This window comes from Lycium ferocissimum, chromosome 10 (genome assembly GCF_029784015.1).
Source record: "Lycium ferocissimum isolate CSIRO_LF1 chromosome 10, AGI_CSIRO_Lferr_CH_V1, whole genome shotgun sequence".
Taxonomy (NCBI): domain Eukaryota; kingdom Viridiplantae; phylum Streptophyta; class Magnoliopsida; order Solanales; family Solanaceae; genus Lycium; species Lycium ferocissimum.
In genome coordinates, this window is record NC_081351.1 from 34902231 (window position 1) to 34966219 (window position 63989).

The 63989-nt window shown below is 32.5% G+C and overlaps 3 protein-coding genes and 1 long non-coding RNA gene across 7 annotated transcripts in view; 3 read left to right on the plus strand and 1 right to left on the minus strand.

The window, feature by feature from the left end:
- LOC132035363 (vesicle-fusing ATPase-like) overlaps positions 1-3111 on the plus strand; it is a 7413-nt gene extending 4302 nt beyond the window's left edge. For 2 of the 3 annotated variants that reach the window (XM_059425618.1, XM_059425617.1), the window contains exons 5-14: positions 1-126; positions 338-430; positions 652-809; positions 883-988; positions 1064-1163; positions 1742-1797; positions 1906-1959; positions 2068-2150; positions 2337-2470; positions 2565-3109. The exon at positions 1-126 is cut by the window's left edge and continues 22 nt beyond it. In XM_059425618.1, the coding sequence (XP_059281601.1) occupies positions 1-126; positions 338-430; positions 652-809; positions 883-988; positions 1064-1163; positions 1742-1797; positions 1906-1959; positions 2068-2150; positions 2337-2470; positions 2565-2752 (1098 nt within the window). In that variant the 3' untranslated portion in view covers positions 2753-3109. Of the gene's footprint in view, positions 127-337; positions 431-651; positions 810-882; positions 989-1063; positions 1164-1741; positions 1798-1905; positions 1960-2067; positions 2151-2336; positions 2471-2564 lie in introns of all 3 variants that reach the window. The other variant, XM_059425619.1, reaches the window with a different exon arrangement.
- Positions 3112-9693: 6582 nt separating this feature from the next.
- On the plus strand, positions 9694-10153 carry LOC132035370 (uncharacterized). Its single transcript, XM_059425625.1, has 2 exons — positions 9694-9800; positions 9870-10153. The coding sequence occupies exons 1-2, from the start codon at positions 9764-9766 to the stop codon at positions 10151-10153; spliced, it is 321 nt and encodes a 106-aa protein (XP_059281608.1). The 5' UTR covers positions 9694-9763.
- A 6664-nt stretch (positions 10154-16817) lies between these two features.
- Positions 16818-17339, minus strand: LOC132034834 (uncharacterized). Its single transcript, XM_059425183.1, has one exon. It carries the CDS (start codon positions 17337-17339, stop codon positions 16818-16820), a length of 522 nt encoding a protein of 173 aa, XP_059281166.1.
- Positions 17340-43395: 26056 nt separating this feature from the next.
- On the plus strand, positions 43396-45782 carry LOC132035364 (uncharacterized). 2 transcript variants are annotated; one of them, XR_009409228.1, is made up of 4 exons: positions 43396-43786; positions 44409-44565; positions 44706-44757; positions 45274-45782. It is a non-coding gene; the product is annotated as an uncharacterized LOC132035364 (long non-coding RNA). The 2 variants fall into 2 exon arrangements; XR_009409227.1 differs by having other exon boundaries at positions 43426-43786; positions 44506-44565.
- Positions 45783-63989: the final 18207 nt, after the last annotated feature.

Consider the following 63989-nt stretch of genomic DNA (forward strand, 5'->3'; position numbering starts at 1 on the left):
TGTTTAAAATGTTTTTTGAGGTTCACTAAACCTGAAGATTTTGGAGAAGACACTATAGAATCGATTACCGAATTCGAAGTACCGAAGCGCAGGAAATGGCATATCTTCAACAAAAAGAATACTGAGGTAAATTTTATAAATTATAATTACGCTTATTTTTTTCCAATTTTCAGTTTCAAAGCCCTTAAAAATTTGGCAAAAGCCTGTGCTTGGAGGATAAGGTTTCGAGCTAAAAGTGCCTTTTCCATGTAACATTATGAAAAGAATTTTGGCAGGTTCGTAAATAAACTTTTAAGAGTTTTATTTAAAAATATGGAGTCATTCACTTTTTTGCTAGGTCCATGGACAACAAAAAGTGAAGAAAGAACTTTTGAGGAGAGATTTCAGAATGGAGGAGCTTGAAGCAGAAATCCCATCCTTGCGATTTGAGGTAAACTATAAATTATGATTACGCTTCTTTCGCCACTTTTCTATTCATGGAACATTTTCAGAGCTTTTGAAAATTTCGCAAAGCTTGTACTTGGAGGATAAAGGTTTTAACTAAAAGTGCCTAACCACTTAAAATTAAGAAAGGAATTTCAGCAGGTTCCTAAATCAAATTCCAGTTGTTAATGTATTTAAAGTGTATGGAGTGATTCACTTTTTTGCTAGGCTCGTGGTCAAAAAGAAGTTCTAAGGAAAGATTTCAATATGGAGGAGTTTGAAGCAGAAATGACATCCTTGGGATATGGGGGGCTTAACGAGCAATTCAAAGATGCCATTTTGAAATTAGTTGTTCCTCGTAGCTTACCTCGGGCTTTATCAAGAGAGTAAGCATTTTTATCAAATTATATTTAAACTTGCTAGCTTACTATCAAATGTTTGATGGTTGTTTTAATGAAGGATTAGGCTCCAACCTATAAAAGGCTTGATCATTCACGGACCACCTGGCACAGGAAAAACATTGGTTGCAAGACGCTTATCGGAAATTCTCAATGCAAAATTAAAGGTTGTAATTTTAAGGATGGTCCTTTATTTTGTTTTTTCATTACTTTCTTCTATACTTCTTTTATTTTTTTTCTAGGTTGTGAGAGGGCCGGAGATCATAGGCACTCTCGTAGGATCAGGTGAAAAGAATCTGAGAGATGTCTTTGCTCCATCGATTAAAGATTTTGAGCAAATGGGTAAGAATATGATGACCCCTGTGTCTAGTTTTTCCTCCTCCTTGCTTTTCTCGTTTTTCCTCCTCCTTGCTTTTCTCTAACTCTGAAAAGTTAGATGTTGGGTTCTACAATAGGAAATTTTTTCCGTACTTCTTTAATTGTTTTTGTTTCTAGCTAATGTAAATTGTATGATCCAACTATTGTTTGTTCAAGTGCATCTGTGTCTCCCAACTAGGCAAATAGGTGGCAGTTGTAGAGCTAATATCGCAGCAGTCTTTAAAGTGATGTTAGAGAATATAGGTAAGATAATTTATTTATTTTTGATAAGGTAAGGTAAAATCCATCCCTAACATATCTGGTTTTGATTATTTCCTTCCAAAGTGACCCCATTTTCATTGAATCTCCACAACCATTTAAACAACAAACTCTAGGTATGAAATGAAATGAAGAGGCTGCATAGGTCGCCAAGTATCACACTGAAAATACATTTTTCTTGTTATTAAGTTTTACTGTCTCTCAAGGTAAGATATATAATGCTTATGCTGTTCCTTAGATAGTAGATATGTTTGGTTATTTGATGATATGATTTGCTTCATTAGGTGAAGAAAGTCCTGTTCACGTAATAATTTTTGAAGAAATTGATGCCATTGCAGGGGTAAGCATTTCCTAGTTGCTTTGCTTGATTTTTTTTTTTTTTTTTTTTTGGGTGTGTGTGCACGCTTATTTTTAGTGTTTTAACTCAAAGTTTTGCTATTGACATCAGAAAAGAGGAGCAAACTCGGCAACTGATAGGATAGTGAGCCAACTGTCAACATTGGTCTGCTTCAAAACCCTCTATGCCTTTCACCTCCCCCGATTGTGTGAACTACTTTTGCTTCCTAAGTTATTTATATATGACTATCTAATGGTGGTTTGACGAAACTAGGTTGATGGCGTTCGTAGACAAACGAATCTGTTGCTTGTGGGGACGACTAGTAGGATTGAATTGATTGATGATGGCTTGTTGAGGTACTCATTTCTCCAACGATCTCTCTTAATTAGGTTAATTTGCTATTCATATTTTATTCCGAATAGTCTGAACTCTAAAGTGGAAAGTAAAATAGCTTTGGCCAATTTACCTAGCCCCTCTGTGTGTGTATATATATATATATATTCAAATATATTTTCAGTTGACATATCTTGGCGTGATTGTAGACCAGGGCGATTTGAATTGCGCTTGCGAATAGATCTACCAGATGAAGATGAACGGTTGAAGATTCTGCAAATCAACTCAAAAAGGATGCAGAGAAGGATCTTTTTCGATACTGACATAGACCTTTCAGCCGTAGGTTAGTTCCATAAGATGTATCATTATTTTTGTGTCCTAAGATTTGGGAACTATGAATATTTTAAGTCTAGATACTGAATTAACTTTTGATGTAGCTTCTGCAACACAAGGATTTACTAGAGTCGATCTCGAGGGTCTGTTACAGACAGCATTTGAAAACGCATTGTTTCGTGGTTTTCAAGGACGTATGTTCAAGGTAGAGGGTATTCAAATTAAGAAGGTGGACATTCAAATGGCCCTTAAAAATTTTGGTAAAGAGTCTTTAGTAAAGACCTTTGAATAGGTAAATCATCCTCTGTATGCGTATGTAGTAGACATAAATTGGTTTTTCTGCGCATAAGACACTGCAGGAGGTCCTGGATTACTTTTTCAAGATGATTTTGTTTTAGAATCTGCAATATTAGCTACTCTTCGAATTTGGGCAGGGGCGGAGCTAGCATAGGACTCGCGGGTTCGGCCGAACCCAGTAACTTTGGTCTAAATCTTATATCTGTCTTGAAAAAATTATTGAGTATGTATAAATTGTTAATTTAGAACCCAATAACTTAAACGAATTAGAAACAAGCTTCGAATCTTAGCTCCGCCTCTGAGTTTGGGTCATGCGAGCAGCACAACAATATTATATGATAAGTAAGTCCGTGAGAAATGTATAATTTAAAATGTTTGTTTAATGTGATTTTGTCCTCTTCTTACTGATTAATCAAAGACATCCAATAGCATTCCTATTTTTCAAATTGATACTTTACTATCATAAGACTCTTCTAAAATGAGTTCTGTCTGCTCAATATGTTTATTTGCAAAAGAAGTGCTATGGGCTGAAAGTAGTCATTCACTAAAGTTGGAGTCCATGCAGTACTCTTATACTGTTTTTAGCTTACATTTCTTTTGGATTTCAAGTTTTAAGTTTCTATACTCCACGACTTCATTATGTTTTAAATTTAGATGACCCTATTTTTTTATTTTGTTTTGCACTGCTACTCAGATTCCGTGCGCTGCCCATGATGCATATTGTTATTCATCTTGTTTACATTAGTGATTTCTCTGGTTTCACTTGGTAAGGTTTACTATTTTACTGCAAAACAAGTTATATTTTGCTGTCATCCTTCATCTATTATCTATCATGATATCATATATATTCTATGTTCAAACTCAATCAAATCTTTTATAGCTCATTAATTCACCATTTATTCCTATTTTACATTTGCATTCGGCAGACTCTGCTTTCTCTCTCAGGTAGAATCTAATTACTTTAATTTAAGAGTATAAGTTTGGTGCATTGTTAGTGTATGAAAAATTTTACACCATCAGGTAACTTTAAAGATAATTACCATAATTTTCGAGTAAAAATCTTTTTACCTTTTTCAAAAATTACAATTAAAGGTAATTTGAATCCTAATTAGAGTGCAAATGAAATTCTTTCCTAGTTTTAAGACTATGTCCTTTCCCAGTCTACCACTCTTCTCTCTTAATCGGTACTGTCATGCAATGACGGAATGTTGTAGTTCTTGTCTTTTCCTCTTTTTATTCCTTCCTTTTTCTTAAATTATTCCGTTCATCAATGGTTTTTTTGTTTTCAAGAAAACCTAATTGATGACATTATCATTTATAAGAATAAAATAATAATGTGTAATAATCAGGAAAATGATATGAAGAAGATTTGAAAGAGATGGAAGATGGAGGAAATTATCCAAGAAACTTTCCGTGTTCTATGAGAAATACAACAATGGAAATGAGACTGAACACTTCAAAAAGCACTTAATTTTCATGGCAAAATACCAATAAATCCTAGCAACAAGGAACAAAATAAAAATTTGTCCAAAAAAGTTAGCTTTGATTAATCCAGATGTGAATTTTTTTGGAGAAGTGCAATTGTTATGGGCTGAAAGGAGAATGTCCTAGGGGGATAGTAGGCGGACCTCTTTTTTTTTTTTTTTTTGCGCGCGGATCGTCCTTCATTTGGGGTGGTCTTTAATTTTTTTTTTCCCTTCAATTGGTGGTTTTTAAGTTTTGCCCCTCAAATTGGTGGTCTTTAATTTTTGCCCTCTGCCTTTGCAAATGCTGCCTTAAGGGAGTTTTGCAAATTTTGTTCATTCAAATTCTGCCTTAAGGTCCAAATTCGAATTCTGTCAGAATTTGCATAAGCAGAATTCTATCTTGCGAAATTCTGCCTTAAGGGTCAAAAATTAAAGACTACCCCAGCAAAGAGCAATCCTGCAAATTGCCCTTTATTCCTCTGTTCAGATGTGATGGGCTACAAAATCTAGTAATACGTGAACTTCAAGATGGTTATCGTGTTGTCTATGGCTAGAATATCGTTAGTAAGAAAGAGAAAGCTGACTCTTATTAGAGGTACTAGTTTCTCAGCACGTGCATTGCACGTATATACCATGTCATGTAGTACATGTTATTGTAAAACAGTATCAATAATGTTAAGATAAAATTTTGAGTAAATAATTATATATGAAAAGAATAAAGTACAAGTTTCTGTGAATGATTAATGTGGATTGTCGTACGCTCGAGAGTAAGATGATTGGATATCGTTTGAACCTACAAAGATGTGCAATCAAAGTTAAATTAGATATATGCGACTTTCTTGATTATTTCGATTATATGAGGTACAGACATGTAATTAAGTACATATCTCACCTAATACCTTCTTATGGACGATATTTCTGGTACATGTTTCTTGCAGCTATTCGGTCAATCTGCCATAACTAAATGTCTTATTGTAGACATTAATATCCCTCTTAAGAATGCAATGTAAAGTTGTTCATTTAGAAGAAAGAGAACAAAATGAAAAATGGGGGAAGGGCATACTAATATCTTGGCTTTCTTGAACTTTTCCATCTGGTTTAAAACCTACCAATTCTCTTTTTTTGTATCATCATCTTGTTGTGATTCCTTTGAGTATTCATCCAATTTCCTCTTCAATACTTTGTTAATATGTCGGATCTGTAAATTACATCTCAACACAATATCCAATGTATTATGCCACCTAATACATCTGCACTTAAAATAGTAGAGTAGTATTAATTTAATGCATAATTTCAAACCAGACACGTCTACATCTTTTTATGAACGTACACATCATTTTATTCAGGTGTACTACAAACAATTTCTTGCCTAACTGGCAAAACATCACAGAAACTAAAAGTAGCGGAATACATAACTATTAGCCTGAAAAGAATACCATTATATGGAAATAGTGCATTGTTAAAGATTAAAGTGAAAGAACGCATACCTTCACCAAGACACTGAATCTTTTGTCCAATTTAGCAGTCATGCATGTGTAGAGCTTTAGAATGGAAATGAAGACAATCCACAAACATGAGGATTCTGCGTTGTAGTTTTTTCAAGTCTTGTGTGATATCAAATCTCCTGTTCATTTGCCAAAACCAAGCTTAGAGAGGTATAATTTTGTGACTATTCTAAGCAACACATTGTTCTCTATCTTTTATGCAGTGAGATCAAGTTTCCTACCTATCAATAGCTTGCAGAAACTATAAAATATTTATGATCTGCCTCTAATCTAACAATTGAAAAGATAAGAAAAACATCATGTACAATAATTATTAAAAATAAAGATCTGCAAAGCAATAATCTAAATTAATAGAAGAAGACGAATCAAATTGACTAACTACTACAAACTAACTACCACAGGATATGCAATTACTCTTCTGCATGCTTGCTATATCTGGCTCTGGAGTTTTTGCAGTGCCACAAACCTCCTGATCAGTTGGAAAAAGCAATTGAAATGAGAAAACGAAAATAAACAGAAGAACACAACATGTAACTTGCTGAAGTGCATATTTACATTTGCATCAAAGTTACATTGCACAGTTGTTGAAAATTACATTTGCTAGACAGTATATCTATGAGCACCATCTTGTTAAATGGCAACAAGCTGCTTCTTTCAGTCACCTCTAGAAATTATTAATGATTATCAAGCACAAATGTTACTCCAATTTCACCTTAAGGAACTCAATTTTACAAAACTAAAACTTTTTTCCAACAAATCTTATCTTCCTTCAAACCAAAGCCATCTGGATAATGACACAACTAATCCTATTCGTTTTTTATGATATGGTAATCAAACCTCTATACCCAACGTTTAAAAAGACTATATTAAGAAATATGCATACAATGGCTTTAAATCCTAAAGTGTCTCAATATTACATTGCAGACATGTATAAAAAATAGGCAGAATACCTAAACACGCACCTAAACTTGGCACGTTTTATTCAAATTCCTATGTTTGGTCCTAAGTGCCCCCTTGTACTTGATTTTTATTTATACGCGCTATCCCCTCAAACAATAACTGGTCCGAATTAGCCCCCTATTTGGCTTTGCTACAATCCAAGTAATTTGAAACGACAATTAGCGTGTGAGAGTGTAAAATAACAACCACATCATATTAATCTGATGTATTATAAAAAATAAAAAAAGCCAAAATACCCTTTCCTTTTATATTTAGTCGTTCCAACGGCTATTTCTTATCTCCTCCCACATATCTTCTCTATTCCTCCATTAAAATATAGCTACTAATTTTCTTCCTTTGCCATTTTTCTTTTGAGGGGGTAGAAATTATAGAGAAAATCATACAAGACCAAGTATAGTTTAAGATGGATCAGAATAAAACTCGTCAAGTTTAGGGGGGTCTTTAAATATTTTTGCTCAAAAATACATATGCTTGTCAAAATAATTGAGGTTTTAAGCTGGGATACATGGATTAAGGAATTCAGTCCTAAAAGTTAAGAGGGTTTTTGACTAATATACCTTAATTATTATTTTCTTCACTTTTTAGGTTGACATAATATGAAAATGTGGCAAATTTGCAAAAGAGAACTAAATACTTTCTTGATTTTGTGGCACATCAATTATTTTGATCAACCTTTAAAATTCAAACCTCAATTATTTTGGACCGGAGGGAGTAGTATTTATGAGCAACTTCTTGAATTGTCTAGTTAGAGAAGAAAAAATGAAATTTAGAGTAGTCTCAATCCATAAAGTATGATATATATATATATATATATATATATATATACATACAATTGGTGGCACAATACTTTTGTAAATTGAGACTCTAACATTGCAAGAGACTGCAATTGAAATCATGTCGTGGTCGAGAATTAAATTTTATGGTCCAAGTCACTGTTTTTTTATTGTAGAAACCTTTCCAACAAATTAACCAAGATACTGTACCTCTTTATCTCCAATAACATGATTAGATGATGCATTAGAGTAAGAAAATCCAAAGTCACCTGGGGACTCCAAGAAGATAATGTTTGGCCCTGTATTAATGTTAATTAACAACATATATTCTGATCATAGTTAATTGTTAATGTAAATCATGAAAAAAATTATAAGCTGCTTACAGTTGTTCCATGCGTGTACATTTTGTGCAAGAGTTTTACCACCTCTATTGACTCTGAATGGACACATCTCTTCGAATGCCCCAATTCTTAAGAGAAAATGGAAAATCGCTGTCCAAAAAGTAGTAAAAATGATAGCCAAGAAGAAATAGCAAAAATTGATAACTTAAGAGAAAAAAAGTGAAGTGGTTTGAATGAGGAAGTTTTCATTGAATAGTTGGAGACATAAATCCATAATTTTGATTCGGCATGATAAAAATTTTCAGAAACAGCACATCCGTTCGGGATGTGTGGGGTGGGGCTATGTGTTCGCTATTTTTTTTAGTTAGTAAGGTTTTTTTGTTTTTTTTTTTTTTTTTTTTTTTTTGTTAGTGAGATGATTAGGTTTTTAAGAAGGGTATTTATGTAATTTAACTTTTAAGTTAGTGAGTTCATGTTTTTAATATAATATAGATAGATAAATGGGCATGTAAGACTAAACTTGGATGAGTAAAAATGAAGTTGAGTCAACAAACTGGTTGTGTCATCACCTACCTAAAGTTGAAAAATTGCACCGTTTGACCTTCAAATGGGCTGTTCTTTAATTTTTACCCTTCAAATGGGATGGTCTTTAATTTTTGCATTCAATCAAACTTATGCTTAGCGAGGCATAAGTTCTTTAAGGGCAATGGTCTTTAATTTTTGCCATTTAAAATCAAACTTATGCTTAGCGAGGCATAAGTTCTTTAAGGGCGCGCGGCATAACTTGTGAGATATTGTGATCCAAAAATATAAATTTATGTCCTGAGAAAAAGTTGTTTGCGTTGAGAGACAAAAATTAAAGATTAGCCCTAAATAGGGATAAAAGTGCAAATGACCCCCTAAAGTTTGCTCTAGTTAAGATGGGCGGGTCAATTTGAGATAAAAAGAAATGGGTCATAACCCAACTTACACAAAAAAATTAGAGAATTTTACACCATATAACGAAATAGGACCCCTAATTATCATTTTTATGGAAACTTTCAAGTAACGGTAACATAACAATAGTTTACAAAATATATCAATTAAGAGGATAAGTGTCCCTTGTTTTTAGGCTTTAATTTTGGTAAATCTAATCCCTCTCGGTATTCCTAATTTTCTCTAATGAAACGGACAACTCCGGTGAAGAAGAGTAGATTTGGTTCGGGTAATGATTGTGGACAGATTTTTCTCCAGCGGAACTTTTTTCTTCTCCTTCTCCTCTTCCTTCTTTTTCTTTTTGTATTTGAATGATTTTTTTCTTTGATGGAATGAGTGATAGTTATAGTGGATCATGGTGATGATTATGGTGTTTTCCGGTGGTGGAATGATTGTATGTCATGTGTATGTCGAGTGTATGTCATTGTACGTCACGTGTATCACTATACATACAATGACATACACAAGAGATAAAAGTGACTACTGATACATCATGGTATGTTGTGGTAAAATTTACTTGGCATAGGTTCCATTATTACCTATTTATGGAACATAACTAAACTTTTCAATAATTATATTTAATAGCTAAAATATATCATATTTACTTCACATAGCTACCATGTTTTTACCACTCATCTGATAACTTCCCACTCCCCTAAATTTAAGCAAAAAAAAAAAACGTGTCTCTCTCCTTCATCCTAAATAGACGCCATTATTCACCATATCCATTACTTTCATCCAATTTCAAATCGCTTTTCAATTATTCAACTTCCTTTTTTATCTCTAATTAACTACTCATTGATTTCTCTCACGTTTCAAATCTAATTCCCAAAATAAAGTAAGATTCTATCGATTTTTATTTTTTACCTTGTATTTAACCTATATTTTGGGTGTTTTTTTTTTTTTTCGTTTGAATCGGGAATGCAAGTCTAAGTAAGTAACTATCGGTGTTTGTTCTTGGTTGTTTTTTCTTAGATTCAATTGGAATGACTAAAAAAGCTGCTACTCCGATGAGAAATACAGGTATAGAACCCGAATGTGCGATTCCTAATTTTTCTTTGGGAATTTCTCAACATGAAACTTCCATTGCAGGCTCTTATGCTGAGAATCGTTCAAAAAGAATTAACGATCCTAGGCGTTATAAGGAATATGTTGATTCGAAGAGTAAACAACAAGAAAAATTGAAAAATGTTTCTCAAATGGAGAAACAAAAGAAGAGAAAGGCTGGTGACAATGTTGTTAATGTTAAGGACAAGAAAATTGCTAAAGCCAAACGTAATGTGGATGAGGATGATGATGAAGAGGTATATTTTTGTTGTATTTTCTGTATATTTAGTTCTTTTTTTTTGTTCAGTTATTACAGATCTATGAATTAAACAGATTTATATTTTGTGTGCATTTTAAGTATATTTTACGTGTTTTTTTTACACTTGTTTCTTCGGTTATTTCGTGCGTATTTTTCTTCACCATAATCGTGATTTTTAAGATTTTTAAGTACATTCGGTTATTTTTGTGTAAATTTTGTTGACGAGTTATTACGGTGATTTTTAAGATTTTTAAGTACATTCGGTTATTATTTTGTTGACGATTATTTTGTGTATATATTTTAAGTACATTTAGTCAATATATGTTAATCATACGTGTTTTTTGGCATGTTGTTTCGGTATCTAAATTTTTGGTTACCAAGCACCACTTTGTGGCACCATCTATGTGTAGATACACGAATGTTAATGTAATGCAAGATATTAGAGGCAAACTAACGGATCCACGGATGGATATGTTTAGGAATTCTTGTTTTGGTAAATATCTCGGAATGCGGCAATTGGATGTACAAGCACGAGATTTTTCGGTGCTTTATGGTCAAAGAACTTAGGGGCGATACATATAGGTGCTTTACATTTGAAATAAATGGTAAAGTTACGCGTTTTGGCCTTAGAGAATTTGCCCGATCAACTTTGGGCTAGATTGTGTATCGATGAAAATGATTTTGTTTATGATAACTCAAAACCGAATAGGCTTATGGTGGACTATTTTGGTAGAAATCGGGAGAATCAATTGCCGGTTAAAAGACACGAGCTTATTGAGTGTTTCAACAAGGCTATGGGATGATAAAGGGGATGACGCGATCAAGATGGCAATATTGTATTTCATAAATACGTGGGTACATTGTGGTGAGCCGAACTCAACAAACATACCAAGGATCCATTTTGATGTTGTAGAGGACGGGAGATATAATGAGTATCCTTGGGGTAAAGATTCGTTTAGAGAGTTGGTTGTAAGCATCGGGCGAAAATATCTTTGGTTTTAAGAAATATTATAGGATTCATGGTTTGCCGCTTGCTATGCAAGTATGGTTGTATGAATGTTGCTCAAAAGTCCCGTCCACCATTGCGGTTAAGACGGGAATTTAATTCCTAGAATTTTGAACCGGCGAACTACGGAAGGAAAACCGAATTCAAGAAATTGATGGATGGCATGTTCGAGACGATAAAAATCCGGTAAAACGGTCTTTTAACGATTTTGTGTCTTTTACCATTTAACTGTTTTTTTAATATGTTTGTTTTACATGCTATATTTTGATTATATTTTGTCTATATTTATGAAATAAGTCATTTGTGATCAATATATTTTGACTATATTTTCCTCATTTTTTTAGTATGTTACCAATGTAGATATATACGGTAATATAGTTTCTATATTTTGTTGTTCACGATCCGTAGATTTGAGGAAGTTGTGCCAACACCCCATGAGTTGGAAACTCTTAAATTGCCTCCTGTTGCACATGACATACCGGACGTCAAACATGGAGTTGATGGTGTACATGATGCGATTTGGTAGACGATGATTACGATGATTTTAGTACCACACCACCGCATCCGTCCAAAGTGGCAAACAAGAACAAAGGAGTGCCAATTCGATTCCCCGCGAGGCAAGAAACGGACGCGGTTTCCGGTTTACATTCCTCCTTCCGAAACAACCATCACGGAAGGAATGCGGGATAAAAGGGACAAGGAAACAAGATGCACCTACGGCACCCCGAACGGATGAGTTTAACTCGATAAGGGAAGAGATTGATTTTCAAGAAAGAAGTAGGCGTTTTGTTTTCAATATGTTTTTTTACTTCATATTGCTTGTGTCAAGTAATTAACGATTCTAATTCTATTTTTTATCTTTCAAAGCTGTAGGTGTTTGACTACATGGATAACTACTTCAAAAAGTTGTTAGATGCAATAAAGGGCAATCAAACACCGGATAAGGTAAAAATCAACACTAAAAATGGAAATTATTTACTTTTTAAGTTATTTTGATATATTTATTGGAAGACTTTATATTTTCTTTTGGAAAATTTTAAAGGTCGGCGACACAATGTTAAAAGTGACTTACATAGTGATGGTGGGATTTATCAAGGCAATCAAAGTGGCGGTACGAAAAAAGCTTTCAACCAAAGAGAATCAAGGTGGTGGTGCCACTTCCGCGCAGAGGAGTCATCCGGTGGTACTCATTTTTTCTTTCACTTTTCTATATTTGCGATATTATTCAAAGTGAAAATATTGGATTTTTACCTATTACCTATAGTGTATTTACATATATAGTTTTCACATGGTGATTTGTTAGTAGTGTCCTTTTTGATGTATCTATTTGTGCTATTTTTGTTATGATTGTGTTTATATATACTAGCGATTACTATATTTGTTTTGGATTGATATTTTAATATTAGTTTTTCATATATGTTGTGGCTGTATTTTAATTGTATTTTGATTATTATGTTCATCTTTTTACTTATTAAGGTTTTACATTTACTATATTTCGGATATATTTACCATATATTTTCTCTATATTTAACGAAACTTTTAACTTTTAAAGCGATACTATATATGTGTATATATGTATCTGTTTCTTTCGATGCCTTTAAATTCATTTGAACCATGTTTTTATTGTTTTAGGTTGAGGGAGTTGGGTTGCCAATTAATGATCCGGTTTACGTTGTTGATGTGGATAAAGAAATCGGAGTTAAAAGTGATGCACAAACAGATGGAGTTCCCATAACACCAATCCATTTAAATTTTGATGTAAGTAGTGAAATGTGGCTTTTAAGTACTAAAATGTCGTTTTGATAAGCAATAATTGACAAACACCAGTCGTTTTTTCTTGTTTTTTTTTTTAGGAATCTCGGCAAATCGGCGATATGGAGAATGCTAATGCTTTGAATTTACCGCATCGAGGAAATGGTAGCGGACTTGCTAATCAACGCCCTTTAGCATGTGTTATTCCTCTCGGTCCTCCTCCGGTACCACGCGATGATCAAACCGATTTGTCAAGTTTAAGGACTCCTCGAGAATGTGGACAATAACCGGTAACCATGTCTCGGTGGATGATTCACGATTCTCGGATACCAATCCAACTTGGAGTACAACCAACAACCGACAAAGTTCAACTAATGAAACCGAACAACAAGTTGGAGTACAACCGATAGTTGGCCACGGTTCAAGTGATGAAACCGGACAACAAGTTCCCGTACAACCAAATGCGGGCCAAAGCTCAAGTGGTGAGATCCGCACGCTTTTCAAACTCGAAAAACGGATCATTGTCCATCCGTGTGTCTTTGCCCGAGAAAGGAAACCAAGCAAATATAACTTTGTCCCCTTATTGTCCCAATTTTAGCTCGGCGGGTTCTTCGCCAAAAATATCGGTCCTTGCATTTATCGAAAAACACCCATTTGTTGACCACCCTATAAATGCCCCGTTAGATACTTCGTTTCTTCAAGAATATCAAAAGTGGCTTGAGAACGATCTATTGAAATCGCATGACAAAAGGTACTTATTGTCACAACTTGTTTTTTTATTTTGCCGAAATTCAATTATCAATAAACTTAACGTATGTTCTTTCCATTGTTGATATACGGAAGCCAAATGAAAATCATTACGAAAGAACAAGGAAGGACTCGATCTTGCGGATGCCGAACTTCGATTTCATTTAGGCGTTACAACCGTAGCCGACAAAAAGCTCGGTTCTACTTGTTATCTATGGATGGGCAACTTTGGACCGATGAGGTTTTGATATCTTTCTCGCTTGTTATCTAATTTTTTTATGTTTTATAATAGAATTACAATGATGTATCTAGAGTATATTTTTTACAATATTTGACATATATTTTAAAAAATATATTTCAGTATATTTACCATATATTTTCTCTATATTTAACTCGAAACTTTTAACTTTTAAAGCGATTACTATATATATGTGTATATGTGTATCTGTTTCTTTGATGCCTTTAAATTCATTTGAACCATGTTTTTATAGTTTTAAGTTGAGGGAGTAGGTTGAGGTACTTATTGTCACAACTTGTATTTATAGAATATTGTCATCATTATACTTGCACTATATTTAATATACAGACATTAATTTACTAGTTCAGCACAGTACTGTCCAGGTATACAGAATTGTATTTTTACTATATATAAGAGTATATTGCACTATATTTACTATATATACATCAATATTTGTTTTGAACATAGTGTTGATTATAGTCACTGAATTGATGTTTTTACGATATTGATGTTATTTTCTACTACCTACGCAAGAAGGGGAAGTATCACAATAACGACAACTATAGATTCACCATCGCCACCGTATTTTTCACACTTTAGTTCTTTGAAATTTACAAATCTTGGGAAAACCCGATTCATCCACATGTGTCGCCGATGAAGGAAGATGAATCGTGTGAGTACATTAACGGGCACGAGTGTTGGCTAATGTACCATGGTATACCGTTGACAACGTACTAATTCTCAAACATAAAAGAGGAAAATCAACGATTTTGGTTGTGATATCATTCAACGACAGTGTCCGCTCTCATCCAATGAAAAGATCATTCATTTTTCTACAAATTTTATATGTTTGTTTTTTTCTTATTTTTTCTTTTTACAAACGGTCCATCTACGTATACAACTCATACCGAGCCGCAAGGCATGATGCTTGTCGTTAGAGTCGGAGTGAAAATGTTGGCTACTCTAGTGACACACGATCTACAAATGACCGATTTCTATGAGAAGAAGGCGGATATAGATTTTGCCACACATCCTTCTTACGAAATAGAGAACAAACCGACAACTTTGACATTGTGAATGTAGACAATCTCCCGCAACAAGCTCCATCTAGCATGTAAGAATCTCTTCCAATAAAAAACACAATAAATACATCTTTTTTTTTCGTGGTTTTTTGATAAGTAAATTTTTTGATCATTTTTGTTCCAGGGATTGTGGTGTGTATGTGGCCGCCTTCGCCGAATACCCGAGCTCAAGTGCGGTCATCCCAACCGAATTCGATGCAAAGTTACTCCGTATGAGATACGGCGCCCTTTTATGCGACTATGCATGGGATAAGTCAAACAACAATGCGTCAAGTGATAACGAGCGGCCTCCAAGACCAATTAGACCGGCGGTTGATTACGATGCGGTTGATAAACGGGATCTTGATTAGGCCACCAAGTCTTTTGTGTTTTTGATTTTCATGTTGAACAATAGCGTAGTTGGTTGCGACTTTTGTTCTTTGTTTTTTAATTTTGGACATATCGTTTCATGTGCAGCAATCTTTTTTAGGATGATTAATATTGAACACCACCTTATGGTTTTTATATTGTTGTTTCTTTCAAGTATGTTATTTTTTCAATGTATACATTCCATTTTTCATTTTCTGTGAAATGTATTCATTTAACAAAGCAGTATATCTAACCAGTTAAATACAGTCGAAATATACATAAAATATAACTCAGATATATTTCATAAGTCCATTTTTTAATGTACAGTGTGTTACAAAAGTTAAAATTTCATCTAAATACACTTCAAATATATATAAAATATATATCAAATATAGTTAACGAAAACGAAACTGTAATAAGTATTATCTACCGGATCGTACAAAATACAACTAAAATATAGCCAAAATATATACGAAAAACAAATATTAAAAAAAAATTCACAAAGCAGAGTTTAAATTTCGCTATGCCCCCAACGGCATACACTTGTGAAGGAATTACCAAAGTTATGCCGGACCCGGCATACTTATGCCTTATGGGCAGACTTGGCATAAGTATACCGGGTCCGGCATAACTTTGATAATTCCTTCACAAGTTTATGCCGGGTCCGGCATAAAAGTTTGTCCATTAAAAGTATGCCCCCACCGGCATAAATTTGTAAAGGAATTACCAAAGTTATGCCGTACCCGGCATACTTATGCCTTATGGGCAGAATTGGCATAAGTATGCCGGGTCCGGCATAACTTTGATAATTCCTTCACAAAGTTATGCCGGGTCCAAAGATAAAAGTTTGCCCATTAAAAGTATGCCCCCACCGATAACTTTCCAAATTTAACCACCAATATAGCATTACATTGAAAAACATCGGATGTTCAACGATGTGAAATACAATCATACTAGAACGATATGAATTCAAGATGAATTCATTTTTTATTTTTAACTGAAATTTAAAGTAGAATTGTCTTAACAAATAAAATCAAAATGGACTTATTTATTCTTCTTATTGAGCGGCGGATTATCACACGAACGCCTATTATGACCAAGACGTCCACATTTACCGCACGAATTTGCGTTTACCAATCATCAACTCGTAATGGCTTGTCCCTCTTCTTTTTGGCCTCCCGGGGGTCTCTTATAGATCGGTGGCATAACAACTTCATCTAATATACTTTTAGGAACATTCCACTCGGTCTCATCGGAAGAGGATCAATCGGCACATCATATGTGTTCACAACTGTTTTTCCGGCTTGAATAAATCGTAACAATATACATCGCGAGTCAAATTTTTATTCTTCAATACGCCCATTACATGAGAACACGGTATCTCGTCTAGTTGGAACATCCTGCGGTGCAAGTTTTCTTCTTCAAATCTATTATGAAACGCCTCGGTCCATCATTCAACGTGTACACATATTCGATTGACGCTTGACTTTGAGAACCATTTAACAAATAAACAAGCATTACCGAGCAGTTTTACCATATTAGGAATATATATAAATATACATTACATATAGTAAAAATGTAGATTAAATTTTTGTGTTGCAAACAAAGTTACCCTCATTCGTATTGATTTGTACTCGTTGATCGACAACATCTCTTGATACCGCCTCATCAGTGTTGTGAATGTATAGGTACCATTTTTTCTATTTGTGCAATTCCATCTACCAAACATCTTCCTCACTTCTTCAAGGAAATCAAAAATATGTAACTCTCTTGCAGCAACCAGTTTTCCATTAATACATTCGGCTATATTCGAAGTCATTGTCCATCCTCTATTAACAGGTGAATAAAGCCTAGACCATTTATCTCTTCCAGCATCTTCTAGGTATCGTTTTACCCGAATATCAACATTCCCAATCTTCTCCATCAATTTATCGAACTCATCCTGGCTGTATGCTTTCGCTAGTGAATAAAATATAGGACTCAACACCTCACTGTTTGTTGTGTATTGCTTTGTCACATTTTTCCACAAATGCCATACACAAGCCAAATGAGAAACAATGAGGATACACCTTAGAAACTGCATGTATTATGCTTTCATGTCTATCAGACACGACACACATATTTTGCCTAACACCATAAGCCTGCTTGAACAGTTCAAAGAACCACGTCCACGACTTATTATTCTCAGAATCTATCACACCATACGCTAGTGGTAGGATATTACCTACAAAAATCGGTTATTATATTCAAAACATATTTCAACCGAATTTGATCTCACATCGTATTTTTAGCACCATCATTTATAAAACAACGGATATATTTACAATATATTTACCTCATATTTACAGTGTATTTCATCATATAATATTCACAAATTTACACCAGCAATACATCCAGAGTATGTTTTTAGCAGCTTTATTTGCAAATCAATATGCATAATGTTGTATTTATAAAAAAAAACATTCGTAGAATAGAATTACACATACCTGCTCCATCCAAAGTACTTGCCGACACAAATGTACCATTATACGTTGATTTAAGGTGTGCACCATCCACTACAACTATTGGTCTACAACACTCGAATCCCTTTATGAATGCTTTGAGTGCTACAAACAAATACATAAACTCATTTTCGGTGATTTATGCATTTTAACGAGCGATCCAGATACGTTTTATCAAGTATGTATATATATGCACAACTTCTTGTATGAATCAGCCGGATCACCTACGAAATCTTTTATAGCCTTCTCTCTAGCTCTCCATGCCATCATATAAGAAACATCTACGCCGAATTCATTCTTAACATCATCTATTATATCCCCGAGTGTGACCTTCCTTTTATGGTTAGTTATTTTCGCCTTCACAACCGCTTCTCCAATAAACCAACTTGTTGCACCTTTGTGAATACACCTTGTCCTTCAACGGACATGTATGTTCGTCATCGAAAGCTCTAACCACGAACATTTCGAATCCCCAATTCTCGACGCTCGAATTTCCATTTACATTCGGCGACCGACGCCAGTGTAGCTACATAATACAATTCAAATAGTACATATTGAATCAATTAAATACGGTATAAATATATAAAAAAAATATATCGAATATATTGCATCAAACATTTTTAAAATTAACGGTGTGCTAAATAAGTTAACGGATCATATAAATACGGTACAAATATAACAAAAATACATACGCACTTTTACGATACATGAGAATACATTTAGAAAATCATACCTTATAGCATTCGATCTCTCTCGTTTTGAAATTGAATCTTTCACGAATTGCGTATTTCGTCATCGCAATTTTCAAAGTTTCCTTATCCTGGTAAATTTGATCGACAAAAACTCCTTTCGCTTCCGGTTTCGAAATTATCAAATTGTTATCATTCCCAAACAAAACAACAGTGTTTACAGTAGAATCACAAACTTTCATATCATCCCGATTCTCGCTATATCCAATTTGCAGCACATCATCTCCAATAATACGATTACCAGTTGCACAATCCTCAACATCCAAATCATGAATACTAACGCACATCGGATACATCCCCAAAACTCTGTTTTCTCTCTTAAGCTCAACGTACACACGAACTCCCATATCGTTGTGTATTTCAATTGGTTGAAAATCGCCTTCAACAGTATATTTTATTGAAATAGTTTTCCTAACAGTATCCACGCCTAATTGATTTATAATCGTACAAACTAACTCATCGTAATTGCAATTATCAATGAACACAACAGCATCAATTTTGTAATTCACAAAACAGTTCTGATCGTTCCAAAACCGAAATGACGGATCAACGCAGTTACGCTTGTCATTATCCTGTTGTTTTCGAATACAGCAATGTGTTAAATTCAATTTAGCTAAAACAATTTCGGAAAAGACGAACAAAAAAAAAAAGTTTGCAGTGAAAAAATCGTTACCTCAATTATGAACTCAACTTGATGAAATCAAATATATATTCGTCGTGATAATCAAGCTATGTTCACTGTTTTGATATTGTTATTTTTCAAAGGTTTTTCAACCTTTTTATTTTTGGTTAAAAATATGATTGTACTGTTTGAATTCAAATTTTTTTGAATTTGTTAGCTGTTTGAATGAGATATGGAATCAGATATGGAATGGGAGGATATTTGCGTGAATCAGGGAACAATATAACCGATTCTAATTAAAATTGAAACAGATTTTGTTTCCATAAATATAGCACTGTCAGTAAAACTCGCGTCTGTATTTCCGCTATATTTATGCTATATTTTGGTATACCCGACTACTAGATAAATATAGGCTCCTCTAGTTACGAATTGTAAATATAGAATATGTAGTTATAGGTTGTTAGAAAGAGTTAAAAGGTAGCTGTTTGTGAAAATTTTACTATGTTGTGTGTATGTAGGGGTATCAAATTTGGCCCAAAAGGTGATTTCCCGTCCAACCCGTCCAAAATTTTATGGGTTGGGCTCAAGATAATTTCACATTGGGCTGATTTTAGCCCAACCCAACATAGCTCATTTTAAAGTGATCTCCAACTTAGCCCAATACTAGCCCAATTCTAGCCCGTTTTTAAGATTTACTTAAATTTGGGTTTATTGCTTGAGTTTACTCTATTTTTTTTATGTATACACTTTTCTTGTAGCATGTATCTTATAAGTTTGTAGTGTATTTGATACGAAGGGAAATATTTTTCACGAAAAATATTTTGCTCGAAAATATTTACCACGGAAAATGTTTTCCTCAAAAGTATTTTTGAAAAATCCGCGAAAAATGTATTTCTAGAAAATATTTTCCACGAAAATGTTTTTCTAGAAAATAGACCCTTCAAAAAAATTGGGTCAAGTTGGGCGGGTCATGACCCAACCCATTTTTAGCCCATTTCAGCCCAAGTAACTTTTGGGTCAATGTTAGCCCAACCCATTTATCACCTCAGCCCATTTTGATTGGGCCAATTTCAGCCCAACCCGCTCATTTGACACCCCTATGTGTATCTTGTATATACGTCATTGTATGTCACGTATATCTTTGGACATACAGTGATATACGTAAGACATACCAGTGATACATATGTGTGTGTCAATTTATATCATGGCTTAATACACATCCCCTTAAATTTGCCAGCAAATTCTATATAGACACTCGAACTAAGGTTTGTTCCAATTGAGCAGTTGAACACATAAGAAAATGTTCCTATAGACAATTTTAGTTCGAATTTAAAAATAAAAAAAAAACTTTTGTGTGTTCTCAAGCGCCCATTACTTAAATAAGTTGAACACTTAAAATATGTCGCCTTCTTTAATTATATGCATTTGCCTCAAAAAGCCGTAAAACCGCAAACCTTATTCCAATTGAGACTGATTTGTATACTTCTATGTCCACGCTCCCTTTCCTTCTTCCTCCTTTTTGTTATTCATGCAATTTGTTTAGTTCCTTCTCCAGTGCTGGCTATTTCGGCTTGGTTCTTCAATGGCTGTAAACCAGCATTGGTACTTCGAAATTGACATAGAATCCATCGCCCCACAGATAGGAGTAATAGGTATGATGAGAAGCAGGCAAGGCAACTTAAATTTGAGCAGATCTACAACAGAATGCTTATATAATGTGTTTTTCTTTGAGAAAATAGGTTGAGTTTTAGTTTCTTTGCCTTCTGTTAGTCAGTTCGTACATCCATAGACACAATCCGACTGTAAAAGCATGTGAAATCGAGACTTTTTGCTTTATGTATCAATTTATTTGTAGGTTTCATGAATTCTCACTTGAATAGAAAATAATTTAATTAGAGATATAAACAAGTGAACAACACATGTAAGTTTTGTTAAGCCGACAAGACTTGTAAATAATTTAACAAATCTTGTTCTTCCGGTATAATTTGTGAACAATTGAACAACACAGACAAATCTTGCAATCCGGCAAGACTTGTGAACAATTTAATAAGATTGGTAGAATGAAGATAACACCAAGTTGTGCAGTTTGGCAAGCTTGTGAATAACTGACAAATACATGCAAGCCTTGATGGATTGATAAGATTTGTAAACAATTTGACAAGATCGGTAGAATGATGACGGAAAACTCGTGAACAATTGAATAGCACATGATAAGACTTGTGTGGATGAGGAGAGAAAATCGATTGCGAAATTTAAATAAGAAAAACTAGCAACTAGAAAAGACCATTCTAGTCGGTGAAGAACAGGCGTGAGATTAGAATAGCAACCTAGCTTAGCAATTTTGATTTTACTCTATACCATTTAGGCTCTATCAAAAACTATCCTTATACTGTCTTCATCCATCCCACATAACTCATACGCATTGTTTTAAAAAGTGGGGACACAACCGCACAAGACCGGACATTCTGCCTAACACTTTGATTGGATCGTTGTTACCCATTGTATCGTATTGTATTGTTATTACAAATGCAACTTTTGTTTTGATTGTTACTTAAAATGAATTGTATCGTATTATTAAATCCGTTGTTACATAATAACGAAAAGCCTCATTTTATGTAACAATCGATTTGTTGTTATCCCATCGTTACCTATTTTCCCGTTCCAATTATGTCCTTACTTAATATTTCATAATCCTATTTCATCCTTTACCTTATAAGTATTATTTAACTCCATTCTGGATTTTTCTTTTAGTTTGTTCGTTACTCTTTTTTTTGGCTAAATTTCTTGTTCGTTACTACTACTCAGTTATTTGCTAAATTTCTTGTTCTTACTACCAAGTTATTTGCTAAAATTCTTGTTAATTCTTACTACTACTCTGTTATTGCATGTTCGTTAGACATTAATTTTTGGAAAATTTACATGTCATAATTACTTCTAAGAGCTATTTATGGATTATAACTACCTTTTGCAATAATTACATTTCGTAGCTACATTTTACATTTCGTAGCTACTATACATGAGGCGCGCTGTAGCTGGAGTGGTTTCCTGGGCATGTGCTTGGTCCTTGCGCGCCCAAGTTCGAATCCTGTTGGCCACATTCTTTTTCTGAGAAATTACAATTTCGGCTGTATTTCTTTGTATTTATATACTGATAATCCTTTTGTTTTGGTTGTATTTAAATGTGTTGTATTAACAAAATTGGTTGCACCACATTCAAGTCATATGTATTTGATGTATTGAGGTGTATTTCGAATAGCAACCTAACATTTCGCTGTATTGGAATGTATTTCAGTATATTTGGTTAGATATATGTCACATGTATTTAGTGTATTCAGCTGTATTTCGGATAGCAACCTTACAACTGTATTTGTATTTAAAAACACGAAAATTCACGGAAATACAACCGAAATTGCAAAGGTAGCTACGGTTTGTAAATTGCAAAGTTATAGCTATATATAGTTAGGAGCTTATAAAAGGTAGTTGTTTATGTAAGTTGCCCTTAATTTTTACTATGCATCAATATATTGTTGTCCTTAGTAGAATCATGTATTTTTTTTTGTTAATGAACTTTACATGAAAACACTATTATAAAGAATTTCACTCTTTGTGTGTGCTGATGATTGAGGCAGTAATTTTTGCAAGATTTTTAATATTTTAGCGAAGTGTAAAAAATATATTTCCATGGATTTAACATCTTAATATATTTATAATGCATAATTTGTGACAAAATATCAGAAAGAAGTCGCCTTAAATTATTTACACTAGTTTAGGGCATTTTAGTAGATTTATCAGTTACAATACAGTACGATACAGTCAATTCAAACAAAAAATGTTATTAAACAACAGCAAATGATACAGTATATCCAAATATTGTATCTACAAAACAGTACAGTACAATACGATACATTATGAAACGACGGGTAACAACAATCTAAACAGAGTGTAAGCTAGCACAAGGGAGGTGTATCATGTAAGCCCCGAGAATGGAACATGAACATTATAAGTTTTATTTTACCAACTTAAAATTTATATGACTGGATAGAAAAAATAATGAAAACCACATTAGAACGATTTAATTAAACGTTAAAAGAGTTATTATAAGTATCTAAACATGCTATATCACTAAAAAAAAAAAAAAAAAAATTGCGGAGGTTGAAAGTTGTAATTCGGGGGGATTTTATCCTCCTTTAATTGCTTGAGAAGGCTAAAAACCCCGCGAATTGCAACTTTTAACATCCGCAAATTACCCATTTTTTTGTAATACTAATATAAGAATGAAAATACAAAAGCCTAGAAAATATATCATGGGATAAGAATCACTAATCCAATATAAAGTGAAACATATCATAATATAAAAGTAGATATAGTCCGTAGTTCCCAAACAATAAATTGATCAAACAACCAATTTGTTAGTACTTAGTACCATCATTTTTAAAAATGCTTCCTAGTTCCTAGAGACATCTATGCAACTGAGTTTTAGATAAACAAAAACAATAACTTATTGTTATTACAAAAACGATTTGCAATCTATATATCATTATAAAGCTGGGCTTAGAAGAGGTGATGTGACATGCCTCTAAAGCCAGAAAACCTATTTATTTTTATTCTCAATTTTTGCCTTTATCTCATATTTAAATTGTATAATAAATAAATAAATTAGGAAAAAAATATACTAATTTAATATATCATCACATAACAGTTGCGTCCGCATTTACAAACATTGCCTTTTAAAAGTGTCAATTTAAATTTTCTCTTTCCTTAGTTATTACTGAAACGTTGCCTTTTTTAAAAATAGAAGTGTCAAAATTTACTTCTCTCTCCTCAATTATTACTGAAACGTTGCCTTTCAAGAATTAGTGTCAAAATTTTACTTTTCTCTCACCTTAGTTATCACTGAATTAATAATCCACACCTATTCGGCCATTCCTTTACCCACGTTACTTCCCATTCAATATCATCTTTTATACTGATTTGTTTCAACTGCCCATTATTTTTTAACATATTAAAGAATTCCTTTGCCTCTATGGCTTTACGCTTCCTTTTCCTTTGCATTACTGAGATAGCAATATAGACTTTCTTCCTCTTTATTTATTCTAATTATCATTGATTTACGTTTTGATTTTTTCGTAGTCTGGCTTCTGTTTATGGATATAACTAGTGAATGTGACCGCGCGAAGCGCGGCCATTAAAAGACACAAATAATTTATTAAATATTATATTGATAGAAGAGGTATATACATATGTGTCTCTGTGTGTGAATATACATGTGTGTGTGAATATGTGATCACAAATTTCATACTTTCTCTATTATATTTAATATGTCCTTTTTCTTCCTTTATTATGTTCTTCTATCTTTTTTCACTCTCTTATTATCCCTTCAATTTATCTTGTTGGATTTTGTTTTGACAGTTACTACAGAAAGGTTTTATAAATAAATATTTTTGAAATAATAAGAGAGAACAGTCAAAATTATGTATCCCTCCGTTTTATTTTATAATTTATATGAAGGTGTTACTATTTGGAGAGTCAAATAATATTTTTTATCTTTAATAATTTTAAATGTTTTTAATAATTATATGTTGACTTGAGTACTTTTCGTGTAATTTGCAAAATGTCAATTTTTTTTTTAAAAAAAAAAATCTATACGCGAATTCATATAAAAAATCAAGTGTTTTAATTTGACCATCGTACTCCAAATTTATCATACTTTTTACCTTCATTCCTGGAAATTCTAAGCACCTCCAAAAGCCTACTACTTTGTGAGCTTCTCTTTAAATACTCCCTGCATGCATGTATAAAGTTTATTAAAATCCTTCCATATTATGTTGCCAAAAATCTATACTGATTGGAATCATGCATCATCAAAATGAACCAACAAATCTTGAGACCCAGTCTTTCCAATGTGAATGGTATGAATTATTTTTTTCCGTTGAGTTTCTTTGTCCTTGTGTCGGAATAAAGAATTAAAGAAAGACGTATTTATGTCCGGGGAAGAGTAGATCAACAAAAACTTCAACATATAACACTATGCAAATAAGATAATGACAGATGTAGTTAGCAGAACTATAACATACCACGTGAATGGTATGAATTACCTTTTTCCCTTGAATTTCTTTGCCCTTATGTGATAATAAAGAATTAAAGAAAGGCAAATTTGAGCCCCGGAAAAACAGTAGATCAACAAAACCTTCATTATAACACTATGCAAATAAAAAAAAATGACAGATATAGTTAGCAGAACTGTCACATAGAGGAGATCTTTCTTGATTCTTGTAAACTAATAATCATTCATGCAATAAAATGACTCAAAACAAAAACTATAATTTTTTGATTAGTTTTTCATTTACAACAACACATAAAAAAAGAAGGGTATCACTTTTAATTTTACTAATACAACATTGTTGTACAAAGAAGGTTGCAACTATAAAGGGCATATAACAGACACAAACATGCTTTCCAGCTTAAGTACTCTATTTACAACTGAAGTAAAAGTAAGAATTGGCAATAGAAGAGAAGTATAGAACTAAGGGGGATAAACTTTAAAAAGTTGAAAGAGGAAAAAGGAAAAAAGAGGAACACGACTGTGCTGTCCATGGGACGTTGAGGTTGAGAGAGAGAGAGAGGGTCATATATTGATGCCAAAGCATACGTTACCCCAACAGACACAAATGCAAAGTCATGACTCTAAATGTTGAAAGAAGAGGAATAGATGAGGCGTAATTAAGAGGTGTGATTAAGAGATTAATAATGGAGCACACAGGTGAATGTTGATACCTACACTACAGCATGTCCTGGGAAAATCAATAGAATTTATAGTAATTGAGAATTCAACCTGGCCATCATGTCCATTCGGCCGTTTCATTTTGTTGTTGTTTTCTATCAATATTGCTTGGAATACAAAGAGGTAAGTAACTGAAAAATTAAACTAATTAACATAGCACAATTTAAAATATTAAAGAGAGTTAAATGAGTGACTTTGAGTTTTTTTTTTTTAATATACCAAAAAAAAGCCAAAAATACCAAAAAAAAAGGGAGAAAAAAGATAAATGTGTTTCTAGGCCACAGAGAGGTGCCACATCACCTTATCTATGCCTAGCTTTAAATTATATATAGATTCTGCATCTTTTTAAATTTTCTCTGGTGTGCATGTATGATATCAATTAATTATTTACTTTTTCTCTTCAATTTTTTTTTAATAGGAATGATAAGAGAGCAACTAACCAACGAAAAGAAAGTGTTTTATGTTTCGTGATTTTGCAGGAGAATGACAATTTTGTCAAAGAGATTCAAGGAGAAAACTGATAATTTGACTGGCGTGGAGAGGAAAGTAAGGTGGTAAAGTTTCTACTTTTTTTTTTATTTGAAATTTTGGTACAAAGAAAAGACATATTGAATTAAGAAAAAGCATAACTGACCGCTTCATTTGCCCGAAAATACGATTTAAACCATAAACCCTCAATCACTCTTTGGTTTCTGTTCATTAATACTCCCTCCTTCCTAATTTATGTCACACCTTTCACGTTAATTTGATCAAGCTTTGAAGCTAAATTGAATTACATCAACTTAACATTTTTAAATTAAAATTTACACGTTAAAAAACCATACGAAAAGTACTATAAGTTGCAACTTTTCTCATGTCAATGTGATGAAAATATATATTATAAAATATCGATCAAAATTTACATACTTTGAATCTCGAGAAACAAGAAGCGCCACATAAATTGAGAAATAGGGAGTCTGTTTTTTCTTATTTTCGATGTATTTTTTTTTATCTAATATTTGTTCGTTAATTATGTGTTGGTGAAATTTTTTATAGATAATAAAAAAGAGAAATAATGATGGTTTCTCTACGGAACAAGGTGATACTAAAAAAATGATGATGAAGTTGATTCAAGGTATTATTCTGTCTCTTTTTAATAACTCTTTTTTGGTTTAAGGTCCATTTGAATCTTTTTGTTCATTGATCTTAAAATCTCATGAAACAATTGCTTTTTAAGATGTAATAGATAATCTGTCTTCTTTATCTTAAGCTTGATCTGAATCTCATTATTAAGTGATAATACAAGATTAAAATTTTGTTTGTGTAGGATTGGGATAAAATTCATTTAACTTCTTTGTTATTTTATTATTTGCTAGACTTTTTTGTGTATGAAAATTGACAGGGTAAATCGACGATAATTGCCTCAGTCTCAAGTTGCATCCTAAAAAAAATCAAATTTGCAAGGTAGTGATTTCCACATTATTTAATTGATTTTAGTTTTTTTTTCTTGGATATTAGTCGTTGAAAAATAGGCGAATAAGCTGTTATGATGCTTATCCGTGTATTCTGTTTAGTTCAATAAAAAAAAAAAATATGCGTGACCATCTAATCATATAGCATATCTAATTTGTTTCCTTTGGCAGTTTTGATGTTTTTCTTTTCTTTATCTCTTGGTTGTACTTTTTGACTTGGTTTAAGTTCTTCAAGGTGCAATTTGGTACTAATGCGGTCAATAATGAAAATATTTCAAATTTATTTATTCGATCCGTGATTCGAATCAATAAATTCAACTACACGTTGTTTTGCAGTATTATTTCTCTTACTTTAACATTTTTCTTCAAATTTGTATTAATAATTCGTTGCATGTGGTACCTGATGTCTAAACTGATAATTGTTGTTGCGCATTTCATTTTAAGGCATGTAAGAACACTAAATAATACTCCTTTGGCTTCTCCGGCAATAAGCTTTATGTACTATTTACATTTTCTTTTATCTTAGAAAAACATGCATGCCGTGTAGTTGAAGTTATATACACAAGAATATATCAAGTAAAAATATTATATAACACATTAAAAAATTTGATGAATGAATAATACTTCTAAATCATTCATTAGAGGTACCTAATGAAATATTATCAACATTTTAAATTTTTTTAACAAGAATTTGCTTTTTGTTATTTTTAATTCTTAATATTAGAAAAAAGTAAGTCGCAAAATTCAATGAGGTCATCTTCGCGCAAACAGATTTCCTAGTTACATAATAAAACTGCACTGTTGTGTACTACTAAGAAGTAAGAAGTACACAAAAAATAACTCATAGTAAGGAATTTAAATCTAAAACTAGTAGCTTTTGAAGAGAATTATTTGAAGATCGTTACTCTTATTATACACTTAACTATTAAATAAATAGCTCTCCATATATTATGTATGAACGAAAGGACCTAAATAGAATTGGAAGAGGAAACATTTCCCCCAAGAAAACAAATAGAAAATTGAAATTTGAAATTTGAGAACAGGTTAAGACATGAAAATTTATCTGTTTCATACGAAAGGTTCTGACTAAACTCGTCCTAAAGTATTGTGTTGTGAGCCAAAGAATATACGATATCTTTGACTCTCAATCTCAATTTTCTAATTGATGAAGACCACATGCATGTATGCAAATTCACAGATTATTAAAGAAATTTGTGGACCAACCAGGCTAATTAATTAATTATACATAGTTTGTATATAATTTTTTTTTAACGCGAACGTTTAGCATTAGGATATATATATATATATATATATATATATATATATATATATATATATATATATATATATATATATAAGGAGCGTAAAAAAAAAAGCCGTGCTTGGGCGTGTCTCATTGAACAAAAATGCTATTTATCTTTTTCCCCCTTTTTTTTTGCCTTTTTCCCTTTTATTCTGTCTCTTTCCTCTTAGTTTTAATACCATGGCTCGGTCATAACTCAACAGTTGCAATGGTTCGGTTAAACCCTCAAAAGTTGCATCAATTCATTAAATTCCTCTTAATTATAAGATCCAATTCTTTCTATTCCAGTGCACGCCTGCACGGTCCACGCTTGAACTTTCAATTAGGACCATTGTAAATTCATGTATTTGCGGACGTGAACAGAACCTGATCAAGAACATATATCTGTCGGATTTCTACTAATTGGGGTTGTCAGGGTTGGGGCGGGGGGGGGTCATATATCAAGTGAAGGTTACGTAACAGGCCAGTGCTTTCGGGATGTGTCAATCTTGATCGTTTAAGTTCATCTCTTTGTGTATCATGGTGCGCTCACAAGGACAGAAACCATGTTTTGTATACGGTAACTATATATAATTCGTATTTTTATATCTAATTATTACTATTAATCTCTTTTCCAAAAAACCCTCTCTGTTTCTTTTCTTTGGCGTTACCTCTTCTTCTTCCATTGTAAACTTCTCCAGGCATAACAGCTGCTATTCAAATTTCGAAGGTGTGATCTCTTAGTATTTTATAATAATGTATCTATTTAAAATATTAAATAAAACCGATTCAATTGTCTTCCATCGGAGGTTGGTTTTTTTAAAGAGCCGTTGCTACCTTTACATGAAGAGGCATATCTATAAAATGGCTTGAACATCTTGCTGCTCCTCTTATCTTCTATTCCATCTTCCAAAAATTATTTCTTTCTATTAGGTTGAATCCTTGTGGTACAAAACATCAAAGAGTTACTTGTATAGCAATTTCTCACTGTACGTGACTATACGTATAGTATATTTTTTGTAAGGGTGGTCAGCTATTTGTTTTCATTACTATAAATGGTGGATGTGCATCTCTTTGATCCTTTGTTCTCTTCCACATTAAGCTCATGGAGCTGTATATTGAGTTTGATAGGAACTAAGGTTGAATGGCTATATTCTTGAAGCATTCAAATACAGTAGTACAATTTACTATTCTAAACATAGTTTTCGCCTTTTCGGGAAATGCTTTGCCTATATTCTTTCAATAATATTTTCTCCATCATTACAGTCCTTTAAATTATTTTTCAATATTCTATAACAAATCATATTCGGTCTCCCTCTGATCAAAGGATATAATCTATCAAGCAGAAGGGATCGTTCATGTGTCGTGGGTTCAACCAAGAGTTTTTGGGTAATACTTATCATATCAAGTCATTGTGTGATCGGCTAGACGATTGATAGGATAAAATTCACCATATTTCGTATCCGTGAAAGTTGAAACTCTTGATATAGTTTCTTAGTAATCTTTAGTTTCTTTATTGCTATTTGTATTTATTACTACAAATATTGACGCCGAACATCTTTTTTTTAATCTAACTGTTTTCTCTTTTCTGCGTTACTAATACCGAATATCTAATCATCTTTTCAATCGTGCATATGCAAACCTTCTCCTTTCTCTCTTTGAATGTATTTACTTTTCTTATTCTCTACTCAATGGTCGATAACCGCATCAAAATCTGATTAATCCAAATCTGCATCGTATAACCCACATTTTGAGAAAAGCGTTTTCTACCAATCTTTGCCCATGCTCAAAACTCGAAAACGACTAATAAAAAAGAAAGTGAATATATCAAGGGAGAAAGTGATTTTGCCAGCATAGGATTAGTATATCTAGGAAGGGGGATTGTTTTGGTTAGTCAGGGAGGGATATAACTTATAAGTTTCTTAAGGGACCGGAGGGAATTAATTTGAGGAAGAAAGGAAAGATGAAATTAAAGGACAAGCAAAGGAAAAAAGAAAAAGAGAGTAAGAAAAGGCGGAAGATGGAAAATAATAGTGCAATATGAGGAATAGGTTGGATTACGTGACAGAATTATGAAGAGCAAAATTAATTAAGTGACAGAAAAGGACAAGAGATGAAAAGTAAAAGCAAAAAAATCATTAAAAGGAAAACTAATAAGAAAAAGAGTAAGAGTTACTTTAAATTCGATAAAATTTATTACTCTGCGTGAAGTGTGGGCAAATGAAATCATGGATATTTGTCTATCTAAAAAATGATTTAGAGAAAAAGAAAGGATTGAAAAAGGAAATGAAAACGATATTGGAAGTAAGATGTACGATTAGAGAAATGAAATACTAGAAGATTCCATCTCAATTTCTCTTGGATCTCATGCCAATTAAATACCTCATCGCAAATTCTAACACGTAATGCTCCCAAATCCACTTTGCAAACTTAAACCTATTTCCTTTTCCTTTTACTCCCTCTCAAAATATTTATCGCATTTTTTATTTATATACCCCTTAAAAAAGCATTTATAAGGGTAATATTTTGTCTATTTTACCCTCTTAACATATTTCATGTAATCTCTCCTCAATAATATCTACTCCATCAATGGTGAGAACCTTTTAAATGTTGCTAATTAATATAAGGGTAAAATGAAAAAAAATTATTTAATTTTGTCTTGGTTAAATAAAAAAATAAATATTTTGAGATATATATTTAGTAAGGACGAAAAATATTTTGAGACGGAGAGAGTACTTATTTGCTAAATGATGATACCAACCAATTATTGGGATCCCCCAATTATTCCACATATAGCCTCGATCTCAGCGGCTTAATGTCCACGCATCCAATAATTGATTTTCTCTCTTTTACTTTGGGCAAAAACCTATCCTCTCAATTATAGTTAATTAAGTTTTAGTTTTATCTTAATACATCCCTTACCTATAATAAACTATGCAATTGTGTAAATACAAAACATAGACAAGGAGAAGGGGAAAGAGGTAATAGAAAATGAATATGCCTCTATTGTGTCCCTTTTCCCCTTGGTGGATTTCTCACCTGCCTATTGTGGTCACTAGTTGCTAAAATTACTTCGTCCTGACATTACATAGATTCACATATAAAATAATTGGTTTACAATATTGCTATAAATATTGTCTTTCACTTTAATTTGTTAGTTATCTTCCTATCGTGTAGTATCTATGTAACATTTTCATATTCCGATTATTATCATTCTAAACTGCGTTACATATTTATCCATCACGCTATCCTTTTAAAACAATAAACTGAAAATGTTTGAATCATATGCGTTTTAGTAACTATAATTCCATACAATCTAACATTGCATATACATATATCTTGCCCAACGCTTACTCCATAAAAGTATAAATTGGTTCTCCATAATTAAACTTTTGATTGTTTTGCCTTATTTAAAAATCTTTATTCTATAAGTTGGTTCTCCATAGTCTAAACCTAATGATCGAATGGAAGTTTTTTGATTGGTGGTCAAACCTACTACCAATTCTAATTTACCACCACCAAAGTTTATTTTTATTTGTGCCTCTATATTTGGATGCCTTGTCGATTTGTACTCTTTTTTTCAATTACCACATTCTTTTTACGTACATTTTGAACAGATTATAGTTTGTCACACGCCACTATTTAGAGGCCATTTTCGCCCAAAGGAATTTAATGATATAAGATAAGGAAAAGAAAAAAAAAATAGAAGAAATAAAATATTAACACAAAAGTTCATCTCATACTTCTCTGAAGTTCTGATCCCATATCAAAATATCAAAAATAACTCATTTTTGAAAGTGAAAACTATATAACACGTAATGTTCCCATATTCTTTTACCTAACACGTTTCGACCAAAGAAGAAAAAGAAACTGGACACGTTTCAACTATGCTATGGCAACAACTCACCAATTTCCCCACTTTTGGACTCGATCGCGGCTTAGAGCCCTTTTGGATTGGCTTATAAGTTGCTTATAAGCTGTTTTTAGCTTTTTTGAATATTTAATTGGCCAGTTTAAAATTATTTTATGCTTAAAATAAGCCCAAAAAAATAATTAGGCCCGTTTGGCTTAACTTATCTAAAGCAGCTTATAAGCTGAACACAACTTATAGGGCTGGGCATAAAATACCGAAAACCGAATTACTGAACCGAACCGAGGGTTTCGGTATTCGGTATTTCGGTTTTCGGTTCGGTTTTCGGTAATAAAATTAAAAAAGTTCGGTATTCGGTTTCGGTATTTGGTAATTATAAGTTCGGTAATTCGGTATTTCCCGAATACCGAAATAATTTTTCGTTGTCCTTAATTTCCTCTGGTTAAGATCTCCTTATTACAATGTTATTGATATACCCCTTTGTACTTGTTGATCCTAAAGAGCTTGTCTTTTCTCCGTGTCGGCTGTTTTGATTTATGTTGTAATATATTTAAGTTATATCGGCCACGTGTTGTGAAATACTCTCCAATTCATAGTCACAAGCCATTGGTTGTTTCGTCTTCTTCTTTATTTCCTTTTTTTTTCTTTTTCCCTTCTTATTTTGGCTCTGGGTTGGGGTAGTGGAGGCAGAGTAACAGGTGACAATATTCTTGCCTCTCTTAATTTTCTTGGTAGAGATTGTCGGCTTATTTTGGCTCCAAATACGCTTGCATGGTCATACTTAAATTAGAGGTCAGTTTTGGTTCCAAATCTTTTACCTTTGCACTTGGACCGTTAGATATCTGAGAAAGGCCAGGGATTGTTTCTTACGTGATTATGTTATTGGAAGCATTTATCCTATCAAGCTCATTAACTAAGCCGTTATATATATGGGCAAATGAGCTTGGCCGGGATGATCTTCAACTTCAATGTGATATTACCGAATACCGTACCGAACTCGAAGTTTGATTTACCGATTACCGAATCAATTTGAAAGTTCGGTATTTGGTATCTACTTTCAATTACCGATTACCGAATTACCGAACCTGAACTTTGAAAATACCGAACCGAATACCGAACGCCCACCCCTAACAACTTATAAGTCTTAATCCACGAATAAATTAATATAAACGTCTCTATTATGAATACTACCTACTTATTTTTCAGTCAATATGGAAGTTGCCTAATTATTACAGTATCAACCAAATCCATGTGACTAAAGGTGTCAACCGGTTCGGGCTAACCGGTTTTAACCCCAGAACCGGACCGGTTAAACCGGTTTAACCGGTGAAAAAAAAAATAAAAAAAAAAAAAAAAGGAAAGAGCCGTTTGGGTCAAATGTCAGATTAATGGACCGTTGGCAACGGTCCATTTGCAAAAATGGCCGTTGCCAAAAGGCCATTTTGTTAATTTTTGCCCCCAATTTTTTTTTTTTTTTAACACTTTAACCCATCCCCCACCCCTATATAAACCCTTCTTCATTTTCATTTTAATTCACACCAATTCACTCTTCTTCATCTTTCTCTCAAATCTCAATCTCTCAATTATAATTATTTTGCAATAACTAGCCACAAAGTCTTATTATAGTTTCAACTTTCAATTATTAATTTTGCAATTATAATATTGTTGGTGGAGTTGGTGATTTTGCAACAATCCGAAGTAGCTTTGGTGGATTTGCAATTCTAGCCGCCTTGACTTTGTTGGAAATTAATCCAAGCAATTTGGTACCTTCGTTCCAACTCTATCTTTATTTTTTGCAATTTAATTTACGCAATTTAATTTGTTGTAATTTATTTTCTTGTGATTTATTTGATTGTGATTTAAATTAATTCTATTTAATAATGTCAAAGAGATTAAGACGTGGTGTGGTAGTAGTAGTCGTATTGTTAGGGGTGCGCTTAATGAGAAACATTTGTGGAAGAAACACCTAATTTAGGTATTGATGTTGGTGGAAATAATCCACTTTTAGGTCATGAGGCAATGCAACAACATTTTACCGACACTTTTAATGAAGACTTAAATGATGATGATGAAACACAACCCCCGAAAATCCCATAGAGATACATGTCCCGCACAATCACATACACAAGACAAACCGTCTAGAACTCGTAAGCCAACAGCTAAAATTTGGAAATTTATGACTAAGAATAGGGAAAACCAATCAGCTACATGTAACATATGTGGACAAGTATTTAGTTTTAAGCAAGGAACTGGTAAGGATGGTGGAACGGGTACACTAAATGCTCATGTGAGAACCAAACATATGGATGCTTGGGGAGAGCAAACGGGTTCAAATGTGGGGGGGATTCAAATGACGATAGACCCACAAACCGGAGAAATTTTAAGTATGACAAGAAAAAAGAACGCGTAGAAATAGCTAAAATGGTAGCTTATGATTGTTTACCATTTTCCTTTCCCTCGGGTTTGGGGTTTGTTACTTACATTCAACGTTGTTATAATCCGTTATTTGAGGTATTCCTAGAAGTACTTGTAGAGCCGATGTTATAGATTTGTTTAAAAAATATAGATTTTATTTGCGCCACGTATTTAATTCTTTAAATTGTAATGTTTGTCTTACCGGCGATTTGGGTCTTAGTATTAACCATTTAGATTTTTTTGCTATTACATGTCATTGGGTTGATGACAACTGGGTTATGCAAAAAAGAATTATAGCTTTTATATGACGAAGGAAAAGGTCGTCACGATGGAAAATTTTTAGCGATTCAATATCTACTATTATGAGATTTTTTAACATTTATAGAAAAACACTTTGTATTGCTTTAGATAATGCTTCTAATAATACAAAGGCGGTTGGTCTTTTAAAAAGAGAAATAAACCCTCCTCTAAAAATATTTTTCATGTAAGATGTAGTTGTCACATTTTAAATTTAATTGTTAAAGATGGTCTTGTGCATTTTGATGATTCTACGTTCAAAAAGTTAGAAATCTTTATTGCGTTTCTTTTTTGTAATGCTAATAGGGGAAGAATTAGAGATTTTAAGAATGCTTGTGTGGAAAATAACCTTAGACCTAGGAAAATTCAAGTAGAAATTGAGACTAGGTGGAACTACACTTACATTATGCTACAACAAGCATATGAGTATGGATTCCCATACAACAAGTTCACAACAAATATAATACTGATAGTCAGGATTGGTTAACTTTTATGCATTGGGAAGATGTTAAAGAATGTATTGAACTCTTAGAAAATTTTTATAATGCAACTCTTGCTTTTTCTAGACAATTCTATCCCACGGTAACCGGAATTTTAGCCTACTTAGCGGAAATAGCTAGAGTTTTACAAGAGTATAAACATAAACCCGGTTATCAAGCGGCTATTTTTGAAATGATAATCAAATTTAAGAAGTATTTTTTTCCCATCCCAACTTTATTTATATTGGGTTCCCTTTTAAATCCTTGTTTAAAGCTGTCTTATACTAAAAATTTGGTTAGTCAAATTTATACATTTTTAGAAATTGAAAAGGGAGTTCAACCATCTTTATTTGAAACAACTCGCTATTGATGAAGAGTTTAGAAAAGTTTTTACTCATTATTCTAGTTTGGAAGAACGTGCAACACCGTTGCTCCACGCCCTACTACTTCTCAAAGTAGCAAAAAAGGGCTTGTCGGGTTTAAAAGTTTTACATTCACAGCCAACAACTTCTTCTTCTGCCGCAAACTTTGATGAATATAACTTTTATTTGATGCACCCAAATGTAGATATCAACCAATGGATGAGGTGGACGTCTTAGCATGGTGGAAGAAGTACAAGGCAAGCTATCCTGTACTTTCAAGAATGGCTCGAGATATCCTTACGGTTCAAGTATCAACCGTGGCTTCGGAGAGCGCATTTAGCCAAGGAAGACGACAAATTGGAGACCATAGACATTCATTATCCGGCTTTAGCTTGCAAGTACTAGTGTGCATTCGAGATTGGATTAGATCGGAGCGACGCAACCAAAACTCGAAGCGGAGGAAGGCGAAGAGGAAGAAATTGAAGATTTGATAGCTAGTGGACCGGACCAAATGGAAGACTTTGAAGATATTTCCATGACCGAATATGATGTGGGGGAAATTAACGAAATGGTTCAAAATTGGTGATTTTATTATTCTACTATTTTTGTACAACTCATGTATTATTTGCAAGTTAAAAAAAAATACAACTTGCAAATAAATGTTATCCAAGAATGAATAAAAATATGGCTCATTGAGCTTACTTCTATTTACTTGTGTTCATATTTTTACTTTTATTAAGTTACTTATAGTATATAAGTAAGTATATATATAGTATATATATTAATTTATACATATATTTAGTATATATATTAAGTATATATATATATATATAGTATATATGTATATATAGTATATATATTAAGTTATACCTATATATAAGTATATATAGTATATAGTACATATATATAGTTATACACATATTTAGTATATATATTAAGTATATATATATATATGTATATATATTAAGTTATACATATATTTAGTATATATATTAAGTTATACATATATATAGTATATATATTAAGTTATACATATATATAAGTATATATAGTATATAAGTATATATACTATATATATTAAGTTATATATATATAAGTATATGTAAGTTATACATATATATGTATACGAAAAACACTATTACGTATTCTTTGACTTGGCTCTTGTTAGAACATTCTGTTAGTCGATAAATATTTAAACTTTAATTATAAAGTTGTATAACATATGTAAAAATACCTACAATATACAAATAAATACTATAATATATATATATAATACAAAAAACAAAAAAAAATATTTTAAACACTCCAAACCGGACCGGTTCCGGTTTGGAGTTTAAAACCGGTAAACCGGAACCGGTTAAGCGGTTCCGGTTTTTTAACCGGAACCGGCCGGTTCCTTAACCGGTTCCGGTTGGAACCGGTTGCCACCTTTATATGTGTGACCCTTTTCCCATTGGTTTATTTTTTCACCTGCCTAATTGTGATAGGTACAATAGCTTCGTTGCCTGCGTAGGTTTCACATATTTATTTACTGTTCTAATAACCTTTGATATACCCCTAGAACTTTTTATTATTGGTTCCCCTGGAACATAAAGTGACCTAAAGATCTTATACAATAAAAAATAAACTCATGTACACATCGTAAACAATCTAATTTTCCTCGCACCAATAAACAAATATTCAGGAGCCGTTTGGACATGATTTTATCTCATGTTTAGACATGCAATTTAAATTTCTTAAGTTGCAGTTTTTTTTATAAACATAAAAACTCACAAGTTGTGAAAACCATCAAAACTTTCCCAATTCTGATACAATCTTACCAAATGAGTAAATCATAATTCATAATAAAATTAATATGCTACTAGAAGTCCTTTCTAAAAAATACAATATCAATTGATCAAACTTTAGTTCAATAAAAAGAAAAATTTAACATGAATAGTAATGTAACTACTCTTTAATATAACCTCCCACATAGTACGAACAATATATCTACCAACTTATGGTTGGTAAACATGATTGGTAAATATATCTACCAACTTATGGGTCTTTTTTTATAAAATATAAACGTATGGGTCAAATTTTACATTTATATTTTTTGAAATCATGATTTCAAATCCCAAATCATGCCTTTTTGAATGATTTGAGATTTCATCTCATGACATGAAATCAGAGATGAAATCGCATGTCCGAACGCCTACTTAGACCAAATAGGATTCAACTTTCACTTTCCATTGTCGCTCGCTCGACGTGAGAGAGAGAAATATCTTCGCATTTTTGTGTTTTTTCAAAGGATTTGGAAGCCGTGGACTTGACACGTTGCACATGACAAGTAGGCAGGGAGCCTCCTCTTCTACATTATATTATTATTACTACTACTAGCTAGACGAGTGACCCTCTTCCTTTTAACCTTGTTTTTTTGTGTTAGTATTTTTTAAGGTAGTGTTTTGTGCAGAGAAAATAATGACACATGATGAATTGTGACTTGATGGAGCTCACGTGGTCAGAGACCTAAACTTCTGCTTGGTTTGTAGAATATAAAGGGGAGTGCGTGGTTTGTTGTTATATTTACACGTTGAGTTCTTAATGGCTTATGGAAGGAAAGATTACACGCATGGCGTATCAGTATGTCGCTGCTGGTTTGCAGACAGTGGCGTGGTAATTTTAGGTTCAGTTCAATCACAACTCATGACAACTCATGAGTTAATTAGTTCAATCACAACTCATGACAATGAAAATCTTTGTTTTGTGTCTTACACAGATGATATTAATTTATGTCTGAGAAATTAGTGGACTCAAAATTCATGGACATAAAAGTTTAAGATTTTGGTCCATCTCCTTGTGACAAAAACAATTCACACAACTAATACCAATTGGGTGAGTTACCCAACAAAACTTTTCCTGACCCACAAGTTCTAGACACGACCATGAACATTCGCTTTTAGAGCCTGTTTGGATGGGCTTATAAGCCAAAATTCATAAGTTAGAAATTCTACCTTATGATTTTTGGTTTATTTTGTTATTTTGACTTTAAAACAAGTGGTTAAAGACACTCTTTTATCTTATGCAAACATTATAAAAGTGCTCAAAAGCTATTTTGACGTAGAACACTTAAAATAAGCCAATTCAAACAGGCTCTTACTCTAATCACTACCCGGTCAGTGTTAGCGGCTGAGACTTGAGAGTTCAAGTTCATAACATGTGCTCAATACACACATCGTTAGTCGTTTGGATCCTTACCATGAAAAAGGGTTACAGAGTTTTCTAATTTTCGATGGTTAGTGTTTAGGTTATTCACTGGCACATGTGATTATACAGATGAAGGTGGATTCGAATTTAAAACCAGCGAATATATTTTCATATCACTTATTTTTCATTTACAATAATGGGGTGATATTAAACAACATACTCAGTAATCTCATAAGTGGTGCATGGGATGATTTGTGGGTTTATTCGTTTATATTTTGACTTCTCCTAGTAAAAAATTTGACTCTGTCACACAGTATATATATACATGTACATGTTATATGTTTAAAATCTTTTAAACTATAGATATTGAGTCGATTTAAGGCAATCCTGCTGCTTAATATACTTGCATTCAACCCTGAACTTACCAATTAACTTCTACCAACTTCTTGTTTTCAAAACAATAAAATCAGAAATATGTGATCTGATAGGCAAGTTTGAACTTTCCATACTGCTAAAAAAGCACATAAGTATCAACCTTAAAATTTAAATACATGAGAATTCCAAGATTGAATTTTTTTTCCCCCGAATTCAGAATATTTATTGATTTGAGATAAATGTAATAATTACCACCGAAGTTTATTCTTATCAATGCTTTATTTTTCGGATGCTGTGTCGATGTTGTACGGTTTTTGTTAATGACCTCATTCTTTTACATTGTTGAACGGACTACAGTTTGTCACATGGCATTTTCACCCAAAGGAATTTAACGAAATAAGATAAGGTAAAAAAAAAAAAAAAAAAAAAACATAAACACAAAAGTGCAAGATAAGGGCGAATGAACTAGGTCTGTGGACACGTTCTATTCCAGGCACAGAGATACTGAGACGAGTTAGAGTTGAATGAACCAGATCCAAGAACATGTTCCAGCTCAAGTCTTGTAGCGAGTGGGATTTGTGATTTATGGTAAGGACTTGGCAGACAAGTTATAGGATTTCTTAAACATGTCAATTGGGCCGGGTCGGTAGGCCCGACCCATAACCGGCCCGGAACGGAACCAACAGGCTCGGGTTCTGGCCCATCGGGGCACCAGCCCGGCCCGGCCCACCAATTTTTTTTTTCTTGAATTAATAAAGGAGATTTTTATTAGGTGCAACACATTTATAGAGTTTAGTAAAACAAATGACACATTTATATATATTAACACATTTATAAAATTCTGCATTAATTGATAATTAAATGAGATCCCACCGAATCTAGGATTTCATATTTTGTTCCTTTTTTTAACGTACACTAATTATTCTCTTTGTATGTTTATTTTAAGAACATTTAATTAATGTAGAGTAGATATATTATTGATTTATTTGTTGACTTAAAAGCTAATAAATATTATACTATGCTCAATATATATTGCTACTACGCCATTTACATTTGCAGTATACTATTTCAAATATACGATTTACATACATATAATAGTATATATATATATATTTGCATTATTATTTCAAGTTTTTGAATAATTTCATACATGTATACTTTCATACGAAGCATGTATATATGAAACTGAAGGAAGAACTTTTGTTTTCATCGAAACTAGAAACAAAACCATGAAACCCAGCTATTGCATTTACCAGATAACGAGAAGCAGATAATGCGCCACCAGAAGCAGAAGCATGAAGCCCAGCGATTGTGTCCCCAGGGATTGCATCTAGTCTCCAGTTGGGTTTTTTAGGGATTAGGCCGCTGAATATTTTAGGTCTATTTGCGCCTTTAATGAATTAGTCCTGCTAAATTTTTGTTAGTAGCGACCGGTTATTAATTTTCTTGACTTATTAATTAGAGACCAGAAAAAACACGAGTAATGAACTTTGACCCCTTAATACATGAGTATTGGAAGAAAAACATTGACAAGAAAACAATTAATACATATAAAAATACATGTCATCATCGTCATCATCGCCACCATCAGAACCCGAATCCACATAGTCAGTATAATCATCATCGGGAAGCCATCGCACACACAGTCCACACTACAACACACTGTATCTATAGCTACAAAATCTAAGCTACGAATTTAAAAATTGCAGCTATTACCTAGTAATAGCCACAAAAATTCGAATTTCCTAGCTATCGGCAAATTCATAAAATTTCTTAGCCACAAAAATCAAATTGACATAGCTAATTCTTCAATTTTGCTATAAATGCCAACAATCGTGGCAATAATTATCTGTATATGTCAAAGTTGCATAGCGTACATTTTGGTCCCCAATATCTTATATATTAAGGGGCTTCATTTTCCATTGCAAATTGTTATTTGACTCGAACATCATATTGAACAATACATTTATCGAGCTAGTGGAATTAGAGGTGTTCATCTTTCTATTCAATTCAATTTTACAAGGTCTTAATTTTAAGTTTTAAATAAAATTTAAATAAATAGGAGGTTTTATCTAATTAACTTTGATTAATTAATTAAATCAAATGCAAATAAAATTAATCTCAATATTCCTAACTCAAACTCATCTTGATCAAGTACTTCAAGAATTGTTATTAACTCGAACCTATTGTATCTAAACATTACATTTAGTGTAATTACAGTTGTTCATCGTTCGATTTGATTCAATTTTTCAAACATACTTGTAAGTTTCAAATATAATTTGAATAAATAGTGATTATATCTAATAATAACCTTTGATTAAGTAATTATATCGAATTTAAAGTTCAAAAGTTCACAAAGTCCTACTCAAGTTCATCTTAATCAAGTGCTTCGAGAATTATTAGTTGACTCGAACCTATTTGATCGGGACAATACCTTTATTAATCTAGTCTAAATAGGTTTTGATCGTTTTACTTAATTAATTTTTACTTGGTCTTACTTGTAAGTCTCAAATATAATTTAAATAAACAGTTAAATTATATCTAATTAAAACTAATTGACTACTTATAATGGATTTAAACAAAACTTCCACTACAACATTATACCTACAATCAAATATCTCTATAATTTTCATTCGTTATAACAACATTTCGATATAACGGTCTGATTTCTTCGGAACCGATTTTTCATGTTATATTTTACTTATCTATAACAATTAACAACATTCTACCTATAACAACAATAACTTTCATTATAGCGGTACGCTCTTTGTAAAATTACCTCTCTATAACAACCATACTCAAATATTGTCTAATAATATTTGTAAGAAACATATTATGTATAAGAATAAAACATTAAAATATTTATCATAATCATCATTAGTAAATTTCAAGTACGAATATCTAAAAGAAACATTAGTTTTCTCATAGTAATCTAGTCCTGTAAAATTTCAAAATCACTTATTTCATATCAATTCAAGCGTTATAATATCACTAGAGACTGAAATTTATGAACCTACAATTGTAGAATTCTTAGGTCAAACTTGAAATATTTGACTCAATTAATTTTAAATGCATATGTTCCATAGGTTTTAATTCTTTATCGGTATGGTAAAACTAGTTACTCCCTCTGTCCCAATTTATGTGATATACTTTCCTTTTTAGTCTGTCCCAAAAAAGAATGATACATTTCTATATTTAGAGATAATTTAACTTGAAACTTTCCCTTTTACCCTTAAAGAAATGATTTATAGCCACGCAAATATCTTTGACTTGTTTGAGACCACAAGTTCCAAAAGTCTTCCTTACTTTCTTAAACTTCGTGCCGAGTCAAACTATATCACATAAATTGGGACGGAGGGAGTATGATTTATTAGTCTTTTTAATTTTTAATTAATGAAATATGAAATCAATTGAGATTTAAAATTAACAAGTATTTTGTTTTGTTTATAACACAAAACGTACAAAAAATAATTTTTTGCGGACTTTTATTTACAACAGCTAATTGAGATCTAAACATCGTATGCATATTAAACATCACCTCACTATAGCAGCCATGAAATTTTCAGATGTTATGGTCTATTAAATTTTAATAACTCATTATCACAAATCTAATTAAACATTAAAAATTAAGAATTTGATATATTGAAACATATAGGAGCTTATATGACAAAACTAACAATATCGCAATCCAATGATGTAATAGTATTAAAGTAATACGATGAAAAAAATTTTATTACAAGATATTTTCATAATTCCAAAAACAAAAAACAAAAACAAAAATCTTTTTGTACTTGAAATCAAGTTTTAATTATAATCAGAAAGATCTTTAATGGCAATTAAAACTCAAAAATTTACGCACAAAACACAGTAGTAACCATTTTGTTTCTTTGTTAGCTTGTATCTTTTACTTTATTACATAGGAGTACTTAATTAGTATGGGTACTCTTTAATCTTTTCAAAAATAGCAGAAAAGTGAACAAAGTAAAAAAAAAAAAAATAAGACTACAACCCGAATTTCCAATTTCTTCAAGACCCAAAAGTTGAAAATTCCAAACCCTTCCCCCCAAAAGCTATCCATGAAAATTTCCCCCCTCCTTGGCAACTTTAACCAGCCAGCCCTAAGGTGTCCCTCCTCTCTCGGCAAACATAAATCTTCAAGGTATGGCCCCATAATTTTTCAAATGCTTCTCTTTATATTTTTTTTACTGTTCAAAATACCAGGTTTCTGTGGGTTCTTGACGAAAATAGTTCTTTCCAATTTCATTATTTTCAGTGCGGTGGTGAAGTGTCTATTTTGAATTTAGATTTTGGAGAATCACCATTCTCTCAACCTAACTCGTTTGTTTGGATTTGGATATCTCTTAAATTCATGGCACTTTTCACTTTATGAATCTCTCAGATTAGTATGAACGAACAATTTAGGGATTCTTTTGAAATATTTTAAGTCCTATAATTTCTTTTTTGTTTTGTTTAAATTATTTTGCTGTATACAATGGGAATTAGCGGTTGAATCTTGATTTCTGTAGTACTAAGCCCGTACAAGCTTCTTGTCCCTTCAATTTTTTGTATATTGTTTCGTCTTTACTAAGAGCATTGTCTCTCTGTTTGATGGCTTCCATGTTGATTCTGGAAAAGTGTTTTGTTTGTTTCCACAGGAAGTACTTGAGAGATGATGATTCTTTGCAAACATTGATAATCATAATATGGTTTGTTGCTTTAGAAACTAGTCTCGACGACCTTTAATTGGATATATAATTCACCACGTAACTGGCCATACACAGGTGGATAAGCTTGTTTGAAGTTGAACCCTGTGTGAGTACAATGTGATTCCCCTGGTCATTGCATTTAATATTCACGTTATCTTCCTGTCAATGGAAGGGACCTCGTTGAGTTGGCTGAACTTCAAGATTCTTTGTTATAGCTGCATAATTGCTTAAGGTATTCCTGCTTATCTATGTCTATCCAGAAACAGGTATTCCTGCTTATCTATTTCTATCCAGAAACTCTAATAAATCTTCTCTACTAAAGTAGGTACTGCTTACAGTTGTAGTAGCTAATATTTTTGTAAATACTTGCAGAGAGCAGATGAGTTGGTGAGACACAGTAACCTTGATCATCAGTGGATATAGGGTGAGTATTTACATTCATTTAATATGCAACTTGCCAAGAAAAATCTCATCTTTCTTTGCATTCCAGCAATGCTACTTCCCTTTCTATATGCTTTATGAAACAATTCTGATGTTGAATTGGCATAGTTTGTGGTCTTTTTTTTCGAACCTTGTTATCTGAGAATATAAATTTTTGGCAATTACGAACTTAAGGATTTACACGATTTCTGACCTAGAAACTCCAGTTATCAAATACTACGAAGAATGCAACTTACGAGGTTGGTATTATTTTCTTAGTGTTGTGCTTCAAAGCTTATTTTTTGAATGGTTTGTGCTCTTTTAGTACATACATCGCATTAAGATTATCTTAAAGAAGCAAGTTATATCTGGCATACTCTTACCTAGCAAAGAGACTGTTGTGCAGTTTAAATGCGACTGAAAAGTCCTAAATAGTTAATGTATAGAACTCGTATGGTGTGAATTTCATTTGTGTATATACATATTAGATGTATGATCCATTCATATTTTGTGGAAACAGAAGGTCGCAGTCCTGCTGAATCAGGAGGTTTCAATGATGTTTCTTGGTGAGATGATTGATGGAGTATCATAAGATATTATTTACTGCTCACTTTCTCTTGAACGTTCACAAGAAACAATGCCTTCCATGCATTTGACACAATCTACTAATGGCTCTCAACTTGCCATAGCAAGAACTCTCTTCGTGTAGGTTATTCACCAGAGACCTGGTACTGGAAAAGCATCGGAGCACTTCTCGAGTTTCACTTCTCTTCAACGTCCACTGATGACTACTATCACTATCCAGTCTCACATTAACTAACTTTTCTCTTCAAATTTTTTTATCCATGTTGTAGAAGAGCTATTATATTGTGGATTTGCGGGGACATGATGAAACTATTCTTTCTCTTGTAAAAGCGTACAGATATTCTGGAGTAGAAATAGAACAACATTTTATTATTTTAATTCATCTTGAATGATATTGTTGAACCTTTAATTGTATTTTCTTACTAATGTATAGCATTTATTAAAACAATTGAAAATCTTTTGCTATATTTCATTCTAAAAATATGAATTCTTAGCTACAATATATAAATTCTCGTGGCAAATTCTCCAATTTGTAGCTACGAAATTTGTAAATTTCTATCTAAAAATATGGCTTCTTAGCTACAACATAAAATTCATAGCTATTTGTACTATTGCCACGAGAGTAAATTATAAGTTTAGCCACAAAATTTGAATTTGTGGCAAATAAATTATTTTTTTGCTACGACATTAAGAACCTTGTGGCTGCATTAAAGATAGCCATAGATTTGATTGGTCGTGGCAGAAGTAAAGAATTATTTGCTACAAATATATTTTTCATGGCAAAAATGTTTTATCATTATAGCTACAACACAAGACTTTTGTGGCAATAAGTATTAGGCCTTAGCCACGGAGCATGTAAAGTTTGTAGCTAAATTTTAGCTACGCTACATTTTGCTACGAATGCTACGGAAAAAAAATTGTGGCTAAAGTGTTTAGCCATGGAAAATTTCATACTTAGCTACAACGTATTTCGTAGCTATAGATACATTCTGTTGTAGTGCCATGACTTCATCACCACTGTCATAATCAGAATCGACTGGGTTTAGCAGGCGTTCACGACCACCATCATCTTCGTCTTCATTGTCATTAGCGTCATCATCATCATCATCGTCCTTGTCATCATTGTCATCTTCCTCATCGTCGTCATCGTTACCACCCTTGAGCATTCTCTCTTTTTCCCTCTTTGAAATTAGCAAATTCACGTTCGAATTGTTCGAACTTTCTAGCAAGATGGCTTGGAATTTCGTCGAGGAGTTCAACTTCTTTCGTGAGTCGTTTTAGACTGTCGAGAAGAAGATTCTGTTCCATTATGTTGTTTATAAGAAATATGTAGGATAGTTCTATGATTTTGAATACAAAGAAGGGTTTTTATACACAACAAATGAACTCTAGTTCTTAAAATATAGGGACCCAAATAAATGATAGTAATGGTGAGGTGTGATATTGGTGAGTGTAAGATCGATTTATAGAAAACATTATGGGAAAATTCAAATTTATTTAATATATATATAATATAAATGCAGAAAATCTTCCATATGGCCACAACCTCCTGTGATGTTTGAATCTGACCTTTTTGTGCACTCGGCTAGTAAATTATTGTCTACGTATAATACTGTCCGTGTTGATTAGAAAGACTTGCATAGTGATTATTTTTTCACTTTATTTATTGTGGATTCCAAAAGAAACCTAACACTTTTAAATCAAACATATAAAAAAGCCTTTGGACAACTTTCCTCTTTTAAACTAGGGAAAAGGACACAAATGGCCGCTGGGCCATAAATAATCCCACGCGCTAGTCCATCTATTCCTAAACCCAAAATTAGCCCATAAAATATTTTCATCCGCTAGCCAAATTTTGTAGCAAGTATTTTGTGGCGACTTTAGTCGCCACAAAAGATTTAAAAAGTTGCCACTAAAGCCCAGGCGCTTTAAAATTAAAAAAAAAAAAAAAAGACTTTTTGAGGGCTGTTATCGAAAAATCAGGCTTTTTAGTGGCAATTAAAAAAAGTCGCCACTAAAGGTTAAACATCCCAAAACATGTATAACATGTGTATATTTAATAAGAAATATCCCAAAAAATTCTGAGGCGATTTTTGTATATAATATGTATCATTTGTGTATAAAAATATGTATCAGTAGCTATCTGTAATGTATAGAAACTGTATAAAATATGAATCACTAAGGTATGTATCATTTTTGTATATAATGTGTATCATTTGTGTATATAATGTGTATTATAGAATAGAAAATTTTATCGTTTTTGTATATAATATGTATCATTTTTGTATAGAAAGTGTATATATAATTCCAACATGTGTATATAAACTGTATCAGTCTTGTATAGAAAGTGTATCATACGTATAAAAAATGTATCATTGAAACCGTATCATTGTGGTATATAATATGTATCACTATTGTATTTGTAAAAAAAAAATATCATATCATTATTGTATAATATGTGTATAATAAATGTATAATTAACGTATAATTTATGTATGATTAATTCCAGCATATGAATATAAACTGTATCATTCTCGTATATAAAGTGTATAATTAATTCCAGCATATGTATATAAACTGCATCATTCTTGTATATAAAGTGTATAATTAATTCCAGCATATGTATATAAACAAACTGTATCATTCTTGTATATAAAGTGTATATATAATTCCAACATATGTATATAAAAAGTATCATTCTTGTATATACTTACTAAATATACACATATTATACATATTTTGGGATATTTCTTACTAAATATACACATATTATACATGTTTTGAGATATTTAACCTTTAGTGGCGACTTTTTTAATTGTCACTAAAAAGCCTGATTTTTCTGTAGCAGCCCTTTAGTGGGTCTTTTTTTTTTAAGCGCTTGGGCTCTTGGGCCATCCAGCCTTGGCATTATTTCGGGCCGACCGACCATTTTTTGGCATTAATTTGGGCCGCCCGGACAGCCTGTGGTATTAAGCCCAAATATTGGTCAAATGTGGGATTAGTTTGGCTGACTGGACACACAGTCAGAGGCGGACCCAGGATTTTAAGACGGCGGGGGCACCATTATCTTAACATACACGGCAACAAAATTTTTAATGACGATTGAGGGATAATACCGTGTCGAACTGGTCACTAATAGCGTAGCAGTGGCGAAAATACAAATATATAGGAGGAAAAAAATTGTGTTGGAGTCGAGATTTGGTCTCGGGTGGTGACCAGTGAACACTCAGGGGCACTCCTACCAACTGAACTACTTTTGCAATTATGTTTGAGGGGTCCTTTTAAAATATATCATAGTTTTTCAAGGTATATATATATATAGGTTTTTTTTCGAAGTTGGGGGGGGAGCACGTGTCCCCCCCTAACAACACGTTGGGTCAGCCTCTGCACACAGTGTCCTTTTCCCTTTAAACTATTAGCCAACTAGTAGAGGTAGCCCAGGCCCAACATGAAGAAAATTATATTACTCCCTTTTTCCCAATTTATGTGATACACTTTTCTTTTTAGTCTGTCCAAAAAAAAATGATACATTTCCTTATTTGGCAATAATTTAATTTTAAACTTTACCTTTTACATTTAACGAGATGATTTATACCACACAAATATCTTTGGCTTGTTTTGGACCACAAGATTCAAAAGTCTTCCTTTATTTCTTAAACTCCGTGCCCAGTCAAACTATATCACATAAATTGGGACGGAGGGAGTATTATTTATGAATTTTGTAATTTAAATACATAATTCAGCCAAAAATTATTAAATTTACGTTAACCCCTACATGCCCATGATCAATGATATATTTCTCAGATAAAATGGTCACTAACTTTACTCCAAAGAATTTCATTGATTGTGTAGATTAAGTATATTTTTGTAAAGAAGAATTCTTTTTTGCGACATAATCATATACAATAATTTATTTGTTTGAAATTCGTATTTTTTTTGCCGCTTCGTAATATGTGATGCATAATTTATCCCCAATTTTTTTTTAGTGCAACCACTATTTATTTCGATGGTTTATCTCCAACTTTCTTTTTTTTTAGCAAAATTAGAGGCACCAATGTAAGTCATATTACATATGCTTAAAATTTTATGGGGAAATAACCCATATATACAACCCGCACATCTAGTTTATAGTCATGTAGCCCATTGTATAGATAATGTATATGTAACGTATAAATTGCTCAACTTTTATTTGCAACTTTACATATACATCCTTATACACTATTATACATTTCATCTATATTATATATACATTCTTATGCACTATATATAATGAATATGCTTTGTATAAACATTGTATAACTATGTATACAATCCACGCATTTAGTTTGCAGTCGTTGTAGCCCACTGTATTATCGGTCTATAGATAATGTATATGTTCTGTATAACTATATATAAATATAGGGCTCACGCATCTAATTCGCATCCGATATATCATCGGTGTATAGATAATGTATTTGTTATGTATAGCTACATATAAACGTACATATACTCTGAATATACAATGTATATGCTTTGTATAATCATGTATAAACACACGAAACCAACTCAAATTGTAGTGTATAAATAATGTATTTGTTTTGTATACCTATATATGCCTTTTTTACTGAAACAACTTCTTCATCGAAAAACTACTTCAATTGGTTTTTTTTAAAAAAAAAAAAACACAGCAAAACAATAGCAAAGGCGGTCAGTGGAATTTGCTGCTATTAGTGTCCTGAATAGTTCTCAAATAAAATGTGAAGGTTGTAGATTATATATTCTGAGTTGATCTCTTATAGGAAAATTAATAGCGCAAGCAACAAATAGGTTGATAATGGCTTACACGGTAATATATAAAGAGTTGGGCCATAATTGGCAACTTAGATTGCCAAAAGGTATGGTGCCGTAATTATCTCAAATTTTATTTTCATCAATTGATACTTATTTTACCTATACTATAATTTAAATATTATTAAGACATTTATTAGATTTAATGTCTTTTACTTTCATACGAAGCATGTATACATGAAATTATTCAAAAATGGGGTTGGGGAAAGGAAAAATAGGATCCTAGAAGATATGGCACGAACAATGCTTATTGCTAGTGGGCTTTCTAAAATTTTATGGGCAGAAGCGTATGAATACGGCATGTTACATAATAAACAGATGTATGATTAGATCACTTCTCGACAAAACTCCATATGAACTTCTGAAGGGCAGAAAACCAAGTATTAAGCACCTACGAACCTTCGGTAGTAAGTGCTTTGTGCACAACAATGGAAAATCTGCCTTAGGAAAGTTCGATGCGAGAAGTGATGAAGGTGTATTTCTTGGATACTCACCACATAGCAAGGAATATAAGGTGTATAACAAAAGAACAAAATGTGTTGAAGAAAGTGTCCATGTTATTTTTTATTAGAAAGTGTCCATGTTATTTTTTATGAGTCTAATATTTTTTTTGAGAAAAATATGCAGGACAATGATGATGACTTCGAGATTGGTCTTAACCAAATCTCAAATGATGAGGTAAGTACACCATTCAGCAGGAAGGAACAGTCGAAGGAACGGACTCAGACTCTGTTCCTTCTGCACCTGAACATTGTCTGGAACATTCAGGGGGAACGAGTCCTGAGACAGAAATAAATTCAGGAGATGGAACAACCGAAGAAACAACCCCTGACACTGTTCCAGATGTTCAACAAAATGAACAAAACAATGAAAATGCACAAGAACTGAGCTTAAGGCCTTGGAAGCACCAAAGCTCTCATCCTCTGGATTTAATCATAACTGATTTAAATAAGGGAATCCAAACCCGACCTTCAATGAAAAAAAAATTGTGCTTTCTCTACCTTCTTATCTAATATTGAGCCTAAGAATTATGTTGAAGCGTTGCAGGACCCAGACTGGGTATTGGCTATGCAGGAGGAGTTGAATCAATTTGAGAGAAATAAGGTATGGCACCTGGAACCACGACCAAAAGAACGTGTTGTGATTGGAACTAAATAGGTGTTCAGAAATAAATTGGATGAACAGGGAACAGTCACACGGAACAAAGCCAGGTTAGTGGTCCAGGGCTATAACTAAGAAGAGGGCATCAATTATGAAGAAACATTTGCCCCCGTTGCCAGAATGGAAGCAATCAGGTTGCTCATTGCCTTTGCGGTACATATGGAGTTCACACTCTATCAAATGGATGTCAAAAGTGCCTTCCTGAATGGGTACTTAAAAGAAGAGGTATATGTGCGTCAACCCCCCGGTTTTGAAAGTCATGACTTTCCTGATCATGTTTTTAAATTGGATAAGGCCTTGTATGGTTTAAAGCAAGCCCCTAGAGCTTGGTATGAACGGCTATTCAAATTTTTATTGGAAAATGGTTTTCAAAGAGGGAAGATTGATAATACTTTATTTCTTAAAAGCAAAGAAAAAAATTCCTAGTTAGTTGTGCAAGTGTATGTTGACGATATTATATTTTGTGCAACTGATGAAGAATTATGCAAAGAATCTTCACTATTGATGGGGAGTGAATTCGAAATGAGTATGATGGGTGAGCTTAATTTCTTTTTAGGCTTACAAATCAAACAACTTTCGAATGAAATAATGATCCACCAACAAAATATATAAAAGAATTGCTAAAGAAATAGAGTATGGAATCTGCTAAGCCTATTGCAATACCCATAGCAACTGCTACTAGGCTAGATCTGGATGAAATTGGAAAAATGGTAGATGAAAAGACCCACAGAGGAATGATAGGGTCACTTCTTTACCTCACTGCAAGTAGATCGGATATTGTATTTAGTGTTGGATTATGTGCTAGGTTTCAATCTTCACCTAAAGAATCACATATAAAAGCAGTAAAATGTATCCTGAGATATTTGAAAGGTGCAGATGACTTGTGCTTATGGTATCCGCAAGGATGCAATTTTGATCTAGTAGGATATGCAGATGCAGATTATGCAGGTATTTTTGGTTAACAGGAAAAGCACCTCAGGTATGACTCATTTTGTTGGTACTTGTTTGATTTCTTGGGCGACCAAGAAACAAAACTTTGTTGCAATGTTCACAGCAGAAGCTGAATATGTAGATGCAGCATCTTGTTGTGCTCAACTACTATGGATAAAACAACAACTAAAGGATTATGGGGTAGATGTAGGGTGTGTGCCTATTTTTTGTGACAATACCAGTGCCATAAGCATTGCCAAAAACCCTTATCATCATAAAAGAACTAAACATACATACATATATATATATATATATATATATATATATATATATATATATATATATATATATATATATATATATATATATATATATATATATATATATATATATATATCATTTAGTAACATTATATTTGCATTATTATTTCAAATATACAATTTACATACATACAATATTTGATATATACTTGTAATATAGGTATATATATATATATATATATATATATATATATATATATATCATTTAGTAACATTATATTTGCATTATTATTTCAAATATACAATTTACATACATACAATATTTGATATATACTTGTAATATAGGTTTATCACATATACAATTGACCTAAAAACACATAAGCATCATCATCCAAATTTATAACATGGTTAAATAATATGTATACTATTCAAACTTGAAAATAATAGAGCAATTATGTTTCCAATATAGAAATAAAATTAAAAGAAATATAATAGAAAAGGAAATTAAAAAATTTCTCACATTTTCCTCGCCCCCAAAAATGAATGAATTCATGTCCCTAATTTTTAGGCTTGTAAAAGGGCTCCTATTAATTAGGAGACAGTCGTTTCCTTCGTTTTTTAAGGACACGAAAAAGGGAATTTGTTTAGGTTGGAATTGTGAAATAATACAGAGAAGAATGAATTGTATTTATAAATTGAAAATAGGGATAAAGTATAATTTAAGAAACTTGATGGTTAAGATAAATTTGGCAACAACTAGATTTTAAAGTATTAAATTTAATAAATTTTCGTATTGGACTTTTTTTTTAAAAATAATTAAAACCCAATCGGCCCATTTAGCACACTATGTACCCCTACCCTTTCCCCTCCTCAAACCGGCCCTTAGCCCGACCCGCAACTATGGACCATCCTGGCCCGGAACCGACCCCCACGTGGACCGCATTCACATGGCCCGACCCATCCCGTTTGACAGGCTTAGGATTTCTTGCCAAAATTATTAAGATACACTTCATACTCCTAAAAGGATACTGAAGCAGCGTGAATGTAAGAAACCTAAGTCAACCCAAACCCTAACTCTTATAATGGCCTCATCACATAGGGTTTGTGGTTGCCGAATTGATGCACATCTACAGCTATATATATATATCCAAGGCCTGCCATGAAGAACTTCACGCACTCTCATAAAGAGAAAATTAGAAATTGAGTGAACACTGTCAATGCAAGTAATTGAGAGTTCTGATTACTGAAATTCGGCCTGATACAAGAAGAAGATTGAAAAACCTGTTTCATAGAGTTATATTTTACGGTCTTCAATTCTAGATTCGTGTATTAGTATTGTTTATCGAGTTGTACCGTTATCGGCTTTCATAGAAGCAATATTCATATGTATAGACGATTGTCAAATTCAACTTCAAGTTGCGGGCAACTTGAAATGGGCTCATTAGTCTAGGAAGACTAGTGAGATATGAATTAGAGTTTAGTTCCTAGGTTACAGAGTTTGTAACTTGAATTTACAAAGGCTCACAGTTAGTGAAGTTTGAAAAAAATCCTACAGAGATGTGGGTCGGGGTTTTTTTCATCCTTTGTGAGCTGGGTGGTTTCCACATAAAAATTACCGTGCCTTTACTTTTCTGTTCCTTATTATTCCGCAAACGCTAGCTTGGAACAAGTTGAATAACGTGATCCTATAGGCGAAAATAGGGTATCACTTAGAATAAATATTTATTCGTACAAAATATCAGATTATTTTAGAAATTTTGATGACCAACAAGGCTAATTACACATAATTTGCATTTAATTCTTTTCGACCCTTGAATGCTTAGTACTACACTAGGCCCGTAATGATAGAAACATCTCTATCTAAAAAATCATTTAGAGAAAAAGAAAGGACTGAAAAGTGAAATGAAAACGATGTTGGAAGTAAGGTGTACGAATAGAGAAATGAAATACTAGAAGGTTCCCTCTCAATTTCTCTTCTAAGCCCATGCCAATCAACCTCATCTTTGCAAATCGTACCGTACGTAACTACGTATTAATGTTCCCAAATCCATTTGCAAATTAAACCTATTCTCTTTGCACGTATTGTCTTGAATTCTCCTTTGTAGGCATTTAAAAAAAGTCATGACCGATAACCCAACACATAAATTAGGTTTAACAGCTTATTGGTATTGGGTTATCGGATTAGTGGTTGGGGAATGATTTGAAATTTTATAGTTAACGGCTTAACGGTGCGGGCTGCGGATTATTCATTTTTATTATTGGTTTAGCCGTTAACCCGTTAAGAATTATTAGCTTTATATTTATACACCTATATATATATATATATAGTACTTTGGAAATAGTAAAGCAACACCTTCGCTCAATTTGCTAATTTCATACAGTCAACAGTCTCCTTGCCAGTCCTCATCTGCTCCAAGCCTCTAATGAAAATATATATCTTGGAGCTAATGTTCGAGTGTTCTCCTGCTGCATACTTATTAATCAAGTATCTCTAACACGTGTGAAGTTGATCAATTGGAAATTTCTAGTTATTTGTGTTCAACTGTTCTCCCTACTACTTACATTTGCACTTTTACTTTTTCCCGAGCATTTTCTGAGACAAATATTTAGTTAAAGTTTTTAGTTTTTACTGTGAAATAGCTTGGTATACCAACTTGTTGATTAACCGATACGCCGCCCGATAACCGTCCGATAATTGCTAACCCAATATCGAACCAATCGATATCTTATCGGTTGGCTAGCGGATTAGTACTTTAAAAGCCGATAGCCAATAAGCCGAACCGTTAAGAGTAATTATCCGTCCAATCCGCCCAATAAGCAACCTACTCCTTCCCCAAGTGGTCATTTGCCGAGTACCAACTAACGCGGAAAAAAGAGATTACGTTAATTACCTAAATCATGGAACCAGCTAGGACCGAGATGATTATTGACCAAGTTTAACTTAGTTTTTTAAGTTTGTGCCTTTTTTCGAGATTCACTCACTTCCAGACAAGCTTAGTTTCCGATTTGTTGTGTAGGAAGGAAAAGGAAAGACAGAAAATATCCGTATACGGCATAACTATATAAGAAAAAACTTTAATCAAGAGTCAAGCTACCTCAATAAACGATTCCACATTTTCCCTCGATCTACCAGCGTTATCTGATCTCCATTTTCCAATAATTAATTTTCTTTCTTTTACTAATTAAGGGCAGAAACTTATTCTCTTAGTTATAGTTAATTAAGTTTTTTAATCTTAATGTATCACTTACCTATAATAAACTATGCAATTGTGTAAATACAAAACATAGGAAATGATTTGCTTTTAAAAAATTAAATAATTTTCCGTTAAATTGGGGGTTTGGAAGGAGAAGAGGAAAGAAAATGGACACACACCTATTGTGTCCTTTTTCCCGGTGGTTGATTTTTCATCTGCCTATTCTGGTTGCTACTTGATGGAATTGTCCTCAATGATTCTCATATAAAATTATAAATATTGTCTTTCACTTTAATTTGTTAGTTATCTTCTTATCGTGTAGTATCTCTGTAATATTTTCATATTTTAGCTATCATTCTACACTATGTTAGGGAAAATACATAAAAACCCCCCCAACGTATACTCGGATTAATTATGACGGCTCGCGCTTGCGGGCGATCTATTACCCCGGCCTTATTTTTTTCGTATTTTTGTACTTTTTTCGGCTGACATGGCACAATCAAAATTTGATGCCCAGTTACACAGTGGAGAGTATTGGACACTCTCCGCCACATTGGCGCCATGTCACTGCCACGTCAGTGCCACTTTTCCTTTCTTTTTTTCATTTGATTTTTCTTTTATTAATTATATTTACACTAATTAACCTCTAATTAACTATTAAACCCTCCATTAATTTTGTCTTCTTCATCACTAAACCATGTCTTCTTCTTCTTCTTCAATAACCTTTGTAACCGTTTCAAGAAATCCATCAACCCATTTTCTTCCTCCATTAACACACACCCACATTCAACCCATTTCTTCCTCCATTACACACACACACACACACACACATTCAACCATTTTCTTATCCATTAACACACACACACAATTTCTTTATCAATCATAAATATCTTTTCAGAAATCAACCCGACCCATTTTCTTCCTCCATTAACACACACACATTCAACCCATTTTCTTCAAAATAAACAATGAAGAAATTGCACTGGCTTCTCTTCAAAATGGATCATGGTTTCAAAAATTTATTGCACGAGTTGCCCTTCATTGTTTACAAAATAAACAATGAAGAAATTACATATTTGCCACCGCAAATGGTGGTTGTCCTTCGTTGTTTTACACGAATTGTCTCTTCAAATGGGCGGTTGCACGAATTGCCCTTCATTGTTTACAAAATAAACAATGAAGAAATTACTATATTTGCCCTTCAAATAATGGTTGCCATGATGTGTGTGTTAATGGAGGAAGAAAATGGGTTGAATGTGTGTGTGTTAATGGAGGAAGAAAATGGGTTGAATGTGTGTGTGTTAATGGAGGAAGAAAATGGGTTGGTTGATTTCTTGAAAAGATATGTATGATTGATGATGAAATTGAATGTGTGTGTGTTAATGGAGGAAGAAAATGGGTGTAATGTGTGTGTGTGTTAATGGAGGAAGAAAATGGGTTGAATGTGTGTGTGTTAATGGAGGAAGAATATGGGTTGGTTGATTTCTTGAATTTTTATGATTGATGATGAAATTGAATGTGTGTGTTAATGGAGGAAAATGGGTTGATTGATTTCTTGAAATGAAAAAGAAGAAGAAGAAGAAGAAGAAGAAGACGTGGCAGTGATGTGGCACTGACGTGGTGCCAATGTGGAGAGGTAACACTCTCCGCGCTTTGTCTGGGCATCAAATTTTGATTGTCTTATGTCGGTAGAAAAAGTACAAAATCTGAACAAATAAGGCCAGGGGGGTAATAGGTCGCCCGCAAAGATTGAGTGCGTCATAATTAATCCGAGTATACGTTGGGGGTTTTTTTATGTATTTTCCCAACTATGTTAGATATTCATTCGTCAGGCCTATTAGTTTGGAATATTTAACTTAAAAGTTGAATGTATATGCATTTTAGTAACTATAATTCCGTACCATGTCACTTTACATTTATAGCCTGTTTGGCCAAGCTTATTTTCCACCCAAAAGTACTTATTTTTTCAATAAGTGCTTATTTGAAAAAAGTGAGGTGTTTGGCCAAGCTTTTTTTTTTAGGAGAAAATAAATCTTGGGAGTAAAGCGAAACGATTTTAAGCTAAAAAAAAAACATTTTTACTTGCTCAAAAGCACTTTTTTAAAAAGTATTTTTGAGAAAAATACAAATAGAAACACCTTTTAAAAGCTTGGCCAAAACATAAATTCTTTCAAAGCGTTTTTAATTAATTGGCCAAATACAACTTTTTTCAGCCAAAAGTATTTTTTAAAAATCTTTTTTAAAATAAGCCGATTTTAGAAGCTTGGCCAAACAGGCTATTAATCTTCTTATTGAGGCAAAACATTGCATACATATATCTTGCCTTACTAATTTAAAAACCCTTATTCTATAGATTGGTTCTCCTTCGTTTGAAATTTTGATCGTACTCTTTCAAAATCCCTTATTCTATAATTAAGTTGGTTCTCCACAATTTAAACTTATGATCGAATGGAAAAAGTTCGATGTATGGTCATATACTACCAATTCCAATTTACTACCAAACGAACTTTATTCTTATGCGTGCCTTAATTTTCGGTTGCCATGTCGATTTTGTACTGTTTTTGTCAATGGCCACATCCTTTTACATATTTTTGAACGATTACAATTTGTCAAATGGCATTAACAGGGCATTTGGTAAAAAAATATTTGCACCAAAGTATTTACGCTAAAACAATGAAGGTAAAATATGTGCCTTTCATATATGGAAAAATGACATAGGATACCTGTAACATCCTAAATTTATTATTGGCATTTAAATAATCTTGCTCTTGTAGTAAATATTTTTATTATTTTTCTTGAGTCTAAAATTTTAGTTTGTGTTGGAAAAATAAATAAATTTGGACTTGTCATATTTTTTTTTTTTTTGGATATTGAAGCCCATTAGTAAGACCCAATTGATAAAAGCGGGTACTACAAGGAAAGAAGACCAGCTTTCTTTCACCCCACTCTCTACTTGTTCTTCTTATTCTTCTCCTAAACCCTCCATTAGAAATTCCAATTCACATACACTACTCTCCAAATATCAACAACATCCTCCGAGTTTTCATGCTTTGTATGTATTTTGGAAGGTTGCCACCAAGAATCAAATAGGTTAAGGCTTGTTTTGATAATCCTAGGTTTTGGGTTTGTGAAGAAGCTCTATTAATCAACAAGCTCAATCAATCCTGTGGTAAGCTTGTTATTCCATATTGAAACCTTGGAGTAGGGAAATTTAATCCCATTTTGGGGCTGGCAGCAGTTAGTATATTGACCATAACTTTTTATCTATAAGGCGGAATTTGGTGATTCAAAATGCTGTGAAAAGATAATAAAATTTCCCACAACTTTCGTGTTTTGCGAAAATTCTAATTCCTCTGTTTACTATGTCAAAACTGGAGTGCAAGGCAGCACATAGCTGTCGTCCAGAATTTTTTCTACTTAAAATTTTGCAATAATGGTGACCTATTTAGGCCCGTTTTTGTTCGTCATAATTTATCTTCTATGTTGTTAAACTCTAGACCTTAAGCGAGTATTCCATTGTGTATTTAAGGTGCAAGAGGCTCTTGTAAAAGCTAAGGAAGTCGATATAATTGCTTGATCGTTGCCTTGGGGATTGTAACTTCTTGGTGTTTTTTCTTTGAGCTTTAGAGGCACTAAAGCTCCAAGGTTTGCCCATATTCTTGAATTTCACATTTTATTTAGTTGAAGTATGTTGAATATCTTGAGCTTTGGTAAAACTTGTCTTTACTTTAATTTGCTATCCTGTTCGGTTATTGCCAGTTAAATTCTTATTTCGCTATGTTTAATTGAGTATGAACACTTTGAGCCACTCGGTAACTTTGAATATCATTTGGTATCATGTGGAATGCTATTGTGAGACAAACTAACTCGCCCACATATACGGATTGCTTGAGCATTATTGCATTCTTTGGGACTTTGTCCTTGTGATAGTGACTTTGTCACTTATATTGGCATGCCTCTTTGAGATTATTCGGATCTTGTCCCATCTTGACTTTGGATTCACATTTCATCTTAATTATGGATCTTGGTCCATCTTAAGTATGAATGGGGAAGCCACTTTCAACATGGTTCTTGATTCTCTTGATTATTGGGTGACGACCCTACTTGATTTGGGACTAGTCCTTGTTATTCGATTATGCTTTGATGTAATTGCATGATGTATGTGTTGGGAGAAATTAACCAAATGGTGAACTTTCTTGGATTTGCTTTGGAAAGCTTCTTGATATTTGAGATTTGGATATTGATATCTTGAACTATTTTAATATTTGATATTTATTTTCTTGAAAGGATTGTACCTTCATTTAGTTCTTGATGGTGATTTTGACAAGCTTATTCCTAGAATTTATTCTTGCACTCCTTACATTATATTTTTATTCTAAGTGTTAATTAAGTTTATGTGCCACTAAGCTTTATGCTTAGCGATAGTTTGTTACTATCGTATGTGATGTTTCGAAAGAGACTTGAGGATGGCCATTTGAAGTAGACTCTTTGGATGCTTAGATGAAGATCACATTTGCATGAGCACGTTCATTTTGTATACTTTTGGGGACTTGTACGTGATCCATGTGATATGCACTTTTGAATTAAATTTGGGTCATGATGCTAATACTTTGTAACTTGGTTTTGATGAATGACTTGACTATTTTGAGAGTGTCCATGCCCAAGTCTTGTAATATATCAAATTTAGTACTTGTGTTGAACTTGGGAACTTAACTAGTTTGTATTTGAGATTGGGAGTTGAATCTCATGCTTGGTATAAGCCTTAGATGTTGTAGCATGAAAAATGTTTCTCTACTAAATGTTTGATAAATTCTAAAGTGTTGATTTAACTCAAAATAGGTGTTGTCCATTTTTATGGTTGGATATTTCTATTTTGTTTTAGAAGGCTTCTTTTAGATCCTACTATGTTGAGATGTCGTTTTTGGAAATTTGTTCACATGGGCCTATTTTCGCTACTAAATTATTGCCAATACCTTATTAAATAAATTTTTTATGAACGTTGTAAGTATGAAATTTGCTTTTGCTTCGTAAGTGGCATCTTCCCAAAGGAAGTGCTACAATACCTACTTAAGACTCTTTATTACAAAATATATAGATAGTTTTCCTTATTTACAAAACATAACGATATTTTACGAAATATGACGGATTTTCATATTTTTTCATTTTCTTTTAATTTTTTTTTAAAAATAATTTCTAAAAATTAATTTTTTATTTTATTTTAAATTTTATTTTTATTTTTTTAAAATTAAATTTTTATTTTTTCAATTTTTTATTTTTATTTTATTAATTTTAATTTTTTTTTTCGCTCTAGGCTTAAAAAATTAACTCAAATTTTTTTGTATGAAAGCTGTATGAAAAATGTGTATATGTGAGTGAAATTTTTAATACTCCATCCATCTCAATTTATGTGATATAGTTTGACTGGGCACGGAGTTTAATAAATAAAGGAAGACTTTTGAATCTTGTGATCTAAAATAAGCTAAAGATATTTGTGTGATTATAGATTATCTCGTTAAGCATAAAAGCTAAAGTTTAAAGTTAAATTGTTGTCAAACAAAGAAATGTATCATTCTTTTTGGGACAGTAAAAAAGGAAAGTGTATCACATAAATTGGGACAGTGGGAGTATAGTTTTCAAACATAAAATTGTGAGCGAAATTTTAAGCCTTGAATATTGTATGAAAGTTGTATACAGTGTTGTTGTAGTTGTATTAATTTTCTAGAAACCTAACATGAACTTTATACACGAAAAATGTGAGCGAAAGTCTTGAGCGAAATATACACATTTCATACTGTTTTCATATATAAAATTTTGAGCTAATGTTTAAGCCGTGAACGAGATAGACACATTTCATATATTTTTCATACTCAAAATTTGAGCGCACTTTTTAAGCCTTGAGCAAGATATACACATTTCATACACAAAATTTCGAGCGACTATTTAAGTCTTGAATGTTGTATGAAAGTCGTATATAATGTTGTTGTAGTTGTATTAATTTTATAGAAACCTAACATGAACTTTATACACGAAAATGTGAGCTAAATTTTAAGCCTTGAACGAGATACAAGTTCATACCGTTTTCATACACAAAATTTTGAGCGAATTTTTTAAACCTTAAACGAGATACACATTTCATACATTTTTTATACAGTTTTCATACACTAAATTTTGAGCGAACTTTTTAAGTCTTGAGCGAGACATACACATTTCATACACAAAATTTTGAGCGAACATTTTAAGCCTTAAGCAAAAAAAAAAAAAAAAATTAATTTTTTTTTTTAAAAAAAAAATTATTTTTATTTTAAAAAAAGTAAAAAAATATTTTTTTAAAAATTAATCATTTAAAAAATTAATTAAAAAAATATTTTTTCCCTTTTAAATTTTTTTTATGAAAGATGAAAATTCGTTAGCGGCACAAATTAAAAAGTTTCGTCATATTAAACGTAAATACTTTTCTTATTATGTATTTATATGTCATTCACCCCGCATGTATACATTACCACTTAATCATTGTTGAGTTGTATGCATTCTCGCTTTAATTTTAGGAAAAATTACATAGGGTACCTACTTAAGACTCTTTATTACAAAATATATAAATAGTTTTCCTCATTTACAAAACATAACGATATATTACAAAACATGATGGATTTTCATATATTTTCGTTTTTTTATTTTTTTCCCCAGAAAATATATATTTTTTAAAAAAATATAGTTTTTTTTTTAAAAATAATTTTTATATAAATTATTATTATTATTTTTTGCTCAAAGGCTTAAAAAATTACCTCAATTTTTTGTGTATGAAAGCTGTATGGAAAATGTATGAAATGTGTATGTGTGAGCGAAATTTTTAATATAATTTTCATACACAAAATTGTGAGCGAAAACTTTAATCCTTGAATATTGTATGAAAGTTGTTACAATGTTGTTGTAGTTGTATTAATTTTCCAGAAACCTAATATGAACTTTATATGCGAAAAATGTGAACGAAATTCTAGGTCTTGAGCGAGATATACACATTTCATACCATTCTCATACATAAAATTTTGAGCGTAATGTTTAAGCCTTGATCGATGTATACACATTTCATATGTTCTTCATACATAAAATTTGAGCAAAATTTTTAACCCTTGAGCAAGATATACACATTCATACACAAAAATTTGAGCGATTATTTTAAGTCTGGAATATTATATCAAAGTTGTATACAATATTGTTGTAGTTGTATTAATTTTACAGAAATCTAACATGAACTTTATACACAAAAATGTGAGCGAAATTTTAAGACTTGAGCAAGATACAAATTTCATATTGTTTTCATACACACAATTTTGAGCGGATTTTTAAGCCTTGAACGAGATATACACATTTCATACATTTTTCATACCGTTTTCATACACTAAATTTTGAGCGAACTTTTTAAGCCTTGAGCGAGATATACACATTTCATACAACTTCATACATAAATTTTTGAGTTTTTTTTTTTTTTAAATTAAAAAAATAATTTTTTTAAAAAATAAAAAAAAAATATTTTTAAAAAAAGCATGTTTTGTATAGGGTTTGTAATATTATATTTTATAAATATAAAACTACCGTCACGTTTGGTAAATATTTCTCTTGTATATATACGTAGTTGTCCCTTAATTTTAACTACTACAATTAACACACTTGATATGTCGAACGGCCGTGCGGGTAAATATTCACGGGGCCAATTTTCACCTAAATGAATTAATTTAATGAAATAAGATAAGGAAAAAAATAGGAACACAGATGTTCATCTCATATTCTATCCTGATCCCATACCAAAATATTTCATCTTGGAAAAGTGAAAACCCTAACACGTAGTGTTCCCATATCCACTTTGCGAAAACCTATTTTTTTTCTTAACACGTATGTTATCAGATCCTCCTTTTAACTAACACGTTACAATTATCCATTGGCAACAACTCACCAATTTCCCCACTTTTGGCCTTGATCTCGGATTAATTTCCACGAGTCCAATTTTATATAACGTACTCATTACGAGTCAATATGAAATTCCTCATCAGTCAAAACAAAATCCATGCGACCCCTTTTCTCATTGGTTTACTTTTTTCACCTGCCTAATCGTGATAGGTACAATTATTTCGTTGCCTCCGTAGGTTTCACATATTTCTTTACTGTTCTAATGACCTTAACGTATTCCCTCACCACCCGACAACTTTTTATTATTGGTCCTCCCTAGAAAATAAAGTGACCTAAAAGATCTTATACAATAAAGAAATAAATTTATCTTCATATCG

Excerpts from the sequence above, each read along its gene's own strand:
- LOC132034834 (XM_059425183.1), bottom strand. The coding sequence starts at position 17,339 with ATGCAGTTTCTAAGGTGTATCCTCATTGTTTCTCATTTGGCTTGTGTA.
- LOC132035370 (XM_059425625.1), top strand. The coding sequence starts at position 9,764 with ATGACTAAAAAAGCTGCTACTCCGATGAGAAATACAG. Across the intron at positions 9,801-9,869 it reads TACTCCGATGAGAAATACAG|GCTCTTATGCTGAGAATCGT; the intron begins GTATAGAACCCG and ends CTTCCATTGCAG.